The 60,948-nt window shown below is 36.1% G+C and overlaps 1 protein-coding gene across 2 annotated transcripts; it reads left to right on the forward strand.

Moving 5' to 3' along the window:
* Positions 1-26,374: 26,374 nt before the first annotated feature.
* Positions 26,375-38,123, forward strand: LOC135748699 (sterile alpha motif domain-containing protein 3-like). 2 transcript variants are annotated; one of them, XM_065266967.1, is made up of 8 exons: positions 26,375-27,861; positions 27,951-28,049; positions 28,121-28,209; positions 32,196-32,302; positions 32,853-33,789; positions 33,898-34,059; positions 34,150-34,239; positions 37,740-38,123. In XM_065266967.1, exons 5-8 carry the CDS (start codon positions 32,869-32,871, stop codon positions 38,067-38,069), a joined length of 1,503 nt encoding a protein of 500 aa, XP_065123039.1. In that variant the 5' UTR covers positions 26,375-27,861; positions 27,951-28,049; positions 28,121-28,209; positions 32,196-32,302; positions 32,853-32,868; the 3' UTR covers positions 38,070-38,123. The 2 variants fall into 2 exon arrangements, with proteins under 2 accessions (XP_065123039.1, XP_065123038.1); XM_065266966.1 differs by having other exon boundaries at positions 27,951-28,209.
* The last annotated feature ends 22,825 nt before the right edge of the window (positions 38,124-60,948 follow it).

The following is a 60,948-nucleotide window of genomic DNA, read 5'->3' on the forward strand; positions in this document are numbered from 1 at the left end:
CGTCTGACCCTAAGATTCATTACAGTCTTTCTGTTCAACTAGGTTCTTCAACCATTATGCCTTCCAGGACAGCCAGAAACCTGGGAGTGTCATTAATGATCAGCTTAGTTTAACGAAGCATGTTGCCAGCACCGCCTGCTCAATTCATCCTCTACAACATAAAGAAAATTAGACCTTTACTATCTGAGCATGCTACACAAGTACTATTCCAGCCTCTTGTCCTGTCCAGACTGGACTATTGCAATGCGTTACTGACCGGACTCCCAGGCTGCACAACCAAACCCCTACAGATGATCCAAAATTCTGCGACAAGAGTAGTCTTCAATGAGCCAAAGAGGAAGCAAGTCACTCATCTCTTTGTTAGGTTACACTGGCTTTCTATAGCAGCTCGCATCAAATTTAAAGCTCTGCTCCTGGCCTTTAAAACCACCACTGTGTCAGCACCCCCTTACCTTCACTTGCTTATACAGCCTTATGTACCCTCTCGATCCCTGCACTCTGTCACCGAGCGACGGCTTGTGGTGCCATCCAAAAAAAAAGGAAAAATCACTATTGCGTACCTTCTCCGGTTGGGTTCCCCATCTGTGGAAGTCTTTAAGAATCAGCTAAAAACCCATCTCTTCCGCCAACACCTCACTTGTTAATATATTCTCTTTCTTCTATCTTTAGCTTAACATTCTTTGGACAAAAGTGCCTGCAAAATGAATAAATGTAAATGTAAATTATAGGTTATAAAATGGCAAATACTGAGACTGTTAATTGTGTGCTTGAGGCAAGTATGGACTTGTATAAGAATAGCAATGAGTTTCAGACTGGACCTTACTGGTTTGTGAGAGACCCTCAGAAACTTATTATGATATAGATCAATGTACTAAGACAGAAAAAAGAAACAAACAGGACAGTTTGCTAAATTTTGTAGGTGAGACAAACACTATGGGGACTACAGAGAATACACAGTCAGCGAAAAACGCACACACATACTCAGCCCGGCAGACAGAATTGGGGCGAGAAAGAGGAGGCAGGAAACAAAACAAAGAGGAGAAATGTCCTTATGATGGAGGACAGGCATTCATTTCACCTCAGCAAATTACACCAATCATCACAGTCATCAAATTCAACTAATATATGTGTGTGTTGAAGACCACATCTCAATATGAGAGTAATTTCTATATTTTTAAACAATTTGCCTTAAAACATGAAATGTGTAATTTTGGCACTAGCATCACCACATGAAATAATTATATTTTACACTGTTTCTTAAAGAGCACCTATTGTCCGATTCACGTTTTTAAAATTTCCTTTGGTGTGTGTTTATTAGTATATGTTAACAATATGCAAAAGGTACAAACCCCAAAGTAAATGTTGACGTGAGTTATCGTCTCCAACGTAAATCTCTTTTCTTGGACTACAACAAATAAACGGATTGATGCTATTGCAGTTGATTGTAATTTTTATTTTAATTGCAGTTTTCTTAAAAGTCATGTGAAATAATAATAAATGCACAGTAAGACACTGCGAAACTACAACCCCCATGAGTACTCCCTGCACCCAGTGTTTGCTCATCGGAATGCGCTGTCATACCAACAGCAGGTCGACTAAACGGGGGAAGACAGCTTCGCTACAAGTTAGGGTGGGTGCGAAATCCCTTGTCCTCATGAAGTCCGCTGAGCTCGAACAGATACTGTTTCGGAACTCACACCTTATTGGGAAAAAGGTCGACCCTTTGCAGTCTACGTGGATGTGCGAGTGACATTGAGCAAAGAGACCAGCAGAGAAGGAATCTGAATCTGATGATGAAAGCTGCAATTAGATTTAATCTACATCTCTTCACACCAATATTCTTTTGTTACCCAATGCGCCGTTTAAGTGAATGAAGAACTGGCGTTTCATATGCATGCCAAATTGGAAGTTGGCATATGTATTGCACGATTTTCACACTTCATGCTATTTATACATGAGTTTTATACTCCGTGAGACTGGGTTCCAACCCCTCTAATATGATGAAACATTTGCTTTAACATGGCGTTAATCTGAATTTTTTTTTTAAAGGGGACATACCATGAAAATTTTGACTATAATTAGGTTCACAGTGCTTTTATCAACCTAGAAAATGTGAATAAGATCAACCCTGTCACTTAGTTTTGGTAAACCATTCTCCACAAGCAAATAGGAAATTGAAATTTGGTTCCCCTGTGATGTCAGAAGAGGATAATACCGCCCCTTAATCTGCACTTTCCAACCACGCCACTGCCATTTAGTACAGAGATTATCTCATTTGTATGTTAAAGGACATATGCAAAATGGCACATTTTTGCACACACCTACAAAGTGACAATTTTTACTTGCTGTAATAAATTATCTATATGGTATTTTGAGCATAAACTTCACATACGTACTCTGGGGACACCAAAGATTTATTTAACATCTTAAAAAAGTCTTCTGAAATCTCCTAGCCAGCCGCAAGTCCTCCTACAGGATTAAAGCCGCATACTTCTGGATAAACTGACATCTCTTTTTTAAGACAAAGACAATAAAAATTAGGCAGCTAACTGTTACAAGACAATATAGTTTATTTAAAATTATATCAATGTGTATCATTCATTCTGGCACTTTTTAAAATGTTATTTTTAGACGAATTCCAACAGTTAACAGTTACGGGCAACAGGTTATAGACGATGGGCCCTATTTTAACGATCTAAGCGCATTGTCTAAAGCGCACAGCGCAACGTCTAAATGGGCGTGTCCGAATCCACTTTTGCTAATTTAACGACGGGAAAAATGGTTTGTGGGCCGTGCGAATGGTCGAAAATGGTTGGTCCTATTTTTTTAAAAAGTAATGGGAGTATTTTGAGCGTAACGTGCAATAAACCAATGAGAGACTCAGCTCTCATCCCCTTTAAAAGCCAGTTGCTCTGGCGCTATGTCTAATCCCTATTTAGATGACAGACTTTGTAAACTGAAAAACTAAGCGTAGAAAGAAGATTCCCAGTTTAAGATTAATGTTAAATAATTGTGTTGTTTTTCACTTGTATTGAAATTTTAATTTTTTTATTAAAACCTTTAAAACCCGTTTTCTTTTATGGAAGTAAAAATAGCAGGCTTTTAATTGCTGTAAATGTATGGCTATCCAATATCATCAAAAAATAATTTACAAGTATGTAAGAAAAGGTTTGAACTCTAAAAATACATAAAGAAACATTTAAAAACATATGCATTTGTTTAAAGGAAAGCATTTAATTACTTACCAGGCTACATGCGAAGCAGCTCTTTACGCCGTCTAAAGTCTCATAATCATTTATGTTCAAGAGACTCAATAATAATTTTTACATTCAATCCTTTAATCTTTTATATTTAAAAGCGTTTTTGTCCTGCATGTAGTGATAAGCAAACCCGCATTGTCGTCCCGTTTATAGGTGCATATTACTAATGCGCTCTTTACATAGCAAAAAAAACATATTGCGCCATTGACTTTAGACCAGGTTTAAGTTGGTCAATGGCGTAGTCTATTTTAGTTGCCTCAAAATAGCAACGCGCCAACAATGCGCCTCAACACACATCGTTTTCAGACCAGAACGGCCATGGGCACAAAAGGGGGCACAAATGCATTTGTTATTTAAACAATGTGGCGCTAAACGTGAAAATGATAATTGCGCAGGGTGGAAACTAGCAAAAGACACTTGCATTTAACCTTTTTCTCTCACAAAAAATATTGGAATCAGAACCAGGAATCGATAAGAACCAGATTCGATAAGTGGAATTGGTATCGGAATCGCTAAAATTAAAATGATACCCAACCCTAGTCCCAAACTCATGCCAAAGGTTGAGTCAAAATGGCTTGGTTATGGCTGTCTTGCATATCAAGCTGGGACAGGAGAAAGTATTTTAAAGCTGAAAAAACTACACACTATAGCTTTAACTTGGGACTGGGTCTGAAGGACTCCTACACACAGACTGTTTGTTTATCTGGACTATACCACAAGTGTTTAATACAGGCCCAAGGTCTGTGAACCTGCAGCTGACAGTAAACCTTATGATTGGTGTTTATTTGCAGTGGGAATCCAGCTCTGCAGTGTAACAGAACAGCCCAGGCCGTCTGCATACTGTCTACTGTAAGTAGTCCATTCACACGTACCACCACAAAACCTGCAACTGGTTCACCTGCACAAAGATGGCAACCACAGCACTGAACAAAAGAAACATCCTAGGCCCCTCCCACTTAGAGGTATATCTAAAAAAAATTTCAACATGTACATGATATATTGATTGATAACTGGCTCCATGCCTTAAATAATTCTCATGTTTTAAAAAAAAATTATTGAGACACACAGTTACCGTGAATTGGGGTAAATAATAATAAATTATTTCACCTTAAATTCAATTAAAATTAAGAAAATTAACTGAAATTTAAATGATATTCTTACTTCAATTTAAAGTGCACAGCCCTGATAAAACTTAAGTATAAAAAACTTTACATGTAAAAAAGTTCCTTGGTTTTCAGGGCACTATTTTTGAATGACATTGACGTTTTTCTAGCATTAGACACAGCTCTTAGTTTTAATCTACAATAGCCATGACTTCTCATAACATATTTACTTTGGGGAATTCAGGGTCCATCAAGGAGTAATTTGATTCACAGATTAAGTTTAGCTAAAGATACATACAAAAAAATCATTAAATGCATTTAGCCTAATACAGTTTAGCCTAGTTTTAATCCATGTCTAGGAAACCTTCATATTTGAATTATTTGAGCCGTGGAGCCAGTTGGTGTATTAGCATGACAGGGGATTAGCATGACGATATGCAAGCTGGCATGCTAATGCTGTAGTGACAGGTTATGGTCAGTTAGCATTAGCTTGTGCTAATGATACCTCACTGATGTGTGAAATGCAATTATATCACAACTGCATCATTTGTAACATCGCTGCACATGGCACAGATCACTTACGTGCTTTTTTGAATAGGTCCACTTATGTTACCGTGCCGCTACAGGCATGTGTATTTCATCTGGACTCTGAATTAGGATAAGCTCTCCCTGTCCCACAATGCATGACTGATTCATACCCTGAAGTGTTTGGGAGCCTGGTCAACAAACCATATGTCCAATGCAAATGAAACAAATCATAACCCATATTAAAATAATACTTGATCAAAAACATAAAGCTCAACAGGGTAAACAAATATTTACCCAAATGAATCCTTTGCAAACTAGATAAGAGCCAAAAGACAATGGTTACAAATAACAAAGATTCACATCAATCCGTTTGAATTTGGCACCATGCTAGAATCATTCCATCACAAAGCCTGGACTGCATTAATCTTTTAAAAAAATCTTGCCAGGCATAGCTGGTCACCACCAGCATATGCTGTGTTTTGGATGCTGGTCCCCAGCATGGGATTTCGGTGTGTAGGTGTTCCCACCTGGCTTTCTAACTAGATTAATCAGTGGGACTTCCTTAATAAACCAGTATACTAGACCATGCTGGTTGACCATCTACAGTTTTCACATAAATTTTGATCAAAATGAATTCTGATCCAAATAAGGTCAGGTCACTGGAACGGGTGGATTGAGATATGTTCTCAATGCGAGACTGAGTGATTATAGACCTTAGGGGTTCTTCTCATATGACTTGTGTACGTCTTAACTACATCCACAGATAAAACGTCCCATACCTCCCAGTCCAAGCAGCCAAACACAGCAATCTTTCACAATAAATCTCCAAATTGATTGCAAATTCAGAACAAAGACATGGCGAAAAGGAGAAACGGGGCTCTGTCTGGGCGAGCGTGTGTTTTTCTGGGGAAACTGCAGCCTGTTGAAAGCAGCTGGGGGTTAGGCTTCTCTTGGCCCATGGCCCAAGCCGCATTGGATAACACATATACATCCACACACATACACACTATGCATTCCATCACTGATCATCTTTGCACACATCCACATTCACTGATGCCTCACCCCAGCACCTGGCCTGGTGTGTATATGTCTGTGCTACAGTAGATCTTGGCCATTTGTAAAGATTTTAAATGTGAACATTGCACACATCTTCGATTTCATATCAATGTGTCTTTAAACATGATTTTAGTTTCTGTCGAGATGTTATAACTTAAACAGTATGGATCGTGTTTGATCTCCAGCAGGGCAGTCTGGAAAAGCAAACATGAAACATGAATACTGTATATTCAGATGCACACTTGTATAATTGACCTTTAAATAATTCAACGTAAACGATGCTTTGCACAAGTTTGCACAGCGGTCTTTGACTCGCACTCATAGTTCCTCCACCCCATCTCAGCATCACTCTATCAGCAGGCCACTTACAGCTCATTTTCCATCCATCCGAGCGTATTTTTCTTCCCTCCCTCTTTGAGTGTCTTTCATCCCTCAAACCATCTCTCACTCACTCTTTTGCGCTCTGCTCTTGTTCTGATAGTGCTCTATTCTTCCACTTTTTCCATTTCTTTACGTCTTTAACTCTCATTACATTGCCAGTAGCAGAAGATGATGTTTGCAGGCTTTGTGATCTTGACCCTAATATGCTAAATGTCTGTGCCTGCAGGGGTGTCTCTCATCTCTCTGGTGCTCTTGAAGTGGAGGCAAAATCCAGAATTGAGCTAAAGTACATATCCAGATTACAGACACATAATGTTCCATTTAAGTCAGAGAGGTTAGCGCGTCAGAGAATCCCAACAGAGGTAAAGATTCAGAGACATATTCACGGATCACTTAAGGTTTATAACATTGGCTTGCTTTTAGGGTTAGATGCAATAGCTTGTTTTTAAGATTCTCATTAAGAATTCATGGAGAAATGCTTCTAATGGCTTCTCATTCTCAGAGGATTCTTTTGTTTATTAAGTGGGGTAAGACATATCGGTGGGTAAGCTTTGTTTTCTTCTTAATTTAGCAAGATATATGTAGAGTGTCACACATAATATAAAATAATATTTTTTGGATTACTGTTAGTGAAGTAAACTTCTGTCCTTCAATAAAAGTGGTTGGGTAGAGCATGTCAGATGTTTGAGGTGCTTAGTGATAGTAAACTTTCCAGGGAATATCTTTTATTATTAATACTATTATTAATACTATTATTAAGTATTAAATTGATGGGTTTAGAATCAGAAGAGAAATAAACACTGCAATGCAATGTCAGATGTGTGATGGAGATTTTGCATTACCTCTTCCCCACCATTGACGAGTTATCTTGTCAATTAAGAGAACACATTTCCCTGCCAATGATGCTTTCCTGACAAGTTTTTACAATAATCTGTAAATCTGACAATTTATAAAAAACTGAGGCAAAAACAATTTTAATTAATTAAAAAATCTGTGTATGTTTTGATAATTAAATCTGATCTTTAACAAAATTCCTTTACTAAAATGCTATTTCAGATTGTAGCCAAAAATTTGATATTTTTGAAGAAACCTGCCCATATTTAAGAGGTTATAAAAAGAAAACAGATGAAGATAGGATGAAATGTTTTTTCCCGTTTTGTTCGTTTGTTTGTTTGTTTGAAAGCAGAGGGTCTGTTCTTTCATTTGATATATTTATATGCTCATATATTTAAAGAAGAAAATTTTCCTGGAAGGCATTTTGTCAAACTTTTGTGAAAATCTAAAAAAATGCTAGCGACAACTTTTTTTAAAAAGGCTGGCGGAGAAAGAGTTAATAATTATAGTATTTTTCCTCATTTGCACTATGTTTAATTTTTTTAATGTAAATTACACTTTCATTTTCAAACGATTCAATGTATCCCTTGACAAAGCTTACCTACATTTTTTTTCCTTTCGAGAATTTAAACACAGTGCCCTCCATAAGTAACGCGACAGTAAAGACAAAATTTCTCTGTTTGCTGTGGAGTCAAGTCATTAAGATGAATATGAAAGTAGTTTGATTATGTTTCAAAATATACATTTAAGACAATTGTCTCAATATTCCAGAGGTTTATACTTAAGTTTTTTAGTTACATTTTCCAAGCATCTGTGCTTTATCAGAGTGTTTGTCTTGGGGAAAAAAACTTCACTACATTCTAAAGCATGAATGTCTTTTGTATTGCATATTAAAATTGATTTAATACCTAATTACATATAAATTGTGTACTTTTACTTTTCTTAAGTAAAAGTATGAAATTACTTTTTACTTAAGTAAAAAAAAAATGTACTGTTTATTGCACTTAAATATTAAATATAAACCAAAAAATTTAAATTTTGAAATGTAGTGGAGTAAAAATTATGATAATATGCTTTGGAATTAATGTTTTCCAAAGAAAAACACTAATAAAATACGAATACTTGAAAATTTACTTTTATGTACAAAGTAAAAATACTTAAGTAGCCCACACTAATGCAATATTCTCACATTAGATTTAAAATCCAAACGTGTTGTTCCATTGAGTTGGTAAACTGTATACAGTATGTAAAACAGGTGAAAATTAAAATGTGACATTTTGTATTTATCTTAAATTCATCTTTTAAAGTCTCTGTAAAGTCAGATGTTAAATGTGTTCTGAGTTTGTCTTATTAACCACCCGACCCATTTTGAATGATGGGAAAAAACGGACAGTAAATCAAATACCTTATTAAAATCTTGGAAAAACAGGCAGGATTCTCTGCTCTCAAACAGTGGGGGACGTGTCCAATGTCCGTGCTGAAACCACGCCCACTCGCAGGAAAGCTGCCATCTCTCTAAACTTACAAATACCGCTACAACCTGAATGGATGCTCCGGATTGTGTTAGAGGCGTGGCCATGTGCGTTGGCTCAAGTGTGTCATTGAGCCACTTTTTTAGACCCACAAAATCCTTCACTTAGAAATAGTAAAAAACTGTTTAAAGATCTAACTCTAGTTAGTTAGTTAACAGTCGTTGTGGCATGTTTTAACTTTCAGCAATACATTTCTCATATTTATAATGTAGAAACAATTTTCAAGATGGACTTTTATGTTTAAGAATTTCTATGACTTCACAGCCAACAATTTAGCAATTTTGCCTTTATTGTCCCAGTACTTATGAAAGGCACTGTATATTTAAGTGATCTATAAAATATATTGTGATCTATTTACATATATATTTAGGTTCACCTCATTTGCAAAATATCATCTAAATAAACCATGGCAAACTTTACCCCACTTTGTCTTGTGTTTTTTTATCATCCAGTTATCTTGTTTCATACAGCGCATGTATCAACACTTAAAGCAATGACTCCGGCCTGTAGTTATTGTTCTACCATGATATGCTTCGAGTAGTAGTGTGCACAAACCGTGGTGCAATAGCCAGTTTGGAAACAAATCCTAATTTACCATTGCAAACTATTGTGAGGGATGTTGGGGCCATACAAAGCAGTTCGACAAAAACATTGTGATGGGCAGGGACAAATAAATTATTTCCCACTGCATTACTACAGAGAACAAATAAGGTTTGAAATGTTGACACCATCTCATTGTTAAGTTCGATGTGTCGCTGTGCAGAGCTCCCGGGGCAAAACACTCTGAAGCCTGATCATTTACAACACTTCAGCCTACAGATTCCTCCAGAACACCACAATCGTATCCTGTTCTGGAGCCCCGGCACATGTTCTCACATTCAGCAGCGTACCCCTGGATCTATGAAACCATGAGCTTGTAAAAATCAATAACATGAAAAACAATGTCAAAAAAATCCAGACGACTCATAAAAGAAGACATCTTACAGAATGGAGAACAAACACAAACAGCTGTTCAGCTAGCATGTGCTCGTAAACATCACACCACGACCCCAGAGAAGGGGGGTTGGTAAGCCTACTGATGGCATTCATTCTCAGCTCTCATTCAGAAAAATTATTATTAAGGCCTTTTTAAATCCAAATCAGACCTTCGGTACTTCACACGTTTCTATTGTGCTTCCTTTCTTTTTTTGCTCTAGCAAAATACACACACACGGTGTTGGCTAAGGTCCAAGCAGACTATTACAGGAAATGCGAAGAGGAAACGGAGATCAATGGGCTAATCAATGAGACAGTGTGACAGAAATAGTAGATGTGTGGAACATAATATGGGAGACTTAGAGGTGAAATGAGCAAGCTTGTTAAAGTTGTGTAGCATTTAAGGGAACAAGCTGTTTTACAGTAATAACAATTAAAATAAATCTAAACAGAAGACGTCTAATTGGACAGCCACCTCTTCTTAGTGTCAGTAAGAAAGCTTTAGGAAGTAGTGTTCATCTGCTGTGTTTATACATTATATATTTCACACAAGATATACACTATACATTGAAAATATGATATTTACATTAAACGTCACAAATAAATATTAAGTAACTAATTATTTTATAGGCACCCAACTCATTGTAAAATCTACACTGTAAAAAATTTCTGTAGAAATTATAGTATTAATGGGTATTACTGGCAACTAGCTGCCAGTAACTTACTGTAGATTTTACATTTATGTTATTTACTTGCAACAGTTTGTTTAAAGTTAAATGAACATGAAACATTTTCAGTCTTTATCTTCTACAGTAAGTTACTGGCAACCAGCTGCATAATTACAGCACATTTTTTTACAGTGTAGTTAATAAAACAATGTTGCAGAGTTTAAGCATAGTTTAATAATATCTAGAATGCATTTTTTTAAATGTACCTTTAAAAGTAAATTAAAACAAGAATTACTATGTTGAGATGCAATACGTGTAAAAATTGCACACTAAAATAAGAACAGAAAAAATATCAATCTGGCATTATTTTCTTGATTTATAAATATTTTCTTTGATATTTATTACTGTAAAGATGTAGAATTTTAAAGTTTTATTTTTTTAGTGTATTATTTAATCTCATTAAAACTCTGATAGTTTATGATACAGCTTCATTTTACAATGGCCACAAGCAAGATTTACCCTCATGCCAGCCCAGATCTACATTACTTCCTTTATTCAGCTAAACACAAACAAATAATTTCTATCAAAATGCCATCATGTTATCTTCTCATATGGGGGATATATGGAGGCAAATATAAAAAAATGAAACTTATAAAGCGAAAACTTTCATAATTAATAATCCAAATGACTTCAGTGGGTTAATACACATTTTCTTATTAGAAATGATACATTTGTGAGAAGAAAAATATTTGAAGCTTTAGCAATTATTAATCCTCTGATAACACTTTAAGGGATGTTCATAAGACTGACATGACACATTCATAATCATGACATAACACGTGCTATGAACATGAGGGGGATTACATGCACGTTTATGACAACTGTCATTAAGTGTCATTTGTTCAGTTTTGTCATTTTTAATGAGATGTCTTTGTTATGACAACTTGACATTACCAAGACAACATAACTGACCACTTTTTACCAGTGATATAAATTGAATATGTCATTTAAATGTCATTAGGTGTTAATACTCTGTCATATAGTTTTATAACGATGTCATGAATAGTTTTCTTGACCTCAACTAAAGTGGCACAAATATAATTTGTCATTAAAATGTCATTAATACTCTGTCATACAGTTTTATAACAGCATCATGAATATTCTTTAGTATATAATTTTTTAAGTTTCATGTGTTTAACAAATTAAATAAATAATTCAATAAAAATAATAATTAAAATTGATAAAATTAATTTTTTTTTGCATTTAGAGACCGACTCAACTCAAATTAAACAAAAACGCACAATAACGGGTTAAGCCATGCACCGTTGGGTCCATATCATTGCAAAGTTAATTACTTTAAATTAAATAAAAGAAAAATAGAACTAACAAAACAATTAATTAATGTCAGGACATTTCAGAACCTTGAGGAAAAACAAGTTTTGTTAGTTGTCAGTTTTTTATGTATTGTGCACATACATAAAGTTAAGTGTAATATTTTGACGTGTCTGTACAAATTTTTTTTTAAGGTATTTACAATTATTTGACGATATTAACACTTGATGACATTTAAATGATAGTTTAATGTAATGTTATTGTTAACCCATAAAGCTAGGTAGTTTTTTTAAGTTTGAAAATTATTCTGCTATGTCCCAAAAAATATGTCCCAAAATATGTCCCAAAATTGAAAATGAAATGCTAAAATAAAAATTAAAACATTATATTAAATTATTTCATTTTCATTTTTAACGTGATGAAGGATCATTCGGGCCAAATTGAAAAATAAAATTAAATTGATGATTTGACATTTCATTTTCAATATAATCTTGAGTCAAGACTGACAATATTAAAATAAAAAGGCAAGCTTGAAAAGGAATCTGTAAATACATTTTTTAAAAGGCTTTTTATTAATGCCCAAGCAATAATAGGGACAAAATTAAAATGTAAAGTTCAGTTTTAATTTTATATTCTGATTTTCTTTTTCATTTTCGTGTTCATTTTTATTTTTAATATAATTCAAGCTACTATTTTAAGTTATGACTTGTTATAAGTTGACATAACTTATAAAAACAAGTTGAAATTGTTTCTTAATTGTTATGTTAAAATAACTTTTATGTTAATTTGACATAATTTTAACATAGCAACACAGAGATCAGCGTGGTCAGTTTAAATATGGATATGTATGTACACATGTGAGCTGAATGACTTCAAATGACAAAGACGTTTCAAGAAAGGTTTTGTTCAGCTCATGTATGATAAATGGTAGTGTGTGCATCAATCAGGTAACCCCAGCTATGTGTCTACTCTGTGTTACTAGGTAAGACAATGACACACAGGCTAAACATAGTACTCAGGTGTGCATACTGTCTCCCCTAACTGTCATTGGTAACCATGGAAACACCTAGAGATAAATTATCTAACTTCCTGAATCAAACAAGGTCACGTTTTAGCCGCTTTTGAAAGGACGTTAATGGGACAACCTCTGGTCCCTCTGGTGTTGTATGTTCCTCTGTCAACCTTATATCTGATGACACAGCGGTTCATGTTCAGCACTGTTTTACAGGAAAACTGCACAGAGAAGTCAAATCAAAGGTGTGTGTTCATGTTTAAAAATTGATCCGGTAAATGTGTTGCCTTTGGGTGGCTGTGTGTGTGTGTTAGATTCAACCCAGTTATAAATGACAAGGTGTGTTTAATTAATAATTGAAGTCAATGCTACAATGTTGCTCACTTGCATGCTCTTACTCGTATATTCCATTAAAGGGATAGTTCGGCCAAAAATGATATTAAACCCATGATTTACTCACCCCCAAGCTGTCCGAGTTGCATATGTCCATCGTTTTTCAGATAAACACATTTTCGGATATTTTAGAAAATGTTTTAGATCTTTCAGTTGATTAAATGTAATGTTACGGGGTCCACCCATAGTCCACGACCTTCAAGTCCAAAAAAAGTGCGTCCATCCTTCACAAATTAAATCCAAACGGCTCCAGGATGATAAACAAAGGTCTTCTGAGGGTAATCCGTGCGGTGTTGTTGTAGAAATATCCATATTTAAAACTTTATGAACGAAAATAAATACCTTCCGGTAGCGCCGCCATCTTAGTCGCGTCCGCATTCAGGATGAGAGCTTACGCAGCCTACGGAGGCTACTCTGCTGCTGCTCTGTGCCCCCGCCCTCCGAATTTGTCATACGTCACTAAGAAAAGTGCGTACACTACGCTAATACTCTCTCCTGAATACAGAGGAGTCTAAGATGGCGGCGCTACCGGAAAAGTTTTAAATATGGATATTTCTACAACAACACTTCACGGATTACCCTCAGACGACCTTTGTTTATCATCCTGGAGCCGTTTGGATTTAATTTGTGAAGGATGGATGCACTTTTTTTGGTCTTGAAGGTCGTGGACCCCGTAACATTACATTTAATCAACTGAAAGATCTAAAACATTTTCCAAAATATCCGAAAATATGTTTGTCTGAAAAACGATGGACATATGCATCTCAGACAGCTTGGGGGTGAGTAAATCATGGGTTTAATATCATTTTTGGCCGAACTATCCCTTTAACTCAAGTCTCTCATCTGTAGTAGCTGACGGAGACAATGTCACAACCAAATAACCTTACACAACCTGCTAAAATGTATTATGGCACTGAGCTTTCCACAACATACATGGCAATGGAGTCTGTATAAATTGGATGTTTTGGGTTTACACACAAAATATTTCATTCCCTTGAAAATGAAATTATGTTAACTTATGTATAATGAAAAGTGATTAGCCAGCCCCAGTCTCTCCATGAACAGCTGTTTTCTTCAGTAGATGCTTTAAATGGTTCACTGTTGAATTCATGCACATCACTTACATCAGGGAGAGTCAAATTATCAGTCTTAAAATTTGATTTAAAGCATGTATTATATTGCAGTTCTTCATAATGCTTCATTTGTTAGTTGGCAAGCGTTATTTTTTGGACTGCATAACGTATTACATAACCTAATTGGCAGTTTATGAAGGTGTAAAAAGATGACTGATGACCACACACAATTAAAATGATTAATGTTAATTGCAAGTAGTCGATTGGAAATAAATTCAGGCGGAATTCAAACAAGACTCAGTCAGCATTGGATGTCGTCTGAGGGAACTTACTGTATGGTGCTCAACAAGGCTTAAAGGTCAAACTGTAGGGACATTAAACGAATCTGTGATCAAACAAGTGAACAAATCAATATAAGATTAAGGGCGAATTTTAAAATCTCCAAGTCAATGTGTCTGTACATGTTTTGTCTTTTAATGTGTCACTTGACATATTTCACTGTTCTTTCGTGCGCATTCTATTGTTTCAATGTGCCTGCGTGCCACATGTAGACTACTGTTTGTGATGATGGTGTCTTAAGGGTATGTGGATTTGTTGGCAGTGAGACTGCTTGCACAGACTGAATGCCAATATGGCCATGTATTCATTACCCTCTCCTGGCCTAGCAATGATGTGGTTAGTGTAGCATAGCCTATAGCCCTGAGCCCTTTATAGGGAGTGCCTAACCATCAGAGCACCTGTGCTAACCCAGCATGTCTTCTTGCCTTTAGCTACGTCGTTCAAGTAGAACACTGAAGCTCTCATAATGTTGAGCATGAACTCCTACAGTAACTCAAAGTGTATACTGCATTGGTCATAAAAAACGTTACTGTGGCCTTTCGCTGTACATTGATATATATCACGGTGCTATATCACTGCTTTATACATATGCAATGATATGTAAATGGTACTACAAGGTATTTCAAAAATACCATGGAATACCAAGGGGTTGACCCCAGCATTCCCTTATCTTATTATGGAAAAATATTTGTTAGTCCAGAACAGAACAGAATAGAAATAAACAATATATTAGTTGCTTACAATAATGTGTACCATAAGGGGACGAACAGATAGAAGGCGTTTATGGCAGTGAGTTGAATTGTGTTCTATCTGCAGTGAGCATTTTGCATGCTGTTTATGCGCCCCAGGCGCCTCGGGTTTTTGCTCGGAGCATCTGAAGTTGAATAAAGTCTACTTCATTTTTTCCATTGTTTCTGCTAATGTGACAGGTAACAGCAAAAAAGGGTGCTCACGACTGACTGACAGGACAGCTGATTCGTTGGTTGCAGTGCACTGCTCTTTTCTGAAATCAATCAAACAAATGCCCCTCACATTTTTTAACTGTTTTTACTTTAATGTATCATCTAACCTGAACTAACAGTGAACAATACTGCCCTCCAAAGGCAGAGTGCAGTATCTACGCAAACACTGAAACTGAGAAAAATGGCTTTAAAGTTTTTACACTAGCCAGCCAAACATGTTGTGGGTAGATTAGTGGTAATGCATTCATGTAATGCCTTGTTAGGAAGAAATTTTTATAGAAAAAAACCATGAGCACCGATGTGACCCTTGACTCCCAAAATGCAGATACTGCACTCTGCCTTTGGATGACATTTAACAATTAAAACACTATTGCAATAGCAAAGTGCAGTATCTACGAACTAAATGTGTTCATTCAACTTTTTCTCATGCTTCTTAATACATTTTGATTGTTTTTAATAACTGTAATAGTTTTATTGATGTTTGCATGTTGTGAAGGCTAAAAATGCTCCTTCTACCACAGAGTATTTTAGTCATTTTATTAATTTTATTTATTAATTTACATTAGACGAGGTTTGCTTTAAAAACAGTAGTTAAAAATTAACACAAGTTAAAAATAGAAGAACATGTTTGTCCCAAAGACATTATTGTAACTAGTATGCACATTTTAGTTCATTTTCATGTTGTCTCAAAGTAGCACAGTTATGTAAACTTAGATATTCTTAAGATTAGCTTAAGAAGTACTAAACTAAATGTTTTAATATTAAGTAGCCTACAAAATTAGTGCGTGGAAAAAGAGCACTTATTATGGAAGTGTACTTTTTCACCTAGCGTGCTTTCTGCCGGCCCGGCTGCGCTCGTCAGGTTGACTGGGCGCCGTTAACTTTGCCTAACAATATAACTTTACCAGACTCAAAAAAAGGAGTAACCCCTGTCAATACAATTGGATTAGCTGCCTAAAAAGTGGAGAGATGTTCGAATCAACAAACACCAATGCGACTGAATCGAATTATATCATTATTGTCGGAGGATTGCCTTCAATGGACGAGCACAGGTAGGTCAAAACTTGCTAGCAGCTGGCTAGTTAACTACTTATAAAGCTGTAATTTGCCTTAGTATGAGTTTTTTGCTATCTTCCTTACACGTATTTGTTAATTTGCGTTTTAACGCGAGTTCAACCATCATTTGGATGCGGCATTGTGCCATGGTTGGTTTGTTGTTGTGTGTTACGATCGGGGCAAACCGCAGTATCTGCGGTGTCAAAGCCGGGGAAACAAAGCCAGAACGCAGTAACGTCACTTACTGCGGTTTGCCTTGGTATTAGCATGGATTTTGTAGTTACTGCAATTTTGACACCCTCGTTTCTCTGACACGGGACAAAATTTAACCAGGAGACTTTGTCACAAGACAGAACAGATGTCATAAAGCTCATTTCAAGCCTTAAAACTCAATTTTGACCAAGCGTTTACTTTGGCTTTGGACGGCAGAATACTTCTATAACATTTATTAATTTAAGTTAAAGTTAATGCATTCCCCGGCAGCCATTTTTTGAAAAGTTGCCTGCTAGCATTTTTATTTTTGTGTGTGATTTTCACAAAATGCCTTTCAGGAAAAACAGACCCTCTGCTTTCAAAATTTATATATATATAATATTTTTTTCTACTTATAAATTCTTAAAAAGCTGAAATAATTGCATTTTTGTAAGAGTTTTTTGTTTCAGATTCAGAATGATTATCAAAACATACACAGAGTTTAAAATTAGTAAATAAATTTTTTTTGCTTCAGTTTTTTATAAAGTGGGTAACCTCATCAGGAACACTTTTTTATGCAAATGTTTTCTTTTAATTGATGAGATAACTCATTTTATACATCAATGCAACAAAACATCATAAAAACGAAAATGTCAATTGGACTTTGGGCCCTATCATACACCCGGCGCAATGCCCGACGCAAGTGTCTTTTGCTAGTTTCAACCCGGCGCAATGATAATTTTCACGTTTAGCGCCACGTTGTTTAAATAGCCAATGCATTTGCGCCCAATTTTGCGCCCATGGGCGTTCTGGTCTGAAAACGAGGTGTGTTCAGGCGCATTGTTGGCGCGTTGCTATTTTTGAGGCAACTGAAATAGACTATATGGCGCAATATGTTTTTGTTATTTAAAAACCGCGTTAGTAATACCGGACGACAATGCACGTTTGCTTATCACACACATGGATGCGCAGCAGAACACAACCCTATTTATAATATGAAAATTAAAGGATTAAAATGTAAACGATTATTATTGATTCTCTTGGACATAAATGAGAACCCTTTATGAGACGTTAGAAGGCGTAAAGAGCTGCACTGTAAAAAATAAATTGTTGGCTCAATGAATTATTTTTTAGTAACTAGTTCCACAGACATTTTACGTTCACTCAATTTCTGACTCCAAAGTGTTACCTGGATTGATGTTTTTTAGTTGGCCCAATTTTGACTCAAATATAAAAAAGTATGTTTGCTCAACTAGCTTTATAGTTCATTCAACTAAAATGTTTTAATCAGTTGAATCTTTAAAAACTTACAGCAAAGACTCTTTCAATTAAATTTTAAGTATTTACTCAATGTTTTATGTGTTACTTCAATTAATATTTATTATTTGGGAATACTTAATAAACTTTTTAAAATTATTTATCAAATAATTTATGCTGGTGTTGTTAACAAATAATTAACTTCAGTCACATAAAAACAAAAGCTTTATTCACTTATCATACAGACTGAACATACAGAATTAAGTCTTCTCTAAACAGAGGGCATAAAACAGTCCAAAAGCACTCCAAAATCAGTCAGAACATCTCCAGGGCCATTTAGGAGAACTTCTTTCGCCATGTATCCCTCTCTGCCTCTCTCCACATCATCACCGCTCTGGTTTGATAAACAGAGGAATATAAATACATACATAAAAACATGTTTAATATAATAAAGCTTGACGGTGAAAGACTTTATACCCTAAAATTGCCAAATTTCCCTCAGACATCACACGTAATTGAATTAAACACTATTGGGCGGTTTTCTCGAACAGGACTTATCACTGACTAAAATACTGACATCTCTTAACATATGAGTGCTATTGTTTTGTCTCAAAATGCACGCCAGTGTTGTATTTTATAAGGTTTGTTTGTAAAAATGTCCCAATTATAATTAAGATGGAGTAAAATAGCTCCACTTTAACTCGGACACATAACATAACTCACCTTTATATAACTTATATCTTTACAAAAACGTCGAGTATTTGCGTCTTTGCCAAATAATATATTCTAAAATTAACATTTATTTACAAACACTTACCTGACGTGAACTTGAGGAAACGGCTGTTGACTTGTGTCATGTGAATCAGTAAGTGATTCAGGCTGTTAGGTGCGGATTGATCTCAGATGAAATGACCTGTGTTCCAGTCCAGATCCTTCCGAGTTAAGACATTTTAAATTAAAAACTCACGCACATACTGTACATACATACACACGCGCGCGCGAGCGGGTCGCGCATACGCGCGCGCGCACACACGGGTACACACATGGGTATATTTAGAAGTTTTATTTAAGATTGTTATGATATTGGGACTATTTATCCACCCGCTCCTTCAGCTCTGAAGTTCAAATTCGCATGCAGTCCGGTTATAACAAATGTAAAAGATATGAAACATCACTCAACAGCCATATCAATTAAGTGCAATCCTAAAATATGATTTAAAACATAACCCTTTCATTGTTAAGTATGAGAAATTAAAATGAATTAAATCACGTTTAAACGCCACAGAGATATCAGAGCCAGCAGTCGATTTCTGATGGGCTTGCCGAGGCGAGGCTGCGCTGGGCGGGGTGTGAGCGCTTAAGCGCCGGTGATTTTCTGGAGCTCATATTGAGCTCATATGGAGCTCCGTCCGAAAGTGTCCGAGCACATTTTTAAATAGACGCTATCTTTATTAACCGACCGCATATTTAAACTTTAAGCACATACATTCACGCCTGAACAACTCTTACAATTACATTTTGTGACCAAATAACAGTAATATTTTGAGCATTTTGTTGTCAGGAAACAAAGCTGTCATAAGTCCACATATTTACCTGATTTGTCTTAATTAGTTCAGTCAACATAACCATTCTGAATGTTGACTGGAATTGAAAATAACCATTCATTTAATGTTTTAAACACAGATTTATCTAGACTTAAAATAATATGTCTTCTCAACTAGCTCAAACAAAAAAATTGGTTTAACTTATATATTTTTGCCCGTCCAACATTTCATTAATTGGATTTTTTACATTGTGCTTCACCTCCTGTAGCCTGGTAAGTAATTAAATGCTTTGCTTTAAAAATGCAAATATTGCATCTATTTTTAAATGTTTTTTTAAAATGCTACCCCACAGATTTATTGTTTATGATGACTCTGTATCTGTGGATATGGTGACTTGAGAAACATTACAGAACCAGGGACATCGATTCAACAGCCAGTTTCACAAGCCAAACGTTTAACTCTCTTTTAAGTCTCTTTTAAACTTTAGTGTTAGTTATATAGCAGATTTATGTAAAATGCGTTTGCCAACAAAATGGAAGCTATTTGTACCAAATCAATGAATAAATATAAATAAACCAAAATTTGCCTTACATTTACAATTCTGTAAAATTAGGGTGTGCTGCAGCACCCATAATTCCCGTGCCCTTGGCCACTTTGGTACTTGTTTAATAACGCATTAATTAAAGGGGTCATAACGTGAAAATCTGACTTTTTCCATGTTTAAGTGCTATAATTGGGTCCCCAATGCTTCTATCAACCTAGAAAATGTGAAAAAGATCAACCCAGTAACTTTGTTTAGGTAAGCCATTTTCTGCAAGCATGTTTTGTGAGGTAGGTAGCAAGGTCAATTACAATAATACTGCCCTTTAATCTGCACTATCCAACCAAGGCACTGCCATTTAGTGCAGAGAGAAAGAGAGAGAGAAAAAAATAATTGACAGCACAATTGAGTTTCAATTGCAACAAACCACCATCATTGTGATCAGTTTTGCATTTCATCAGCTCATTTGCATTTTAAAGGACAAACCGAAAAATGTCTAAATGTGAATTTTAACATACTGTAATAAATTATCTGAGGGGTATTTTGAGCTGAAAACTTCACATAATCACTCTGAGGACACCAAAGACTTATTTTACATCTTAAAAAAAATCTCATAATATGACCCCTTTAAGTACAATTAATTGATGCCATACAAAACAATAAAATGAACGTATTTAATTGTGCTCTTTTCAAAACTTTTCTTAACAAATACTGATATGTGTGATTATATGAAATGAACTATATTTATTTATCAGCATACCATGTATTTTAAGTTGATTGACAACTCTAATGTTCAAAGGGTTCAGTCTTAATGATGAAAGGAAGTCACACGTATGGATCTGTAAGTGATTATGTGGCCGGACGCATATCTTTGAACCTTTATTCAGACTATTAGCTACGCCACCACACTGTAAAACATTATAGCCTCATTAAGTTATGTGCACTTACTTTTGCTATTTAGCTCTACTAAGCACGGCAAGTTTTAGATATTCATCTCAAGTCTGTAAGTTTTCACAAAGTTAAACTTAAAGTTACACATTGTCTTAACTACCTGTGAGTTGTCTCTGGAATGTGAATGTTCATTTAACTAACTTCTGTAAGTTATAAATCACAAAGAGGGGGATGGGCGGTGTCCAGAAAAGACCGCGAAAATTCCAGTTACCTCAGGCTCAGAGTCAGACCACAGCGCTTATCTGAATGATCAACATGTTAAGCAAGACTGCAAATGAGGTAACTTTAAGTTACGAATTAAATTTGTTTTGTCTTGATGTAATAATGATGCCCATTATTTATTGTTAGATAAAAATATTGAGTTGAGAGGGAAATAAATGCTATGTCATGCAGACATTGACCCTGCTTTGCAAATGCGTCGTCGTGGTCGTTAGGATTTTTCTGCTAATTCACGTCAAAGCATCTAATGTTAAAAGAGTTTAATACACCATGGGACAATTTCGGATGTTTCAGTTGGTTGGTGCATAACGTTATATTGATTATTTAGATTATGAATGCATATAGTTTACCCTATAACATTTTTATTTTAACAGATTTGTTTCACTGTTAATGTGAATTAATAACGGGCTGTTTACATGGTAAGTTACGTTTTTAAAATGACTAAAGTTAAGCGTTTAAGAAACTGTTGAGAGATTTTTATCCTCATGTGCATAAAAGGGCACGAGGAGCATGCGTTGAAATGAACGCAAATGGCGTTCTAATAAGTGTTCGAGGATATGTTCGTCTGTCAATGGCCATAAAAAAACTTAAAATAGATTTATTTCTCTCAGTCACTTAACAAGTGGACAAAATTTTGTTAGTTTCCACATAATTATGATGAAGTCTTGCCGGGCAGCCATTTCAGGCTACTGCGCACGCGCACAGCTTTGCTCCCCAGAGAACTGCCTTATTTACACCCCGTTGATGGTAACAGCTGTGCTGCATTTAATCTTTTGTCTTTGAATATTGCGACCTAATCAGTGGCTTCAAATGCGGTTCGTGCTAACTGACTTGTGTTTCATGAAATCATTAATTTATCATATCAATGTTGACGCCACATGATAAAAAATTTGCCTATCGTGTCGCGTTTAAGTTGGCTTGGTAAAATATTGATTCATCAATGCATAGCAATTATTTGTTTTGTCAATTCAATATCGATTCATCAAATCCTACGAATCGATTTAGCCCACCGGTCAGTGGCGGCGCTGTGGGCAACACTCCAGTGAGATCGTTCAGCGCTGTACAAGACGCGGTTTACTAAAACAGCATGATTCCATTTACATTTTCATTTTACTATAGCAATGCGGGCACGCGCGTCGAAATTCTCAGGCATAAACGGTGTTTCCGCCCGCGTGGGACTTTTACAACGCGTCTCATGCAATATCTAATTCTCGTCGCATGGTTGTAATATGTTTTCACTAAAAACGACAATAAATATGTCAGTCCGACCACCAGAAGCGTTTGATATTTTGAGCTTTTAAACCAGTGGTGTTTTTAGTTCACAACATTTGTTTGAAAATGTGTATCACTTTCAACCGGTCGGTGTGCTTCCACTAAACTCTGAACACTAATGAAAGGTAGGTGGACCATAACATATATCTTTTATCTTGATACTGAAACACGGTAATCTAAATCTATGGAGGAGATTGTATTTAAATAAATCGCGGAAATTTGAATATTACGTTTATGGTAGACTACAGTGAACGTCATGTCAGAACGTCCACTGCAGGCATTATTCTTAAAACCATGGTTACCATGGGTCCGATGCCCATTCCGACTAGAACAGTAAATGTTCATGATTTAATTTGAAAGAACTATCAAAATTCTGCCTTCTGTTAAAATTGCATGCAAATATTTGATAAAATGAGAAAGTTATAAGCAAAAACATGTAAATAAGCAGCATTTTCGGACACACACATTCCATAGACATCCATATATAACTCTTTACTCTGATTTCTAATATAAAAAATATAACTTCTCAATCCTCAATGGATTTTTACAATCAAGGTATCTTTGTAAATGAGAATGTCTGCTCTGTCTAGTCGTGTTATAAATTTGGAGCTTTGGGGTTTTTGAAAATTTTGTCATCTCTTGCGCATAAAGTACAGTGAAAAGTATTTTAACTCTGTGTCCCGCCGTGTACTTTATTTTTCACGTAAACGTCAACAGACACGGATGTTACTGACAGAGAAGATGGATGATTGAGCTCATCATGACTTAACGTAAGGTTAGCAGTAGTGTTTCAACCACTGATCTATATAAATGACTGGATTGCGCATGACGTCACAACTGTGAAGCCACCGCGCCGCCATGTTGGTATACCCAAACATTCTATTAAATCAATGGACGCGATCAGATTTTAATGATAAAACATCACTTAACTAGTCTTCGTTTTTATATGTGAAGTTACCCTGTACATTATTACAACACAAACGTCCTAAGCATGTACGTAGTTATTTACTGAAAGTTGTACATTTTAGTTTTTAATCAGTTATTATACATTCATCTTCATTACAGTATCAGATCAGCAGACAGACCGCAGCATATTTAGTATTAATGAAAAACGTGCTCATTCTGAAATCTAAATAAATAATCATACTTTGTACCGTATGTGTATGCAATAATTTGCTGGTTTTATGTTATCTAAACTTACAAGTTACCTAAACTTATTTAGAGAAATAACGCTGACCGTATAGCTGAATGTCAAAAAAAAAACTATTTACACTCGTGTCGTTAACAGAACGCAGCACACACACTCACCTTAACGGTTTTTTATAAATCCTTTTTCCTGCCCGATTAAAGCATAAATGGCAAATAACACCAGAAATAACAGTTAATTTATGTACACATATCCTAAAAAGAATCTTGCGTGACTGATACGCTGTAAAGCGGGTGAATTTAAAACATGATTTTGAATGGAAGTCAATGACGCCGCCTGCCGGTTGGGTATACCAAGATGGCGGCTCGAACTCTGCGCTGGCTTCACCTCACGCTGTTACGTTAAGCGTTCTATGCGCAATCCAGTCATTTATACAGATCAGTGGTTTCAACGCAATGACGTCATATATATGCTAATCGTTGTGTGATGTCATCACCGCCAGCCTTTCAAAATCCTGTGGGAAACCCTGTAAAAATATACTCTGGTACTTAATTACTTGTGTATTTACTTATTACTGAATCGACACAGAAGCCAATAAATCAATATCGAATTGAACCAAAGTCTCAAGAATCGAAATCGAATCGAATTGTGAAACTCAATACCCAGCCCTAGTTTAAGTGCACTTCAATGTGCATACACAGAGAGACTCGTTTCAAAAAGCAACATTTGTTTATGTCTAAAGTGTATGTATATATTAGGCAGATACATTTTAAATTGTCATGTGTACCTTGATCCAGTTTTACCCTTGTGTGACTTATTTTGTAGATAACGTTCCTTGTCACATCAAACAAAACTGTTTTTTTTTTTTTGGACCTTAAAGATTTTAGCATGTTCTTACCATAACTTAGACAAATTAATATGTCCCTATCTTTTTTCAGTATGTACACGTATAATACGTGCCGTGAATGTGTTAGAATTTATCCTAGCCCATTCATTCCTTAGGATCCAAATAAGGATGAACTTAGAAGCCACTTCCATGTTTTCCCTATTTAAAGACTGTTACATGAGTAGTTACACGAGTAAGTATGGTGGCACAAAATAAAACGTGTGTTTGGATCCTAAGGAATGAATGGGGATTGGCTAAATCCTAACAGGAGGCGCTGTACAAAGATTTGATGTAAGAACATATAAAAAATTTTGAAAAACTGTGTTTTCCTTTAAATTATGAAACCATAATAGTGACAGGTTTTTTTATCTTGTTTCAGATTAATTTACTTATTTAATTACTGTGATTGGATTTTAATGTTCTATATTTGTGTGTGTGTGTGTGTGTGTGTGTGTGTGTGTGTGTGTGTGTGCGCATGCATGTGTGTATGATATGACATGAGATCTATTATTGCAGCGATACGTCCGCGATAATGCCAAAAACAACAATTGCATGCGATTTACTGTGCAACCATTTATTGTTCATAACTTTATTAAAAGAATACAAATGCAGCTTTGAGTGAAAGACACTTAAAATTTCTCTGGTTTTAGTTCTGTATCAATACTATGCCACTTTTAACTGACTTTTTTTTTGTGACAGATTTCATCAAGAATGTCCCTCTCATGAAATGGAAATGTAAGTTTTGTGCATTCTCTACTAATGGTCAAGGAAGAATATTACAGCACTACAAAGAGTGTCATGGGCATCATAGAAGGTGTTCAGGCCTCAACTGTATTTACAAAGACTGTTTAAAAACTTTTCAAACCCAGGCAGAACTTAAACATCATTTGAAAAAGCATAAAGACACACGTACAGTTGAAACCAAATTATCCTGTGATTTGTGTACCTTTTCAGAGCCTAGTGATATAAACAAATATTTCATTCATCTAAAGATTCATTTAAGAAACAGAGAAGTTGTTCAATGTCCTTTTGCAGATTGCCTTTTTAAGTCTAGTGTGCTTTCGACTTTTACTGCTCATAGAAGTCGCAAACATAAGGCTTACACCTTAGAAAATTTCAGACCAGAACTTTTGGCACATCATACACTTTCTGTGCCTGTGTTAGAAGACAGTTTTGTTTCAGATACTGAAGATATACTTTCGTCTGATTCTGAGACTGAATCTGGACTTGAAAATGCAAAGACCATTCAACATCAGTTGGGATCTCTGTTTCTCCGCATGCAAGCACTTTTACATGTGTCTAATTCTGCAGTACAGGAAATAGTTGATGAGTTATTTGACATTGGGGAATTTGCAAAGCAAAATATAAAGACAGTAATTGATAAGGTTTTGAAAAGCAATAATTGCACAGTTGATGCCTCTGTTGTAAACGTGCTGACTGAAGAACTACAAACTTTGAACCCATTGAAATTGCTGTCAAGGGAGGGGCTTTTTGGCACAGAGCGTAAAAGACAGTCATTTTATAGGAAGAATTTTCCTGTTATTGAACCAGTTGAATATGTGTTAAATGCAAAAGAAAAGCATACTTTTGTTTATGTTCCTATTTTGAATGTGCTTAGTAAACTTTTGGAAAGAAATGAGATACTAAAGACACTAGAGAGATCCAATCAACATGAAGGTTGTTACAATTCATTTCAAGATGGAGATTACTTTAAGGAGAACAAAATTCTTTCTGAAGAATCAGGGATAGCTCTTGGACTATATATTGATGATTTTGAACTTTGTAATCCTTTAGGTACTTCAAAAAAGAAACATAAAATTTGTGGTATATATTGGGTGATTGCCAATTTACCCATACGACTTCGATCAACGTTATCATCAATATATCTGGCTGTGTTGTGCAAAACTCTACATGTAAAAGACTATGGTTACAGCAAAGTTCTAGAGCCTCTGATTAAGGATCTTGAGCTCCTTGAGAGAGAAGGTGTGTTTGTTCAGCGTCTTGGCTGTAATGTTAAAGGGACAATTTTGTATGTATCTGCAGACAACTTGGGTGCACACTCACTTGCAGGATTCCAGGAGTCTTTCAATGTTGACAAGTTTTGCAGATTTTGTTTGGCAAATCGTGTAGATATTCAGCAATATGATGTGAGAAGTGGGGTTTTTACATTGAGAACACCAGAATTGTTTGATGAAGCTGTTAATGTGCTGAAACAAAGTGATGTATCTTCTGTTGATGGTGTTAAAAGAGACTGCCCTTTAAACAGACTGGCTCACTTTCATGCTGCCAAAGGATTTCCACCTGATTTCCTACATGATGTATTAGAAGGTATTGTACCTGTGGAACTCTGCATATGCCTCTCAGATCTGATTGCAAAGAAGTATTTTACATTAAGTCAACTTAATGACAGAATAACAACATTCCCCTTTAAATTCTATGACAAAACCAACAGACCCCAGACAATACAAACAACCTTTCAAAAAAATGGCACTATAGGTGGCAATGGACATGAGAACTGGGCACTTCTGAGGTTTCTTTCACTGTTAGTTGGCCACTGCATACCAGAGGGTGATAAAACATGGCAAATAATTCTTGAATTGAAAGACATTGTTGAATTGTTATCCAGCCCCTCATTCACAACAGAAACCCTGTGTTTTCTACAAGCTAAAATCTCTGACCACCGACAGTTGCTTTTAGAAGTTTTTCCTTGTACTAAATTGCGGCCTAAACATCATTTCCTAGAACATTATCCTGTGCTTATCAAAAAATTTGGTCCCCTAATTGACTTTTGGACGATAAGATTTGAGGCTAAGCATTCTTACTTTAAAAAGGTGGTTCGTGATGCTGGTAATTTCAAAAATATTCTGCATACTTTGGGCATTAGACATCAGTTAATGTTGGCATATTACTTGGACATGCCAAGTGTTTTTAAACCAAGCATCGAAACTGGACCGGTATCTGTTGTATCTGTAAACATCTTAGATGCTGCTATCAGCCTGGCTATATGGAACAAGTTTAAAGGTCTGGACTCTGTTTCACTCACCACCACTGTCTACTTGAATGGAACAAAGTATTCCAAAGGAATGGTGCTCTCAGTTGGACACACAAGTGGACTACCAGATTTTGGAAAAGTACTTGAGATCTGTTTAGTGGATGGCAGCATATTTTTTATTTTGGAACTTTTCACAGCTGGCTTCTTGGAGCATCTGAGGTCGTACCAGCTCACCAAAAGAGACCCTGCAGTAACTGTGGTTCATCCTGATCAGCTGAACGACTACATTCCACTGGTCCCATACCACGTTGACGGAAAGCTGCTCGTCACTCCGAGGACGTTCATGTTACAGTAAGGTAAAAGCAATGTTGGCCTAATGCTATCAACTTAATACATTTTCTGTAGACTGTGCATTTCTTTACACATACAATTTTGTTTTTTTTAGTCTGCTTTTACTTTGTTTCGTCACTCTGCATCTCTGTGGCCGCATACACTATTGAAGAAGAGCTGGCCATCACTTTGAGGACGTTCAAGTTAAAATAAGGTATTGTAAAAACAATGTTGGCCTAATGCTATCAATGTAATACATTTACTCTAGTCTGCTTTTACTTTCAGTCTCGTTTCGTCACTCTGCATTCCTGTGGCCGCATATGCTACTGAAGAAGAGCTGCTCATCACTTTGAGGACATTCAAGTTAAAATAAGGTATTGTATAATAAATGTTGGCTAGGGCTGGGACAACACGTCGACGCAAAAAAATACGTACTAGACGCAAAATATGCCAACGATTCATCAGCCGTAGAGTAACTTAGCAGCAACGTGAGTGGCTCCAGTCCATGCCGGTTTCACACTGCAAGTGTAAGCAGTGCGTAAGCATGTTTTTTCAGCGCCCATGTTAACAAGCATGCACACTGCACACATGAGCAGCGGAAGATCGCGGCGCTGTAGCAGCAGTGCTGTGATCATTTCTGCGTCTGTTCTATTCTTGCTGCACTGCTCATGCTCAATTGAAGTGACAGTGCTTTGTTTATGGTTTAAATGCTCATGAATTGATGTGAAAAAGTGTAATTTTACCATGAAATCATAAATGTGATGCCAAGTGTGTTTTAAACAGTCATGACTTTGAGCAATTTAACAGAAAGCAATGAAATATGTAAAAACACACTGTTGCCAGAAGACTGTGCTAGGGCTGTCAACGAATATTCTAAATTAGAATATATATTAGAATAGTTAAAAATTAATATTCAAATAATTTTTTTTTAAACGCCTGCGGTAGTAGAGGCATGGCTGTCTGCGCTAGTGCACCTGGTTCAGGGACAGGTCACAGTAGTCACACTGTTGAAAGTTGACGCGTCTTGCATGGAAGATGGCAAAAAGTCGACCACAGCAGAGAAACCGGTCTTAACCCCCCAAAATCTAAAAAGCCATGTCTGGAAGTACTTTGGATTTTTGTCGGTAGGAGGTAAAATTGTTGAACCGCGAGATGAGGTTGTGTTTAAACATGCATCATGGATATGACAGGTCTCTTTTCTGAAAAAATAAATTCCTAGAAGGGGGAAAAAGTCTTCTGTATGTGTTGGCAGAAAATGACAGAGGCACGAGCGTTTGCTGACTAGTGTTGCCTGATCTTGCACGACAAAAAGAACGCAAAGAAGAAAAATCCAATAATAAACCAAAATAAATCCAAACGCTTTACCTCAAAGATCAAAATATTGGGACTGGCACCTTCACATTTTAACAACACCAAAAACTTGATCACTTCATGAGCCAAAAGCCATAAACGGTTAAGCGCTAAAATGGTATGTGAGTACAAAAAAGATGAGGACCTGGCAACACTGCAAGAGCGCGCGCAGCCTCACAAATGCGTACAATACACGACGACACAACGGAGGTTTATTGCAAATTATAAAACGGGCAGTTCTGGTTCTTCATTCTGATTGGTTGAAACGCGTTCTAAGCCGTGATAAAATACACCGGTAACCTCACGGTTCAGACCACATTACATAAGTATCACTGCGCCACTGTTGCTGAGTATTGATTTATGAAAATAAACACCACAGTCTTTAATCATATTTTTAATTTGTCTACAATTGCACAATTAATGGCGATATCCAGATGAATGTCAATAAATATTTTTGAGTCATCTCGTCGATAAAGAGAAAACGTTGTCTGCTTCGCGTCGTGCCTAACAACGCCCCTTAGCTGTTATAAAATGCACTGGTAACCCACTGCTTCTCGGGGTTTATTGCTTTAACATAATGCTGTTAAATTATTTTCGTCAAAGCTGTGAGTGATAAGCACGTGAGACGGCAGACCGTTGCTATGGCTATCTCCGTGTCAATCATATTTTCGCATTTAAATGTGGTTTTCACTCCTGAAAGTTTGCAGTGTGTACCAGACCACAATGTGTGGAACTCCAGCTAAACAGTCACGTCTTGACACTTAATTTTACTTGTGGCATCGCCCGCCACAAGCTATTTGTCTGCAACACAACAAGAGGTCATAACGGAGAAATTAATTTTGTTCATTTGTAAGCACATGAGACCGATCAGTGTCGTGGATGGAGCAGGTTTCAGGGAGTTCTGTCAAGCAATGTAACGGTACCATATCCCTTTGATGTCTCTTGATTTACTTTTCGTGTAGATAATATACATTGTCAAATATGTTTAAACCTACATAGACTACCTATAGAAGTAGTTTTGTCTCTTTGTATTACAGTTTTTCTCAGTCGCTTTGGTACATTTCTCGAATCATACTCACAATTTGCAAAACAGTAAGTGCATTTCTCAAAACAATTTGTACAAATAGCAAAACACCATGGATAACCTGCAAAAGCCACTCTCTTACTCAAAATCCTTAGTTCATCTCTCAAAAGTAAATATCTGTGTCAATGAACATGTCAGTGCCATCAGAATGACAAGTCCTTGTTTCATTGTGTACGGATAAGACAGTCAAATTGTTTAATCACGTTGTCAATATAACAGTTTATTCTGAAGTGATGTTCTGATGTAATCGCTAAAGTTTTGACGACAATTATTGTAAATTGTAAGTTACACCTTAGTATAAGTTATGTGGGAGTTTGATTGCAAGAGACTGGACAAAATTTACATTTACGCTTTTACTTTTTGTACTGTAGTTCATTGACAGACCATGTCATTGCCATAAAGAAAGATAAAGACAGCACTGCATAGCACAGATAAAAAAAGTAGAAATGTGAACATTGAACAATATCTTTGGGGAAAACTGTACATGCAGTGCTGTATTACACTGAAGTCTTCCTTTACCTCCTGACCCAGCAAGCATGTTTGGCTAAAACAAGGCTAAATTTGGACTGCCAGTGAAAGTCTAATAGACGTCTATCATTTGCCAAAAAATAGACAATGCAAATAATTTTAGATCATGTAAAAGAAATGAAAGCAAACACCTTGAACACACGTGGACTTTGCTTACATGTTGGAATATCATACATCTTCAAGTTATTTTAGCAAAAATGGCATGTAACCAAATTCAAGGTTATTTAGGGTACAAGTGGGTTACTCATAGCTGGACTATATTGGGTCTGTAGTTAGCAGTCATTTCATCAGTTTTTGCTTGCTGGGGACGTTTCTGTCTGTTAGAGAAAGTCAAGATTCACCTGGGAGCAATTTACCAATTCAGGACAAATTTAGATAAAACATCTAATAGAAGTGTATAAAAAATATGTTTGACCAGCACAATTATGAGAACTGTATTATGAGAACTTGTTCAATAATTTTGCATGTAAAGACTTATACATGAACTAATGCCTAAATGTTGTGGGGGGTGAGACTATTCAACAGAGACCCATTATAATACATTTTGATCGACATGACATAAGCAATCGATAATGTAGGAAAAAGCAGAGAATTGAACAATCATTTGCATGAATGTACCAAAGCATTTGCGACTTGTTCAAAGAAATGAGAAACAAGCAGTTTTGAGAATTTCAATTCTGATCTGAGAAATGTACCAAAGCGACTCAGAAAAACTGTAATTTGTCAGATATTCGAATATTCATGTTTTTTTAAGAATATTTGAACGTCATTTTTGAGCAATTTTGACAGCCCTAGACTGCGCTGTCACTCACCCTCTGCCCAGCAGTGAGTCATCATCTATCTTAACAAACTTAAGAGAAAGAGATTTTATAATTGATGTGCTTCTTAAGTCTATAATTGTGTTTATATCTGTCATTACATGAACTAGAACAGCACTAAAATAATGTGGATTAAACAAATCAAGTTATAAAAATTACACTGACACTGATTTTTATACTGTTACGAAACTGCACCGGATGTGCTGCAAATGCTTTACTGAATGCTACCTCTGACTAAGAATGCATTATTTTGCACTTGTGTAGTCTTATTTTGAAATTTTAAGAGCAATTAGCATATATTGCAATCTTAAGGAATTCATGTTTTTTTTTTTCATTCTGATATGTAAATCAACATGAATAAATTGCTATTAGTTAATTAATGGGTCGAGAATCGAAGTTGAATCAGACTGATGAAATGAATCGTTAGATCAATCGATGCATCGAAAAAATGAACGCTAGATTAATCATTTAAAAAAATAATCGTTTATCCCAGCCCTAATGTTGGCCTAATACTATCAACTTAATACATTTACTGTAGACTGTGCAGTTCTTTACTCATGCAATTTCATGTTTTTTTTAGTCTGCTTTTACTTTCAGTCTCGTTTCATCACACTGCATCTCTGTGGCCGCATACGCTATTGAAGAAGAGCTGCCCATCACTTTTGAGGACGTTCAAGTTAAAATAAGGTATTGTAAAACCAATGTTGGCCTAATGCTGTCGACTTGCTACTTATAGACCCCTTCACGGTTCACGTCACAGGCTGTTCCCACTGCGCATGTCGGGGTCAGAAAAGTCATTACAGCTGATTGAGTTGCGTATTATTCGGTATCGTCAAAAATGCCTACTTACGTCGTGGGCTGTGAAAATCGCACGAGGTCTTCCGTTAAGTTTTCGCGATTCATGCAGAATCTCAAAAACAAAAAAATACAACATCTGCGTCTGCAAGCAATTAACGTGCAGACTAGAACAATGCAAAGATCAAAGAGGCTTGTGTTTGTAGTGCTCACTTCATTTGAGGTAAGTCATCATTTTTCAGCACCGTTAGATTAAATTATAAAGCCTAAATGGTATGAACAGTTCGACCCCGTGCTGCGCGCGCACCCGATAATCATTCAATGTTTACAAACCTTGAAGGGGTCTATACTTTAGACTTAGCAGTTCTTTACTTGTAGTAAAATTTCATGAGCTAAGGCTAGGTTGATTTTTCTAATTTGTTTTTTTTCCACACTTCTACAGCAGTTGGTGCCCCAAGATGCTTTTCAGAGTTATTGTGTCATCTCAAGACATAAGGCGTGTCACCCTAGACAGTGTTCCTGAGTCAGTCAAGGAGCTATGTGTGACCTTGCGCACCATTCTGGGCTTGCAAGGAAACTTTCTTCTACAGTTTGAAGATCCAGACTTTGGAAATGAGCTCTGCAATTTGACTGATATTAAAGATCTACCATCGGATCGAGTGACACTGAAAGTTTTGTTCACAGCTTCTGACTCTGTTTCTGACTTAGCATTACAAACAACAAGCTTAAGTGCCCCTACTGCTGCCTCATCAGTGGAATGGCCTGATCCTTTTTTTATTCCTGATTTCTCCCATGATGTTGAACTTCAGTTGAGCGCTGCAAATGATGCCTATGCCAGAAATGGAACAGTAATGGTCATCTCCAAGAGTGTAAAGAGTGAAATATTAGACAAACTAGCTGATGTAATATCCAAAATTACTCCCTACCCAAGTAAAGACCAATATGAAAGTGTAGCCAAAGCTCTTGTAGCAAAGCATCCATGTCTCAGAGAGCCAGTTTCTGCCAAAGAATGGTATTACTGGGTGTTTAGTTTGAAATTCAAGATGGGCAATTATCGTCAGAGATTGATGGCAGCTGGATGCCCTGAAGTTATTGTAAATAAGAGAAAGAGGGGACAGACAATTATTAAGGCAATCAAGAAGTCAAAAAAGGGAGAGATCCACTACTTGCCAAATCCACCAGAAGGACAGAGTGCAGTTACTTCAGAGGAGAATCGTACAACTATGCTTCTAGAGGTGCAGAAGAGCGATCCAGACTTGCAGCTTCTGGATAAACTGATGGCTTTAACATTCTCTCAGCGAAGAAAGGAAATTATCGGTGACGAGCCACTCATCTCTGTAGTAATGGACAGATGGCCTGGGTTATTTAATCAGAGACAGGTAAAGACTAAATAAAGTATTTGCCCTGCTTTTCATATTAATTTTCACCTGTACCTACCACCTTACAACTTTGTTCTTTTTAATGTTATGACTTTGTGTCTATTTCAGATAAGTGCAGAGTTTAATCGAATAGTCACTACCGATCTGCTGCAGTCATTCCTGGATGGACTAGATGCCTTTGTGCCAAGTCTCTTAGAGCTGTACAAAGCAGCTGTTTCTTCAAGCCGTAGGTTGAGCCTTACTAGTGTTATGCAGTGCCTTAATAAGGAGGTATGAATAAAAATAAACATGTTTGTGTGTATGAAATTAAGTAACATAGTTTAAGGATTGCATTTATTCACTTTTGTTTGTGTATTGTAGGACACAAATCAGAACAGAAGAACAGCTGCCTTACTTGGTCTTCCACTCTTCTTTTCAGAGGATACTTCTGGGATAATAAAGATGTGCGATGTAAGAAAAACATTTGCACATTTATAGCATTATTTTTAATGTTTTTTCCATGTTTTTTTTTAAGTGAGCAATTAACTGAGCAGTACATCCAAACTACACTCTTCGAAAGGATGTGTTAAAAACAAAACAATCGTTGTTAGTTAAGGGACAACACACTAAATGCTTTGTCCCAGAATACAGATCTGTGTTATTATTGGAACAATACATTTTATGTTACTTGTGGTTTATTTAAACACAACATTAACACAAAATGACACATAATGTGTTAAAAGCATTACAAAAACCATGTTTAAAAAAATCAACACATCCTTTCTTAAGAGTGTAGTTTCCCTGTTTTAAATTGGTACTTTACATGGTAGCAAAACATAAGGGAAACAAAGAAAGACCGAAATGCATTATACAAATAAAATACACAGTGCATTATTTTTTTACCTATAGGCTTATTCGCAAACACCGGAAGTAGCTAACCTCGGCCATCTTGTTGACATGACATCTGTCCTGCCCCTAGCCGCACGTAGATTTGAGTTGAGGGGAGCAGTAGCCTAATAGCTTCATCTCGTTGGTATCAAGAGAAGATGAGCTTGATTGGTGTGGAACCATATCAAACAGACCCAATAGCCTTAAGTAAAGATCCGTCCTTATTGTCAGCCGTAACTTATCCGGATATTTATAACTATATCGTTCATACAGTATCCGCATACTACATACAAGCACTGAAGGGCCATTCACATTATAACGATAACTATAAAGATAACTATATTAGCGTCCACATTACCAAACAATACGTTTATGCTAATTCGCTCACGGCACTCGCGCAAATCACTTGCCTTTAATATTGCTTGTAATAAAAACTTTTGCAGATGTCCTCAACACGCTGCGTTTCGCGTAACTCTAAACAGTGAATCTAATAGTTTGTGTAATCTCTTACCTTTTGGTATAACAGTTAGTTAATGTAATAGATTAAAAAGCATTACGTAGTCCATTTTCACGGCAACTGGAGGTAATCTTGTGTTATAGACCTCAGCAATGAGCTTCACTGTCATTTAAGTGCTCGTGCACTTGAAGTTCAAATAGATTTTAATGCTATCAATGGTTTATCCTTCATCAGGTGGGAAAATCGCTCATAAAGTGATCCCAATGATGTCGTTCATTGTATCTGTATCGTAATAGTTTTGGTGTGAGCTCCGCTATTCTCTTTAATATAAAACGATTTTCAAAACTATATATTTTTATAGTTATCGTTATAATGTGAACTGCCCTTAATTCCCTACCTAGTATCAATACCAGACCTATTATGTTCATATAGTTATTAATACTAATTTAATAACTGTCTCAATTTATGGCAGCTTATTTGAAAGAGCAGTTTCAGCCACTGCTTACAGCTAACCATATGTGATCAAATGATGGGGACAGACTTTGCTGTGAGGCATATATCCCTAACATTACCTGTGGTAAAATGATGGGGACAGACTTTGCTGTTGGGAGTCTCTCCTTGCTGGTTCTACTCCTCTGTCTCCTTCATTTCAAGTTTTCTGACAGTCGGTATCTCATAAAAACTAATTCCGGGGTTCTTTTTGCTGTTGTTAGAAAAGCCGTGTATTACACCACACACCATCACGCGGTTTAAAAAAAATTACATCGATAATACCATGCATAATACCCACGCTGCCTCGCTTGTCAATTGACAAACTGACAGTTCTATGTCAACAATATGGCCGCCGGGAACATTGACGTAGATCAAATAACTCCTAAAGTGTCTCTATTTAACAGTGGCATTAAAATATGAAATGTAATAAACCAATATAAAATAAAATAAGCACTGCATACTCTTCACTTGTAAATAGATTTTTATTAAAGCTCCTTATGTTACTTTGTAAAGAACAGCAGGTGATTTTCTAACAATGGCACAAATTTTATTAGGTTTGTTACACTGCTGTCCCTTTAAGACCTAATGCATGCATGCTACCTGATTATATACACATTTTGAGAGTTGACATCGAACATGTTTCTGTCTTGCATTCCCAATTTGTCCTAAGATTAGCACTGGTAAATTTTTAACTAAAATAATTTTAAGATTCATATCTTAAACTGTACAGGATGTTATTTATTAACTTCTTTAACTCTGTGGACCCTGTACCGGGTCCAGAATTATCTTATTTTGACTTAATATAAAATATTCCTGTAATTTGTAATGGTCTGTCATGGAGCCAGGACCACATATGAGATACTGTTTGAAAGCTTAGACTCTCTACTTTCTGCAGATATGCATCACTTTGACATATCTTTTACTGTAAGAAAGTTATTTACAATTAATTTACACCATCACCCCCCCGATATTTTTTAATATCTTTTAATATTCATATATTTCATGTTTTTCAAGTATGACAAACATGGGCAAGTCTTATATCAAATGAAAGCTCTTAGTCTCAGGAATAAGTCTGCAGCGTTATTTTTGTCCTATTATCATCACTTATCTAACAATCATCGAATGAATAATGAGGTAAAAAATTGTCTTTTGTAAACATATGGGAAACTTGAGTGTGGACTGCCTCAGATAGCACATATAGCCACAAATGATACACCATCTTTTATTTTAGGTTCTACTCTAAAAAATGAGTCCATTCACAGCATTTTCTTTGGTTGTGTGCATAATTAATCCCTTTCTATTTATTATATGTGCAAAACAAAAAATTAATATTTTTATGAAAAATGTATTTCCGCACCCTTCAGTAAAATAAGAATATCTTTTGAATGCAACATGCTAAAGAGTTCATTCTTTTTTTGGGTGTTTACTGTCTGCAGTCTGCTAGAGCACCCAGAACCAGAGTTATACACTATCAAAGATAGTATTTACAACATAAAAAAAGAAAATGTGGTGTTTTAGCATATGAAAAACCACATAAATAACACTATTTGTCACAAACAACAGCTTTTTATGTAACTTCAAAGGGATTTTTGCAAAATGATATAAAGATATTGCATTTATTCCACTGTATGTGGTTATGGGAGCACTTCAAATGTTTTTAGGCAGAAATTGTATACCAAAAGCGTATTAGTCCTCCCATCAGTTGGAGTAAAATAACTTTTGCATTTATTATGATATAGAAAAAATTCCTTTTTCCTCTGTAAGCTGGCAATTGCTGGAATCAAACAAAACTGTCTGGAGGTTTCGTTACCACTCAGGGCCAGAGTTATACACTTTTAAATACAGACTTTAGAAAAAAAAACATAAAAAGCGCCTATTTATTTTTGTGCTTATTAGAGAACTGACAACACATACAACCATGTTTAGCACTTTTAACAGTGTTTTATGTAATTTCAAAGGGTTTCCTGTAAAATGATACCAAACTTTTGTATGTGCACCTCTGCATGTGGGTATGGGAAGCTTTTGAAATTGGGTAGGCCAAATCCAGGCAAAAATCCCCAAAATAGCCTCAGAGTGTAAGAAGTTAATATTAAACACAATGCAAATTAGCATTAAAGCTGTCTTTTTGTTTTAGGTTCATGGAGAAACCCTGGATGCACTCATGAAAGGAATGCATGTTGGCCTTCTGATCGGACATGAAGGTGTCCTTCAAGATGCTTTTCCTCTTGAAATTTTTAATGTGGCCGTGGTGGTAGAGGAGACAATTGTTCTTCATAACCTGAGGGATGTACCTACTGCCTTTGCTATGCTAATGGGAACAATTTACTGCCTTAATCTGGAGTATCCTGGCAATATGAAGTATTCATTTGAATTCCTGCAGAAAGTTGTCATGAAGATTAAACCCGACCAATGTTCCGCTCGGATACATGGACTAAGAAACAAACTGCTTAGGTATCCATTATAGACTGATCTCAAGCCTTTAAAGAACAGTTTACTTAACTGATTAAGTAAACTATTCCTTTAAAGGCGGAGTCCACGATGTTTGAAAAACGGTTTGGAAAAGGAGACGGGCCGACTACCAAAACACACTTATAGCCAATCAAATCAAATCAAATGCCGGGTTGCGTATGTGTGGGGCGGGTTTATCAACAGAAGGTCCAGATTCTATTGGGGTAGGGGCGTGTTTGTTTAGGTGATTTCAAATATCAACATTGGCTTTCAAACATCATGGACTCCGCCTTTAACTGGGAGGCAGCAGTTGTGTTGGACTGTTTTCTTAGATAAAGTGATGTTTTCAACACTTGACCATTGTTCTAAAATTAATCTTAAATGCTGGTTTGTTTAAAGGCATTACATACTTTAAATTGTCAAATTGTAGAAATGATCCAAAGTTTTTTCTGTGACAAACTTACTGTTTCTCTTCCTGTTTCCGACTGGATATAAACAAAAAAAGGTTTAATGAGTTTTATTGCATGAATTGTTTAAAAAAAAAAGCTAACTCTAAAATACATGGCTAAGTTTTTATCAGTAAAATTAATAGATACAGGTATGTGTAGTGATTATATTGCTTTTAGAACAAGTTTTTATACTTTGGTAATGTTTAGCCAGTAAATTACCAAGTATTGTTTTACACATTCAGAGGTTAAATTGTCAAATTGTAGAAATGATCCAAAGTTTTTTCTGTGACAAACTTAATTTTCTCTTCCTGTTTCCGACTGGATATAAACAAAAAAAGGTTTAATGAGTTTTATTGCATGAATTGTTTAAAAAAAAAGCTAACTCTAAAATACATGGCTAAGTTTTTATCAGTAAAATTAATAATAGATACAGGTAGTGTGTAATGATTATATTGCTTTTAGAACAAGTTTTTATACTTTGGTAATGTTTAGCCAGTAAATTACCAAGTATTGTTTTACCCATTCAGAGGTTAAATTGTCAAATTGTAGAAATGATCCAAAGTTTTTCTGTGACAAACTTACTGTTTCTCTTCCTGCTTTCCGACTGGATACCAAACAAAAAAAGGTTTAGAAGGAGTTTTATTGCATGAATTGTGTTAAAAAAAAGCTAACTCTAAAAATACATGGCTGAGTTTTTTATCAGTAAAATTAATAGATACAGGTATGTGTAATGATTATATTGCTTTTAGAACAAGTTTTTATACTTTGGTAATGTTTAGCCAGTAAATTACCAAGTATTGTTTTACCCATTCAGAGGTCAAAAAATTGTATCAATTTGTTCATTTGACAAGCAGCTGTGATGTTAATTTCAATAAATTATTTTTGAGCTAATAAGTTGCAAGTTTATTTCAGTGTGAATATTATTAGTCAAGATGATAAAGTGAGTTTTCTTGAACTAATAATGTAACATAGCTAGTTGTTTTAACTTCGAGTATCAAGTTGAAATAACAAATGATTTTTAGTTTAACACCATGTAAAACTTAACTCTGTAATTTGAGATGAAGTGATAAAGTGAGTTTTCTTGAATTGATAATGTAACATAGCTATTTGTTTGAACTCCGAGTACTAAGTTGAAATAACAAATGCTTATTAGTTCAACACCATGTAAAACATATCTCTCTGAGTTGAAACAAAGCATATCTTCAAGTTTATTCTACTTCGATTTGTAAGGCAGCAGGTGAACTTTCGTTTCTAAGTTTAACCAACTAGAAATGTTTTACAGTGCAGAGTGTTCAGCCTTTAATCTCAGAACTGCACCTGTTAATACTGCCTTCGGCTGTACACCTAATCACACACACACACGCTTCTAAACACTTGAAACAAACACTCTTTCACAAGTGTCCAGCTCCATCCAACATTCACTTCGGTTTCCATCACACACTCGCACGTCTGACCTGTAGAGATAAGCTATGTGGTGAAGTTAAAATATTCCCTCTCTGAATGTTAAACTAAGAAGAGTTCCCTCTGAACATCATTCAGCTGACGGCCAATCGAGGCACTGCATGAGCGGACAGAGTTATCAGAACAGACGTCAACTCAATTTTCACTCGCATCTCTAATATAAAAAATGACCCCATTCAAGGTTAACCTGCTACGGTGTAATAAGTGTAAATGCGAACTCCATCTTACGGTAAGGCTCAGTTGACTGACTGAATATTTAGCCTCTATGTGAGACACCAGACTGATTCAATAAAGTGTGTCAAATATTTGAAGCTTGGATTTGACTTGCTGATGTGTTTGACAGAATAATGTCTGGGGAACTGCATGTGGATATAAACCCTAAGCAAAGGATTTAACATATTGGAACTCAAATAAGTAAACCTGAAAAAAACGTGCTGACTAGTTTAAAAAGTTTTACACAGTTCATCTTGGAGTAATGTGAACTAGGTGAATCAGATCTCAGATCTGCGTCTCAGCTTTGGGATACATTATTAAAAGGCAAATAACAAAAAGGAAACTTACTTCCTCCATCATCCAGAACCGGAGGAATATGCACTAAATGCTAAACATGACCCGCAAAGCAAACAATAACACTGCGGCTTTGACAGGAAGTCTAAATTTGGGTTGGTTTACATGCTATCAATGTAGTGCAGTCGTGTCATAAACATAGCGAGCTGCCAAATATGCATTCTAGCCGGAGTGTTGACAGCCCATACATATATAATGCTTTCTTCAACCCAAATATTTACAGGCAAGTTTTCTGTTTGGAAGCATTGATGAACTTCACTCGGACATCGTGACGTCTTGAACCTCCCTGGATACAAAACACATAGAGGACAAACACGCACACGCGCGCACACACGGTGACAGTAGAGCACCAGATGGTTTCGAATGATGCTGTCTGTCCTTGATTTGGCCTCTGCAAGTATTTACAGTCCTTAAAACGGTTCACAAATATTTATAAAGAGTAGCTGGTTAAAAAGGTCTTCCAAAGAGAAACTGCGTAGTTATTTAAAAAAAACGTTCCAGTTAGTTTGCGTAAGATCGGACTTCATCTGACCTAACCCTCTCCATCAGCCGTTTGTTTAAATGAAGCCTGACAAACTGTAAAACAACAGATGCACAGAACTGATAGCATAATGGAATCACAAAGGTTAAGACATGGGGTTCTTATCTGATGGCACCTATAAAGGCCTTATTGATTTTACACACAAACCCGGATCTGCCTGGCTGCTGTTGGATCATTCAAACAGGAGCAGGTGTGGAATTTAAGGGGGAAACATTTGAGAGACTACAAGCTTTCACAATACATAATACATGATCCTCTAGTCTGGCAGTGTAGATTATCAGATAGATAGAGAGGCACAGACATAACCTATGGACAGATCCAACAAGAAGAGGCTAGACAAATGGGGGCATATTGCAAGTTTCGATGGGAATAGTGGCAGAAAAGACTGCTACGCATCATATCACATTTCATATGTAACACCTGACCTTTAACTACTGGGTTATTTTTGTTTTCTTGCCGCCTAGCAGATCTGATTGTGACTAGGGATGCACCTAAAGGAAAATTCTAAATGTATTTGTAAAATTTAACGAAATTTGTAGATTTCGCTATCATTTCTGCTGGCAAACATTCGGTCGATTCCAATCTTCTCTGAGTAACAGCTGAGTATCCATCCGCAAGTAACAAATCTTCTCTGGACAAACGCTACAAAGTCCCGACCAGATTAACTGATCGCATGGTTACAATGATATGATTGACGCGAGGTTCAGTTGAGGAATTAAAATCCGATCATGCATTCCGTTATCCTCGATATCACGGAACGCGTGGCTCATGGCTGTGCAGCAATGGGTGACGCGACCCATGCTACGGAGCGCAACTTCCGCTCCCGAGCACTTTGGAAAGTAATGCTTTGACTCATTTTAACGCATTGTTAGACGCGACATGTGAACAAACCCTTAAAAGTTTAAATAAAAAAATCTAACGAATATAAAACAAAGTGAATAAAAATCTTTCTGCGGGCCAGATTATGTTATATTTTTGAAAGGTGACGCGGGCCGCAGAGAGGGGGTGGCCCGCGGGCCGGGAGTTTGAGACCACTGGTTTAGAGCAACATGAGGGTAAGTAATTGAGGACAAAATTTATATTTTTGTGTAAACCATCCCTTTAAAGGGACACTTCACTTTTTTTGAAAATATATTTTCATTTTCAAGCTCCCCTAGAGTTAATATATTTGAGTTGAAATATTAGATTTTTTACCGTTTTGGAATTCTTTCTAGGGGTGGGACGGTTGTCATGACCACCGCACCACCGCGGTGGTGCAATGACACCGCAGTGGTGAAGTGCCACCGGCGGTTGTGTGATGTCACATATCAGGTGAATGATTAAACAAAATAATAAGTAATTTATAGCCTAAGATACAAATTTATAACATTGTTTTATGTTAATACACAAATCTCCGCTACATTACTAGGTATTGCGTTTCCACTAAACTGGTGGATTTTAGCATAACTCAGCACATTGGAGTTAAGCCATGTCACTGTGTTGTGCGTCTGCGTTAGTTTCTTTTGGTCTCCAGTGACAGTGAAATACATACACTCAGCACTTTTGTTGTCTTTTGTTGTGAAATAAAAATTTTACCAGGTTAAAGTCGCGCGCATCAGGAAGCGCATTTAGTGAAACGCTATTTTCTTTCACCATTTAATCCAAGTGCTTGTGTTTTTCTCTCTCTCTTTCTCTCTCTCGCTCTGTCATCTCTTAGGATATTCCTATCTGATACACTGATTGGCTTAGGCGACTGTCAATCATCATTGGCGTCGGCCTATCAGCACCTGATGGTCTCCAGCTGGCAGATTTAAAAAGGCTGGATTTCGACGCAAGAAACAGCCCCTTCTCTTTGCACTTGATCTTGCCGTTACGATTGTTGACGTTAGGTGTTTGCTATTGTTACCTTTGTTTGGATTTCGCGTAATTCGTCTTTAACAGAGCTGTTGCTCTATTTTTGCTTCTCTTGTTAATCATGAGGGAATGAGATAGGGAAGAGGTCGCGCGACTTCCATCGCACTCACGCAGGTAACTCGTTTGTTTAGCACATTAGGTAAGAGGTGACTGCCACCCCCTGTATGTTTTTTTTTTTTCTAGATTAGAGTAGGGAAGCATACGGCGCGCGACGCTGAATACTTTCTTTTCATGTCTTTATTTTTAGTTAGGTAAGAGGGTTGAAACTAGTCAGTTCTGGTTTTTGTTATATTTAATTTCTTTGCTTTGGCGTCACCAACGTCTCATTTTCTCTGGTGATATTTTGTTTATTAATTGCCAATTTATTATATTATTTCACTTGTAAATAATAAATTTTCACCTAATTGTCAATTTGTGTCATTGCATTCTCTTTTGCCCACTCCTACTACTGAGTTACCACAAAAACCAATAAATGTTGCTCCTTTAACCTAGACATTATAAAAGGTCGTAACAGTGGTACAGCCAGACCCGAAGATCACCCGAATGAATTCCAAAACAGTAAAAATCAAATATTAAACTCTAGGGGAGCTGGAAAATGAGAATATTTTCAAAAAAGTGGAGTGTCCCTTTAAGGTCAACTATTATTATCTTCATGCTTCTGAAATATCACAGTAGACCTAATTTAATTGAAAAGACAATTCCAGATTCTCAACCTTGAATTCTAAGGCTTGTTACCACCTCTATAAAGATGTTATGTATCATAGGACCACAGACCTGCAATTGTTTGACTCATCTGGACAGATACCTCCTAGCAGATCTATAAGAGAGAAAGTTCAAGCTGTCAATGCTGATTGGGCAGCAGCACAACAAAAACAAGCACAGTCCTAAACCCATTTACTAGGATCTATAAGTAGGAAAGCAGACAGGGAAAAACATTTCACGCTTTTAAAACGGCCTTCCAAAATACACTGTTAAATATAATAAAATGAAGTATTTGCAATTTATATGCAGCAAAAAATTGAGTACAAAGCTACGTTTGAATGGCAGTCGAAGGAGTACAGTAAGCTTTTTCCTGCATAATGGTGTCGTTATGTCATCTACCAGCAGAGGTGAACTGCCAAAATAACCAGCCAAACCCAGAGCCCTTGGACATGGCTGCCCTCGAGACCACAGTGCTGTTCACATTCAGCTCACAAAGTTACACATGACTCATTTTTTCATTACGCCTCAATAAAAATTAAGAGATTTTTGCACTGCAAGGACTTGATGCCTTTGTATGCGGTTTTACATTTAAAACCTCAGTGAATAAACCCTAGTTTAACAATTCCATCTTGTTCCAGCGGTGGATATTACACATTTCTAGCTATTACAGCACGTCTAAGACAGATTAAACACATGACCTGACAAACGCACACCGCCCAGATTGTTGTGGTTTATTCTCCTCCATGACCCATTGATATTACACTCTTATGTGCTAAACGATGCCATAGAAGAACCATTTTGGCCGCATAATAAAAAAAAAACTCTTAAACAAAAACAAGGTTCTAAAGAACAGCTATTGTCCGATTCACGTTTTTTAATTTCCTTTGCTGTGTAAGTATGTATTAGTACATGTTAACAATATGCAAAAGGTACTGCACATACCCCAAAGTAAACGATAATGGGAGTTATCGTCCCCAGGGGTTAAATTGGGATTTGTTATGTGGGGGGGCTCTGCGGGGAGGGGTACTTCGAGGGGTAAAATGTTTAATACTGATGACAGCAAAGCCACTGGTGTGTTTTAATGACATTCTGGACCTCTGATAGGATTTGATAAGTTTCAACTTCAAATCTGTGCCAGAGGTTGACACCAAATATTTTAAAAAGAGCATCTGAATTTTATTTATGATGCAAATCTATGAGTTTCACACCCTATATCCATTTGTTGCACATGTCATTATGCACAACTGATCAAACTTTAAAGGAAGTAATCAACCTCCTTGAATAATTCTAGGCATAAGATAGGCTAAAAAGACTCAATTAAAAGAAAAGGTACAACACACAGTACTGTATCATCTTATAAATTAGCCATAGAGATTCCCTATGCTGGTCAGCAGCTAGTAAAACAATCATAGAGTTAGGTTTGATTTGTGAAATCAAAGTACATTATTTTATTAAACTATACAATGAGTTATATCCAGTATTATCCAGTTAATATACTGTAATTAGATGAGTTACATACATACTTTAGTCCTTAACACGTTTCTAGTCTTCTATTAAGTTTTCTCGACGTGGGCACCATTCTTACCTCTCTCTCTCCTCTACAATGTCAAATGATCCTGTGTGAGAGCGCGTTTTTGCAGTTTTGAGTTTTTTCGCTTGAGTTGCATAGCTTGCGCGAAGACGTGTTTAAAGGGAAAAGCGCGTGTTTTCGTGGCAATTGCGCCGCCCAATTCGCGTCATTTGCATCGGCCCGTGCGAGGACGCATCTGATTGCGTCTTTGCGTTGACTTTGTATGTAATCTGCTCGCGCAAATTGCTGAACTTGCATTGATGAGTATGCCCCATAATGAATGGAAATTCATTATTCCCTTCGCCTCAGTGCACACGCACCAACGCAGCGAGTCCACACGCACATGCGCAGCAGGTACACTGGCAAGAGCAGAGCGAGACCTTCAGCCTATGGGCTTAGCCCCGGCCCAATTTAAACCCTGATCGTCCCCAACGTAAATCTTTTTTTTGGACTGTATAGAAAACACACGGATTGTAGGCAACAGTTTACTTCCTAGGATTGGTGATGTAGACAAGACAGACATTATCATAATTCCTCCCGCTTCAGCCTGTAAGTTAACTCCTGTTAGCATTGCATTGTGAGGGAATCTTTCAAACATGGAAAGGAGCTTCACATTTCTGCCTGACATGGTTGTCAGGCCAATCACAATATAGAGATTAGCTGGCCAATCAGGGACACAGAGCTTTTCTAATCAGTGCGTTCAGCAAGAGATTGAAAACTGGGCTACAAAAAATTTACGGAATGTGGAAAATAATGTGTTTTTTTACCATAAACCACGCAAACACATTGTATTATACCAAATACACAAAATAACATAATTTTTTTGGAAATTAAATAGGTGCTCTTTAAGACTATTTAAGAAAGAGGAAATTTTTCTTTTAAGAACCTTTGACTACTTGATCCTTTTATTTGGCGAACCAAAAATGGTTTCGTAAAGAGTGCCATTTGCTTAAAAGTCCCAAATAAATTCCAAGAATTCATTAATACCGGAAAAAAAGGAAAAACATCACATACAGAATTGTTAGCTTATATACTGTACTGTCTTTCCTCAAAGTCTGAGTTTACATTAATGACTCTCAACTGATGTCCAAGCCAGTGCTGATCTATTGTTCTGTCCCAATTGAAGACAATGTTTTTGTCTGTCTGGGTTTCATTTCTAATAGAAAACTATTGATTTAGCAATAAGAGGCATTCTGCTGTCATACAGGTGGTCTATATATGACAGCATGATTTATGATTTAACATTAAAACTATATCAATATTTTACTGCTTTGGATCTTGATTTAGGACCTTAATTTGGGCATTTATGTCTTATAAGCAAAAAAACAAAGACATAAAATAGCCAAAAAAGAATGTGATTGTTTTGCTAGCTTTATGATTGAATAGAAAAATAGTGGACACAAAATTCCTTTCTTACGCTTTTCTTTCTTTATGATATATATTTAATAAACATGCATTAGATCATAAAAGGGAATAGATCAATACTGTATATTAAATAACTAATTCATTTCACATATTTATTCACACATATACTAAAAAACTGTTACTGTCAACTGTGTTTTCTTTTCAAATAAACTTTCATACAGATATTTTGACATACACACACACACGTACGCATGCACACACACACAATGGCCCCTGAAGGACACAGTAAAAAAACATAAGGAACGGAGTGTCAACTACTGCCAGTGGCAAGTACTTAATATAGCAATTTGACATCAAGATTATCAGAGCAGATCTTAAACAAACACAGTTTTTCTTCTACAGGATCTTGTACTATTTTTTACCAAAGCAAGCAGTGTAAAACTTACAAATAATATATCAGTGTCAAATTAATTTATCAACATCAATCTAGTACTTCCATAAGTAGCAGCTACTGTTGCTGATCAGCACATTCAGCCTGATTTCACGAGAATTCGTACGAGTTTTACAAGTTTCCTAATTTGTATGAAGTGAATCGTACAAAAATATACAATACAAAAATATACAAAACAATAGTGAAACAACACCCTAACGGCATGGCATATGTGGTCGTATGAATAAATACGAATTAGCCACCTCGTCAACAATTTGCCATGAGATAGCGTTGGCACATAGAACAATATAGCATAAACAATGTAGATGTTAATCAGTAACATTAGATATAACATAATAAGAAACAGAAAAACTTATTTTTGTGTAATTATGGTGTAAATGAAATATCAGCTTTTGTGTCACCATACTATTATTAAGTGGTGTTCTTGACCTAAGCCCCCATTAATTTGGGATACTGTGGGGACATATAAAGTTAAACTGAATATTTACAGTGCATTTAAAGCTTATATGCAATACAATAACACTCAGTTATATTTTAATGTAATCACAGAGATGTCACAAAGACACCCATGTTTCAAAGTGATAGAAGAAGAGATCAAGGTCATAGTGTGCAAAGATAATTTAAGTGTTCAAATAGGCAATTTCCTCCAATCACTATGCCATTTATTGAATGAGTCGCAATCACTGTCCTCTCGCTTTTCTATTGAGTTACAGTGGCTTGATGCTCTGTGTGGCAGCAATAATTGGACGAACAAATGTGTGATCATGCTTTCTTCGTAGGCATCTTTCTTCTTTCCATCACAGGACAAATAAACAAGTAATAGTATGCACACACACACACACACACACACACACACGCATGCACATACGCACATGTACACACTCTTCCTGTGTTTAGAGGTGACATGATCGATACACAATCTTCATCATCATAGCTTTCTGTTGAATTAAACTCACCAAAACTGCACAAAACTCGTGAATTGTGTACCCACGCACGGTTTGTTTTTCGATCATGGGTGGGGCTTTCTGTTAACTTCAGTTGTGGTATTTATACTATGCTATTTACTTTTTATCCCACAAAGCTTACTCTTACCTCTAAATTTAACTCTCATACATTTTAGATCTTCATTAAGACATTATAAAGTTAGTTTATTAAGCCAGTTTTCTCCTGGGCGCCGTTGGCTGGTTTCTGCAATGTAGGTAATTTCAGGTTTACGGTGTCTACAGTATGTAGGCAAAACTCGACCACACACATACACGTAATTGACATCTGCTGGTTATATTACATTTTCTGTACCTTAACTCAAAACATACTCCTAAACTGGGGCGCAGGGGTGAAAAGAATACTGAAAAATCATACTCAAATACTTTTACTTACCAAAACATGTAGTGTGAGTAGAGTAAAATGTACCTGGCCTAAAATCTACTCAAAGTGTGAGTAAAAAAATTGTTCTTTGGAAAGAACTCCCAAGTACTGATTATTATAAATGTTATATGATAAATGTAAACCATAGAAAAGATGACAGAATAACACGGCGGATATTGGATTTTGCGTAGAATTAAGAATTTTCTATTTAATACTGACCTGATACAATACTGATTTTGGCGGTAACTAATAAAAAAAAAAAAGATCATGTTTTGAAATTTATATATATATATATATATATATATATATATATATATATATATATATATATATATATATATATATATATATATATATATATATAAATGCCACTCCTCCTTTTCTGCAGAATGCAATAAATCCACTCAACAAATCACAACTCACCATTCCACACATTTAAAACAACAATGGCGGCACGTTGCATTCACATGGAATCCTAGTTTTCCTCATCTAGTTTGTACTTCCTGGTCAACAACAACAAAAACAAAATAATACTTTGATGGGATTGATAAACCTGTGGTGGTTTTCTGTGATGGGAAAGAAATGTAAACCATCAAAATCTAATCATTTACGCGAGAGCCACTCAGAAGATAGAAAAATGCCGGCTGTTCTTCTGTCATGCTAACACATTGACCCCACGGGATCCTATCAAAAACTTTCCATTATTTTACTCAAAGCCAACGAAATTCGAGCAGGACCATACATTTTACAGATGAGCTGATCGCTTAAAAAAGGTTCAGTGACGACGTCCCAAGGATGACAGCAGTAATGACAGTGTTCTTAATATGATAAAGTAAGTGTTTTGATCCATTAATGTTTTTTTTTGCTTTTTTTTAATCAGTGTATACCACTAGTCAACTGCATTTTGTGGAAAAAATTATCTGACTGTTTTTATAATATATCTTTGGAAATCAAATTATGGATTAGATTTTTTATGTTTTTATAACCTAAAGATGCTATGTGAAAGTTTGTAACAGAAAATAATGTTTTTCATCTTGTCACTTTCTTGGTATAGAAAACACATTTTTACCGAAATTAGTCAAAATATATTTATCGCGTTTTGGAAACAAACTCTTGATTTGTAAATCGTTACTTTACACCCCTGCTGGGGCTTTTGTTACATAAAGCTTGGTTAGAGAGTAAGGTAAAAAGTACATGTACAGACATTAAATTAAACTTAGAATGTATGTACAGTATATAGCCTTCAAAATTTGCTTTACAGTTACAGAAAACTAAAACAAAATCCGTCCACACAACAATGCCTTAACCTACAGTCATTATTAGACAGCAAAAATAATTTATCATTATGTTTTATACCTAATCCCTTTATTAAGCATTTCTCCTCATGGAGACGTTTCCCTGGCCTCCGCAATGTAGGAGATGTCAGGTTTAACTATCTTCGTGGGGACATATGGATATTTTGGTCAGACACACACATACTTGGTGTTAGTGTGGGGGATTATGGGTAATGTCAGCTCAACTTTTTTAATATTAATAAGCAAGAAGGAGAGGAAATGTCCTGGTGTGTCACAGGCACCTCAGAACTGTCTGATAACCTGCCAACACCATAGCAAAGAGCCATTGCACGTCTCGCTCGCTCCTGCTGTTTCTATTCTCTTCTCCTTCTCTCACCTACAGCAACAGCCCTGTTCCTGCCATTTCACCCGGACTAACTTTAACTTAAAACATCTTGAATAAAACTTTTATTTGAAAGAGCTTCAACTTGTATGATGATCCAGGAACTCAAGTGGTAAAGCACAGGATCGCCCCTAAAGGGGGCATATCATGAAAATCAGACTTTTTTCAAGTTTAAGTGCTAAAATTGGGTCCAGGAGATCTTATTATAATAATACTGCCCATTAATCTGCATTATCCAACCAGCACCGGCATTTAGTGTGGAGAGAGGGAGGGAGAGAGAGAATAATTTACAGAACAATTGAGGTTTCATTTCAACACCATCATGGCGATCAGTGTTGTTTGCATTTCATCAGCTTTGCATTTCAACATGCTATAATAAATTGTCTGTGGGGTATTTTGAGCTAACTTCACAATTGCACTCCGGGGACACCAAAAATGTATTTTCCATCTTAATAAAGTCTTGTGAAATGTCCCTTTAAAAGGAAATGCAAATAATGCTAAAATGTATTGTTTAAAATGTAAAAAGTCCAGCTCGTCCTTATTGATTTAATACAGAAGTTCATCTTATGAAATGGTAATAAATTGCTAATGGGTAATGAGTAAGAATAATGAATTCTTAACTTCTGCTTATTTAATCAAGACCAGGCAGGTACACCACGGACTCGTATTATTAATGGCATCATTATAGAGGAATGTATTTTTTGCCCTCCATGCTGGTTTTCATCTTTGGATTCTTTGCATTTTCTGAAGCCAATTCCAATCAAATTATATATAGAAAAGGGTCATTACTCTGTTGAAACTTTTGGAGATGGTTTTCACAATATGTCTCTGGTGTAATGGGCATTAGCTTTAAGTTAAGACATACAGGTAAAAGAGGTTACTCATTTCTTTCCTCAAGAGTTAAATATTAATGAATCAAGGGGCTACTTATAAGTGTCAACAACTCAGAAAATGATAATTACAGTCACTCTAAAAACAAACGGTGCTATATAGCACCAAAACTGTTGATTTGAATCGTAACCATAGAAGAACCGTTTTTAGTGCCATATAGCACCGGTGAAGCACCGGTGAAGCACCTGTGTAGAACCATATAGTGCTATGTAGAACCAAATGTGGTGCTATATGGCCCCTATATGGTTCTACACAGGTGCTTCACCGGTTCTTCACCGGTGCTATATGGCACTAAAAACGGTTCTTCTATGGTTACGATTCAAATCAACAGTTTTGGTGCTATATAGCACCATTTGTTTTTTTAGAGTGGATAGGGCATGCCATTAAAAGTTCTTGTGAGAGTATGAATGTGTTTAATAACACACTATTGTTATTTGCATTATTCAAAAATACTTCCACTTTGTTTTTGTTAAGTGCCATCACACTTATATAAAATAAATACAGGTGTAGGGTAGCACCTTTACTTTTAAGAGTGTATAAAGAAGGTTAGTCCTCACTTTGCAAAAATTTGCCAAGTCATGTGTTGCTTTAATAAAGCGTTATAGTGTGAGGGATAGTTTAAACCAGTTTTGTTTTTTACTTTATGATGTCAAGGAAACCCAAATATGATAAACCTTTTGTGAGTGATCCTTCTATCTAAAATAAATAGTTTATCAATTTACATATTATTAATATTAATAACAATAATTATTATTAGTAGTAGTATTAATGTTATTATTGTTACTATTATTATTTATTTATTTTAATGATGTATTATTATTTTACTATAAATAATAATAATAATAATAATAATAATAATAATAATACTTATTATTATTATTAATTTATTTATTTTTTATTATTTGAATATATTTTATATTTTTAATAACAAATATAATTGGCTACAGGAATGCTACGTTTTCAATGCAAATGAATTTGTACTGCAGCAATTCAATACATTTGTTTCATAGCAGCTTTATAAAGAATACTCCCCTATAAACCCCAATGAGTGAGTCAAAGGGGACTGTAATAAGAAAAACACACTAAAAAGATACAAAGCAAATACAGTATTTTTTTTAAATAAATGTACGGTAGTAAGAAATGAGAAATAAACCTAATAAATAAAAACACCTAAAACATTTCGGTAACACTTCAGTATTGGGAACATGTATAGATTATAAACTATGACTTTTGCCTCAGTAAACTCCCAATTTACTGCTAATTAAAGCTAATAAGGTAGTTGTTGTAGCCGTTAGGTTTAGGTATTGGATTGGGTTAAGGAATGTACAATATGGTCATGCAGAACAAGGCATTAATATGTCCTTTATAAGCACTATAAACAGCCAATATGTATAGTTAAGAGTGAGAATTGGTATACTAAAGTGTTGCCAACATTTCTTTGAGGTTTTTTTTTTGCTTTTTTCTTTGAAATTTTCTGAGGCCCCCTTGAACCACCTGGAGTAAATATACAGTACATACAGGGTTGGCCAAAGATACATCAAAATGTATTTTAAAATAAAAAAAAAGTTTTTTGTATCAAAATAAACCACAAAATACAGCAGCAACAAAATGCATCAAAATAAACTATTGTATTTTTGTATTTTGAAAATACTAAAAAATGCTTTTACAAGAAGCATGACATTTCTTCGCAAACCTTCTATCAGTTGGACTATTTGATCTATTGCTTCACCATTACATTGACAAAGGGCCTACTTTACATTAGCAACACTGACAAACAAGTCATTCATTAAAAGAAAACTGATTGCACCTGTATTCATAGCAACTAGTTTCTAACTAATTAATCATTTGATTGTTACCATAAATATAATAATATATTTCGTCAGGCAGTCATTCATGTAATGGTATGCCAACCAAAATATCATGATCAGGCACCAATCAGAGGCCGAAATTCTATGATGTCATCTTAAAGACTTCTTACAAAGTATTTTACAGTATTTTAAAAATACAAAAATACAAAACACTAAAGTATTTTGATACAAAATACGAAGGCATTTTCATCAACCCTATCAAATGCAAATGACAAAATACGCATTTGAAATACATGTATCAAAAATACTGCCCATCCCTGAGTACATAAAGTATCTTAAAATAAGTTTGTAGTATGAAAACAGGGGGCTTTAATGATATGCAGTGTGTGTGTGTGTGTGTGTGTGTGTGTGTGTGTGTGTGTGTGTGTGTGTGTGTGTGTGTGTGTGTGTGTGTGTGTGTGTGTGTGTGCGTGCATGTATGTTTGTACAGGTTTAGCAGTAGTTCTCAGGGCCAAACTTTTATTTTAATTCTCTTCAAATTCCCTCCAAAGTAAACCATGAAGAACTCAACGGTTTTTGAAATTACCATAATCATATTTTTCCCTACATCTAATGTCAACAGGTTTGTGAGTGTGTAGAGGAAAGGATAGTCAGAATCATCATACCATTAGTTCGAAAACGGTCCTCACTGTGTATGTGGGGGGAGTGTAAAACAAACAAAAACAAAACGGGATACAGTTTAGAAATTACTGACTACTTAGTGTGCGAACTAAATGTTGGCGAGTCATGATGTAAACTGTTACACATGAAAAGTAATTGAGTTTGCAGTAATAACAGTACTGTCAGAGAACCCTCACTTTACAGTCAGTCAGTGTGGCTTGATATCACCACAGCGACCCCTGCTGTTCACAGTAAAGCACTACCGCATCACTGCACTCAAACAGTCAACTTCTGGTATTAACATCATGTTATGTCCTAAAAACTTAGCACCACTAATTTCACCTGTAGTGTCATAAAATTAAATACAGTATTTAAATCAACATAGTTGACTCATTTTTTTACTTGCGTGAGAAAGGACTAACATTATTACACACTATAACATACCAAGAATTGACTACATTTAAATAATCCTGAATCATTTAATACACAAACACACACACATTTATTCCTAAACACCACAGTCATAAATTTAGACAAAACTGCATTTAAATACTTAATATTATATTATCAGTACATGTTTGAAAACACCACATACCCATTCACAACTCAAGACCTAACACTTCATGTTTACGCACGTAATATCTCTGTCATGCTACTCCAAACAAACACAACTCTGTGGTCTGGATATGATTTCCATGCTTTAGGAGTTTTGGAAGTTTCTTGGAGGCCATGCCTGCTTAATTTCCTCTGAGGAAACACAAACCCAAACTCTAATCACCCCCACATAGACACAAATACACGTAAAGACAAACACACACACACACACACACACACACACACACACACACACACACACACACACACACACACACACACACACACACACACACACACACACACACACACGCAGTAATCACTGCCTCACTGTGCATACAATATTATACTGTTTATTCTAAACAAACTACCAGTGAGAGAGTGTGAGCCAGTTCTGTGCCATACGAGAGAAGAAAGACAAACAGAAAGAGCGATTACAAGAAAGTCAGACAAAAGTAAAGTAATATCCTGTTCGGCTGAGAAGAAAAAAAATAAACAAAATCGAAATAAAAAGACCAAGACACACACGCATTACTCACAAACTCGCAAGTAAAAAAAAACCTTTAATGTCAGGCTTTTCTGCATTTATATTCCACACCTGAGTCTGATTTAGGTATGTGAATTTGCTTTAATTATGTGCGTGTTTTGTGTTTTTATTATACAAATTAATTCAGAAGTAGGTTGTGTGTTGTGTGGGTCTGTTTGTAGGGCATCTAAAAGCAGGTACAAGGAGAAATTACAACACTCATTTATCACCCATGTTATCTGCACCGAAGGCCAGCACCCAAACACACGCACATCCTAACATAGTGCATACTCCTTCAAACAAGTTGCAAGAACATCTAAAAACTTTCCAACTTAACTTTTAGCCACATAATAAAAATACACAAATGTGCCACACATAAAATAAACTCTTGAGAGATTAATACAGGGCTTAGCCCTCTGGAAAACATAGAAGAAAAGATTAAAGGTTTTCAGGGCTATAAATTAGTTTACAATCAATAACAACGTTGTGTTATTAACAAACCAATTTTTATTAAAATATTTAGTAAGTAAACCTGATTAAAATGTATTGTAAAGTACAATGTCATAAAATATCCTCATGCACATTTTCAAACAATTTTGCATGTTTACAAAGCAGCAAAAAAGATAAAAGAAAATAGTGATAAACTCATATCTTATTATGTTGATTTAGCTGTGACATATCTTGGATTGAGTTTGCTCTGGCGATTCTTGTTAGCTTTTTAAATATTATCTGATTTGGGGTTCAGGTTTTGTTTGCTATTTCTGCTTACTGAAACCTAAATTAATCATTAATGTGTTTAACCGGCTTTTAATGTAGGGCTAGAATATGTCCGTGATTAAGTTAGACAGGTTAAGGAATCTTCTATGCTTGTACAGAGGGATTACTTTGAGATGGAAAACATTGAATTATCTGGTGATCATCAAGAGACCCCCATTTAACCGTATCTAATTTAATCCAAATGCACTGAATTTTGGGTCAGAGGTTGGAAAACACTAAGTTCTCAAGCAAGAGTCTGAATCTCCAAAGCAGACAGCTTTTTAAAGCTCCTTACATTTATATTTTTTTACAAACACAAATGTATACAGTAGGTTGGTAGGTTGCCATATATGGTTGGCACTTTACATTTAACTTTAGTAAATCATTAATGAATATTTTAATATATTTAACAGATCAATTGTTTTGCACGTAAATAGACTTACTAAATTTGAAAATATTTAAAATATATTTTTATTGGCTTTATAATTATTTAAATATGAATAACAGATGTATTATTTATAATGTACACAATAAAAAAAAATTATAATCTAACACGTGACATTCATTTATCCTGGCACAACTGCACAAGTAGCGCACAAGCAATCTACAAATTATACTCTTTAATACCAATAAGAATACTAATTCACTGCAAACACAGAGCAAATATCCCTATCCAACCTGTCACCAACCTACAAGATAATTTTAAAACATCTACTGTACACGAAATGCAGGGAAAGCCCGCCTTCCTCAATCTGCCTCGCTCAAGGGCACAAGTTTAAATCTCAGTAACTTATGGGTTCATGGGTTACCAGTGATTAAATCTCCTCCTTTTGTGTTAATACACCAAATCCTAAATCATTAGGCCATGATCTGAGCCCCGACTTAGAGAGACTTTGAGAAGGGAAATATTTGGGTGCTCCATTGGAGGACTGAATACACAGTGGAGGAAATTTGATTAATCTAATCTTGTATGGTGATCAGTCAGTCTGGTGGGAAGCATAGAGTCTAATAGTTTTGGTTGGTACAGTTTTGCACTTGAGCTTTATTGATTCTTCACTTTCACTGTACATTTAAGCCTCTGAGAAAATGTGGCTCTTGCAGTTATTGGAACGAAGTGAATTATAAGGCGATGCATGAAAACAAACTTGAGGTTAAAAGATACAGTTTCATGTTTTTACTAAGATATGAATGTAAGTTTATATATTATTATGGTTTGATGTATTGCAGAGATAATTTGCCAGCTATACTGTACTGTTAATACATTTAACATATGCTGCCCAATCTTTGGATCTTCAAATATTTCAAGGTTTTATTAACAAAGTACAACTGTGCCAGACATAAAGGGGCAGTTTCTTGGACAGAGTTTAGATTAATCCAGGACTAGGCCTGGACATTTAAGGACATTTAAGTTGTTTTTACAAACAAACCTGGTGTGCATCTTGAGACAAAACAAATGTCCTGATATACATTAAGATATGTCAGTACAAGATGTTTTTAAATTAAGGAAGCTCAAACATGCATTTTAGTCTGGGACTAGGATAAGCCCTGTCTGAGATTATGTTTCAAGTTAAATAAAAGATTTTTTTACATATTTTCCAGCTCCCCCAGAGTCAAACATTTGATTTATACCGTTTTGTAATCCATTTTGCCGATCTACTGGTCTGGCGGTACCACTTTTAGCATAGCTTAGCATACTACATTGAATCTGATTAGACCATTAGCATTGCTGCCGTAACATGCCTGCAGGAGGCGCAATGATATTACGTAGTGCCCAAAATAGTCCCCTGCTACTTAAAGTTACCAAGTGGACTATTTTCAGGCGCTGCTTAATATCATTGCACCTATAGTTAAATCGCAACTTTTAATTTTCCGTCGGGTCTTGATTTTGCCAAGTGGTTGATGTCCTCAGTGCAACATATCAGCCTGATCTCACGAATTTCCGTGGGATAGTCACAGAATTTTTTGTAAATTTTTCCGTGGCATTCTCACGGATCTCCGCATTTTTCCGTGGCCCTGCTACGGACTGTCTTTTTCCATGGCATTCTCACGGATTGGTTACTCAACTGTTTTGTCCTATTTTTTACCATTTTCACTTCGGTTTAGGGTTAGATTTACATGAAATGACACCCCTACCCAAACCCAACTCTAACCACAACGCCAGGCGACAATTGCTTAAAGTTTAGAAAATATAAAAGAATACATCAGAAAAAATAGTATAAACCAATAGTTAAAGGGACATACTAATGCAAACACCAAATCTAACCCTAAACCGAAGCGAAAATGGTTTGAAAATAGGAAAAAGCAGTTGAGTAACCAATCCATGAGAATGCCACGGAAAAAGACAGTCCGTAGCAGGGCCACGGAAAAATGCGGAGATCCGTGAGAATGCCACGGAAAAATGAGCAAAAAATTCTGTGACTATCCCACGGAACTTTGTGAGATCAGGTTGAACATATTGTGATGACCCAAGAACAACATTTTTTTAAATACCTAAACCCACCCCAAACCCCAACCCTACCAAACCCTAAAGTGAAAAACAATAATCTAGAAACAGCTTAAACTTAAAACAAACTGTAAACTTTTTCTGAATTCTGATTGGTTGATTGAAATGTTGTCCCAGGGTCAACATAATGTTGTACTGAGGACATCAACCACTTGGCAAAATCAGGAGAGCCCTTAGTACACGAGAAGAGTCAAGTTTTAAATAGGAAAAATATTGAAACTCTTTATAAATTTTTTTCGGGTTCGTTCCCCGGAAGTCGTGTTAGTCGACAGCATACGTCATCAAGGTTTAATATTTGGGGTTTAATTCCAGAAGAGCAACAGCTACATTTCAAGGTAAGAATGAAACTACAATAAATAAATAAATAAAAATAAATAAATATAAATTCTCTAATGTATTTTTAACTGAAATGTGAGAACCTCGATGACGTATGCGGTCGAGCAATACGGACTTCCGGAGAACGAACCCGAAAACATATTCGGAACGTGTCCGGCGGAACTGGCACGAATGGCCACCCTACGCTAGACCCTGAGATCAGCTGAATGGATTCCAAAACAATAAAAATCAAATGTTTAACTCAAGGGGAGCTGGAAAAGTGTCCCTTTAAATACATTAATTAATAGAAAAAAATGTGTAGCTTTGCTCATACTTATACACAAATACAAACGACTCCTTGGTTATTTCCTTTTATCCAAGCATTATCTAGCATTAGTAATACATTAAACCTATTCAACATATGTTTTCCGATCACACTGCTACAGAGAGTCCTTGAAGAATACTTAGTCCCGCCAGACCCAACATCATCTGGGTCAAAGAATGAGTGGAAAACATGTGTTCCAAAAACAGAGAGGAGAAAGAGAGATAGAGATATATAGATAAAAAAAGAGAGCGAGAGAGGGAGTGAAAAAGAGAGAGAGAAATGATGTTCAGATGTGAGCATACAAACCACTCACTGTGAGAAGACAGAGAGATATGGATCAGTTGAAACTCTATCTGAACTGAATGTATTGAATTACGTAAGAGATCTAAGGACATCTTTAGTTACTCCCTCGCAGCAAAATACTCACACAACCACACAGACGCAAAGAACGCTCAATTCGCCAGTCGATACACTAGCACTGGGACCATTATTAACAGTTTTATGGATTGCCGGATGGAAATGTTAGCGCTAACGGTTATCTGTGCTGATGAGCTTGCATTACACTTTGCTTGGTACATTACACTACAACTGCTCTGCCTCTCTCTCTCTCTCCGTCACACACACACACACACATTTTGGTGTGCTAGAGCAATAGTGTTTAATTCACAAGGCTATTCAATTTTAGGATTCATACAGCGACTATACTATCGAACGCCTCTACCTTTATAATAAACACATCAACAACTCATCAATATTCTCTAGCAATTTCATTTGTCAAACTCTAATAACCTGCAAATGAAACATTTACAGTGTAAGCACTCCCACCTCAACTCCTATGAGAAAACTTAATATTCAGCACAGGTAATATGTGTGCTGCATTCCTCTAGGGAGCGTAATCTCGCGTTTACTGTTTTTATGCGTTTCTAAAGAACGTTAAAGCGCCATGTGGGTCTGATGGACAGACGGCGAGAAGCCGTCTTGAAGAAATTAAGAAGTAAAAAGCTCCAGGACACAAAAAAGTCCTAATATGTCAAACATATGTTGTACGCACATGCATAGGTGCACCGTCTGAGGTTTGATCATTTACTGAAACGCACGTATATCCTCATATATTTTTCAGACTGGCTGAAAATTGTACGGAGGGAGGAAGGGAGGGTGTGAAAAAAGCTGTAATCGTTGTGGCAGGATAAGCTCTCCTGTGTATTCTTTAACACTTGAGTATTTTGCATGCATTTTAACACTGAAAATTTATCACTAGGGAAATCACAATGAGGTGTACAACAGGTCTTTTCACACATGCACGCACACTTCTACTATACACAAATATATTCCATAAACTTACAGGGTAAAACATTATGGGATCAATTAATCATGACAACATACATATTTTTTACATTCCTTTACCTTATTTAAATAACTTATGCAGCAACCTATCAGTCATCACTTGTCAAGATTTTTCAAAGTAAGTTGGAATGACTTGAATATACAAAAAAACTGTAGACTGTATTTTTTACAGTATATACACACAGTAACATCAAAGACCATGTGGTTAACCTATACAATTTATTATCAAAGACCATGCGAATGCAACTCTCTCTTCAAAATGTTTTTTTTTATTATCACTCTGTATTGTAAAGTTTACGGATTGTGTTCATATGCAAAATAGTTGGATATTAAAAAAGACTTTCACTGTATATTGTCTCAAAAGGGTATAGGAGAGGCACGATTTTCAGCTAAAAAATGATTCTTAGCAATGGTAATAAAACCGTTATGAAAATAGCATTTTGAAGTAATGTGTTTTGAGTTTGGAGAGCTAAATATTTTCGTAACGAAATGAGTTTTAAATTAAATATATGGATTCTTTTGTGAAAAATCCATTTTAACGATCAACAAAAACTGTACATCATTTACAGATGAAGGACTTGCTAAACAGCCTCTGAGTTTGGGGGTGCGGGGGCTTTGTAGATGAGAGCATATTGTCCCTTTAAGAGCACAACTAGGTCGGCGGTCGCTGTGGCGTCGGCTGTGTCTGCGAGGCGAGTGATCTGATTGGTTGTGATGTGTGGGAGAGCTGATCTGATTGGTGGTGATGAGGTCTGTTTCACAGGGCCTGGCTCATGTGGGCCAGGTGTCAGAAAGCATCGTTTCCACGCCAACGCATTACAAAGAGACTGGAACAAAAGGGCTGACGGCGCAACCTAGAGAGAGAAAAGAGGGGAGGGCGCTGGGGTGCCGAGAGGGAGAATGAAGTTTAACTCCAGACTTTCCTGACATAATACTGAAAATCCAGATTAACTTCCACTTTCAAATTGTGCGGCAGAACCGCAGGAGGTCAAACTGGCCTCACCTTGAAACCAGCCGAAAAACTACAGAGAGACAACTCGCAGCAAAATATGCTGCAAACGCAACTTTAAACATCATAAAACACATTGGCGGAAACACTTTCCGTTTTATGCCGATAAAAGCCGTAAATAAA

This window comes from Paramisgurnus dabryanus, chromosome 5 (assembly GCF_030506205.2).
Source record: "Paramisgurnus dabryanus chromosome 5, PD_genome_1.1, whole genome shotgun sequence".
NCBI lineage: Eukaryota > Metazoa > Chordata > Actinopteri > Cypriniformes > Cobitidae > Paramisgurnus > Paramisgurnus dabryanus.

What these genes read in the sequence shown, in the direction of transcription:
- LOC135748699 (XM_065266966.1), top strand. Translation starts at nt 32,869, where the DNA reads ATGCTTTTCAGAGTTATTGTGTCATCTCAAGACATAAGGCGTGTCACC. An exon ending in GGTTATTTAATCAGAGACAG is followed by an intron (nt 33,790 to 33,897) that starts GTAAAGACTAAA and finishes TGTCTATTTCAG; the next exon opens with ATAAGTGCAGAGTTTAATCG. An exon ending in GGATAATAAAGATGTGCGAT is followed by an intron (nt 34,240 to 37,739) that starts GTAAGAAAAACA and finishes TTTTTGTTTTAG; the next exon opens with GTTCATGGAGAAACCCTGGA.